This window comes from Lissotriton helveticus, chromosome 2_1 (genome assembly GCF_964261635.1).
Source record: "Lissotriton helveticus chromosome 2_1, aLisHel1.1, whole genome shotgun sequence".
Taxonomy (NCBI): domain Eukaryota; kingdom Metazoa; phylum Chordata; class Amphibia; order Caudata; family Salamandridae; genus Lissotriton; species Lissotriton helveticus.
The window spans coordinates 901,013,350-901,085,438 of record NC_136059.1 but is presented as its reverse complement, the minus strand read 5'-3'; positions in this window follow the sequence as shown (position 1 = coordinate 901,085,438).

The following is a 72,089-nucleotide window of genomic DNA, read 5'->3' as shown; positions in this document are numbered from 1 at the left end:
CCACAACTGACACCTGGGAACAAAATTGACCTGTTTCAGGAAGCCGTAATTGAAGACTTGTATAAACTAAAAGGTCGGAATTATAAGGACTGCCAACATCATAATGAGGTCCTACATTTTGGCAAAAAACACGTCTGTCTACAGACAGCTACAGCTGTCTGTGTACGAGACCTAAAACTGTTTTCTGTGATGAATAAAGTGCATTTTGGTGAAGCTAACGGATCATGTGATACCATTTGGAAGTTCCTTGTATACTGGCCACGCGTGTCTTCATCCTCTCACAGTCCTTCTTCTACTGCTTTTTTAAATGAATGTTCTCAAAATGAAGTAAATAAGATTCCAGAATAAGCAGTTTCGTTGAACTGCAAATGAATTGCATGCAGACTGTTGTTTGATAGGAAAATCAGGCTATTTATGCATTCATATGTTTTCTCCAGGAAAAGAACGTGGCAGGGAAATTTGTTGCAGCTGGGATGGATATTCAAACGTCGCTATTTTAGTATTCATGAGAAAACTGAAGCCGAACCTCATATTGCTAGAGTCCAACATTTCCAAGGGAAGCTGACTGACGTACTGAAAAAATATTTTCAGCATAAACAAGATAATTACATGTGAGTTCACAATCGGGCAAAGAAACATTACATTTCAGAATCCTGAATGCTTGAGGAGAGAAAATCGAAGCTTTTTTGGCAGAGATACTTGCTAAGTTGCTGAGCTGGGGTAATTAGCACTGCACTGGGAAAAAGGATGGCTGCTTTGATCAATCAAGACAACTTTTTTCAAATGACTAGTGCTTGAGTATATTATACGGCATAACGATGCTCGCAATGTCTTTTGCATAGTCCTTGTTGGACCTTTAAAAACATAAAGAGATACCCCCGACGGAAGTAAATGTGCCCTACTAGTACAGTTCTAAAAAGTAAACTGGATGATTTGACCTATGTATAAAAGTGGATCAGAAGAGAAAAACAAAAATAAAGCTCCGTTTCCAAATAGCTAATCAGAAAAAGGGAATTGCAGTAAAACTTGGCGGCAAGAGAATCATAGTCAATTGACACTAAGTGGCATATTTATCAAAGGGTTGCATGGGTTGGGCCCCACGCAATTGGGCACAAAAGAGACGCAACACTTAAGTTCGATTTATCACATGGTCAGCGACTAGCTGCCGCCTCCCCCCCAATCCGGCACCCAACACCCAGGAACGTGGACACGAGACGTGTTTTACTTTTTGGAAGGCGGGCGCTAGTCGCCCGGCCGTATTTATTAAAGTATGAAATTAAAAAAGGTTTTAATTGCATAATCAACAATGAATACAAAAATCAGCAGGACATTCAGTTATACAATCGTTATCAACAAGTTTGAGAGCCTGACCTTAACAAAACTCTAATACAAGTTGTTCCTAGCTTAAACTAAACATCCTACCTTGATTTTTGTACATTTCTGGCCATATGGCAGGGTTACTACCGGTGTCAGGTCCTACAAGCTGCGCCTCCCCCCTAGAAGTGCGCATGCGCAGTGTTACCCCGGGAATTGCCCGGTCTACGCCCCAAACTCCATTTACCCACTAAAGGAGGGCCCTTACTCTGCGCCGGTGGCGTCATGAGTCCACGCGCGCGGGGTGGCTACCAGCCTAAGGAAAGCGTGAACTACTCCTACCCGCGCTCCTTTGCATATTACCTTGCCCCTGGAGTACTGGGAGTGGCCCGCAGGCCCCTCCCCCTGGGCGGGAACCTCCATAGGATGATGCCCGCCCCCTCAGACCTCAAATATGTGCTCACCGATAATGACCTTACCGCATGCCCCATACCTAATAAATACGACGACCTATGGAAAAAATTCTAAAGGACAACTACACTGGCTAATAAATAACAGTATCCACGCATAGCTAAAGGGGAAAAAAGGCCTAACGACACATGGCATAAAATTACAATTCGGTTCACGCATGTTACTCAAAATCACAATATCAACGTATAGCTACAAAGGGAAAAAAGGCCTAAAGACACATATCTTCAAATACAGTTCACTTCACACATCACTTTTCTACAAAGGGAAAAAAGTCCTGACAACAGATCACAAAATACAACAACAGCCTACTCTCTCCCGCGGTCCATACATTTGAAACTTACCATTAAACCGGACATAACGCTGCTTAAACTTTGTACCAAGGGATGGTGGGTGGGAAACAAAGAAGCCCCGAACGCGGGGCACAACGTTCAGCGAGGGAGCGTCCAGGGACAAGGGGGTCTCCTGGGCGCTCCCTACCTCTTATTCCCGAGGGGCCGGGTGGCCCCTCCTAACGCCCGCCCCCCCCGACCCGGAACCAGTCCATTGAATCCGGGTCAGGAGGGGCGCCGGCCAATCGGCGGTGGGCCGCGCCCCCAGGGCACGCCCCCACCGTCGAAGGACCCGAGGGGAGAGGAGGTGAGGCGGTCGCCGCGCCGCCATGCGTGCGGGGGGGCCGAGGGCCCCCCCTTTTCACATGGTCAGCGACTAGCTGCCGCCTCCCCCCCAATCCGGCACCCAACACCCAGGAACGTGGACACGAGACGTGTTTTACTTTTTGGAAGGCGGGCGCTAGTCGCCCGGCCGTATTTATTAAAGTATGAAATTAAAAAAGGTTTTAATTGCATAATCAACAATGAATACAAAAATCAGCAGGACATTCAGTTATACAATCGTTATCAACAAGTTTGAGAGCCTGACCTTAACAAAACTCTAATACAAGTTGTTCCTAGCTTAAACTAAACATCCTACCTTGATTTTTGTACATTTCTGGCCATATGGCAGGGTTACTACCGGTGTCAGGTCCTACAAGCTGCGCCTCCCCCCTAGAAGTGCGCATGCGCAGTGTTACCCCGGGAATTGCCCGGTCTACGCCCCAAACTCCATTTACCCACTAAAGGAGGGCCCTTACTCTGCGCCGGTGGCGTCATGAGTCCACGCGCGCGGGGTGGCTACCAGCCTAAGGAAAGCGTGAACTACTCCTACCCGCGCTCCTTTGCATATTACCTTGCCCCTGGAGTACTGGGAGTGGCCCGCAGGCCCCTCCCCCCAGGCGGGAACCTCCATAGGATGATGCCCGCCCCCTCAGACCTCAAATATGTGCTCACCGATAATGACCTTACCGCCACAGGCCAGTATTGTTAACCGACGATCTGGCCTCCCCCTCTAGCCCCTGCCTAAGGACACATTCCTCCTACCCCAGCCCTCTAGCCAAGCCCAGATATTGTCAGCCCATAGGACATTACCCTCTTCTGTCAGATGAACCCCGTCCTTCAAGTAATACTTTTGACCCCAGATGCACCCATGAGGTATTGACTGTAACACGGGGGTTCGAAACAACCTATCCAACCGTGTGTTGATCCTCTTTACCGAGTGATTCAACGCCCTGACCGAATGACCCCCCCGCCACTGAAGTCGAGGTATTAGTTGTGACCATACTAGTGTGCACCCGGGGCAGGTCCTAGCTATCCAACCCGCTGTTGAGATAATCTCCTCAATCAAGATGCGCCTGCCCAGTGTTGCCAAATCGTTCTCCCCAAGGTGAAGTACCACCACTGACGGTGGAGCCCGCTGGCGTGCTAACAGCCCTTGGAAGAATCCCCTAAACTCGTGAAGACACAACCCTCCTCTTCCAAAGAACGTGATATTCAACCCTAGTTGTGCCGCCCTTTCTTTCTTGTCACCTGACAGGAAGACACATTCCGCTCGCTTCACATATGAATGACCGACAATCCAGACATTGTTCTTTGTTGTTTCCTGTTCGCCGCTCCGTGCCGATGAATATTGGCGGTGCCCGACGACAAATTCCTCCCCTGCGTAACAGGTCTGAGAAACTGTAAGAGAGCGGAAAGAGACCAAGCGTGAGTGACAGGAAATCATAGCATGTCAATCCGAACATAACGCTTATAGCAGTCTGACGACCACCTCCCAATTGTCTTCACTCTTTCCACTGGGAGGCCCCCCGCCACCGCCTCAGTTGCTGCCCCAATCCTGAAGGAATGAGATCCAAAATCTCTAGGATCAAGACCCGCTTTTGTAACCCCTATTTCGAACACTCTCCTGAATTGATACCTGGTCAAGGGGCTCCCGTCGGCGTGACAGAGCAACGCCCTGCCTGCTGAACCGACCAATAGTCCCATGAGTGATTCTACGTGCCTCACCGGGCAGCACGGGTTGGCGGGGGCCCGTTGCAGAACTATGGTGTGACCCCTACCTTCCTGATCGGTCTTTGATTTCTGGATAGTCACCCACATGGTGTCACCCCTTATCGTCACCCCAGCCTTCTGCAAGCCACCTAGTATGTCAGACTTGGATCCTGCCACCAGTTCACTAATTCTAAGTGCCCCATAAAATGCCAGGGAGAATGCCGCCCTAAAAAGAAGCACTTCCCACTCCGATTTACAAACAATCTCCAGCATGCCCAGTAAGGCTGTTAGCCGGGCCAACCCCATGGGCTTCCTCTTATCCTTCTGGTGTCCCTGAATACGGCGCCATCCCCTTAAAGCCTTGCGTATCATAAAGGTATTAGTGGGATCCCGGAAGCCCCTAGCTTGAGCGAAGAATGACACTGCTGCCCTATGTCTGGTTGCCGCTGCCACTGAGCGCCCCTCTTTGTGCATCCATTCTAAATAAGCTGCAAACCCATCCTCTTTCGCCCAAAGCACTTCCCACTGTGGCCCCAAGAAAGAACAATAAGACAGAAACGCCCCTTCGTAAGCCGTCTTGGTCCTGGGGGCTAGGCTAGCGACCACGAGGTCTTGTAATCTGGGGCACCAATCTGCCAAAGTACTGCTGGGAAGTGTGCTGGCGAGGGGTCTGCTGTGGGGAGATGTTCCCTGAAAACCTGCATTTTGAAGCGAGAAAGGGAGTCAGCAGCATTGTTTAAAACACCAGGGACATGTTTGGCTCTAAAATTAGCATTCAGTTTAAGGCACCGCAGAACAATTTCCTTGATCAGACGAAGTATGAAAGGACACCGCGCCCCCTGCTGATGGATACATTCCACCACTGTCATGTTATCTGACCAAAACACCACTGATTGGTTACATAGGTGTTCGGGCCAAACCATCAGTGCCACCCATATTGGAAAAAGTTCCAGGAAGCCAATGTTGCTGAGCAAACCCCATGTGTTCCATTCTTCTGGCCATCGTTGAGCGACCCACCTATTCCCTAGGATGGCACCAAAGCCCACACTACCGGCCGCATCAGTCCATAGTCCCAACTCCGCTGATGTCGTGAGCGGGTCGGGCCAGACCACCCTACCGTTAAAATCCTCCAGGAATGCCATCCAAATAAGCATATCCTGGCGAATTTCAGACGATAGGCGCGTGCGGTGGTGCTTTTCCCTCAGCCCCTTCATCGCGTGCGCGATGGAGCGAGAGAAGGGGCGAGCCATTGGGATGATTCTTAGTGCGAAATTCAGTTGCCCTACCACCTCCTGTAATTGCTGCAAAGTGACCTTCTCCTTTCGGAGGCATAACTGTAGCGATGTCTTGAATTTGCACACCTTGTCCTTAGGTAGTCTAAAACATCTCTCCATTGAGTCAATCTCGATGCCCAGAAATTCCAAGCAGGTGGTCGGGCCCACCGTCTTCCCAGGCGCAAGCGGGACCCCAAAAGCCCGCATGAGCACGCAAAATTCCTGCAATGCCAGTGCGCACTCCTGAGAACCCGCTGTACCGAGGAAGAGGAAATCATCTAAGTAATGCATGACCCTTTGATGGCCCGTCACTTGTCTCATGGCCCATTCAAGAAATGAACTAAACATCTCAAAGTAGGCGCAAGAAATAGAACAACCCATAGGCATGCATTTGTCCATGTAGAACCTATCCCTAAAGGTGAAACCTAAAAGATGCTGGTCCGCCGGGTGGACTGGGAGGAGGCGGAAGGCGGACTCTATGTCTGATTTCGCCATCAGCGCCCCGGGTCCAGTGGCCTGCAATAAGGTAACAGCCTGATCAAAAGAGGCGTACTTAACACTACAGATACCTTCGTCAATGGCATCATTCAGTGAGGCCCCCTTTGGCGCTGACAGGTTATGAATCAATCTGAATTGCCCCTTCTCTTTCTTGGGGACAACTCCCAGCGGGGAACACACAAAATTGGGTACTGGCACTGCAGAAAAAGGGCCAGATATCCTGCCTAAGGAAAGCTCCTTGTCAATTTTGGCGGCCACAACAGCCGGATTGTGTGTGACTGATAATTGATTTCTACAGTGCGCACTGCCTGTGTATCCCCCGGCCGGGATCCTAAAACCTTTAGAAAAACCTTCCTGGAGTAGGGTGGCTGCTTTGTGGTCCGGGTACCTGTTCAACAATGGAATCATTGCCACCACATCCACTGGAGTGGGGGGGCGTGACCTGTCTGACTTATAGTGGCTTTCCCCTACCCCTCTGTCCTGTGTTACCTTGCTTGGACCTACAGGTAGTTTCTGGATGAGAGGGGTGCCCACAGGAGGCACATGCATGCCTAAACTTACACGCGGCCCTTGTGCAGGTACGCCTATTAAAATCCCAGCACACCCCTTTCTTCTCTGGCCCACCTGCCCTAAATTTCCCAGGTACTTCACTCGTTTGGGGGGGCCGAAAGGGCTGCTGCGGTCTAGTGAACACCTTGGCCGCACCGAACTGAGGGGGAGGTGCAGTGTCAGAGAACTGTTTGTGCCAAGCCAAGGAATCTACCGAGTCCCATGGCAATGATCTATTGAATTCCAATGCCTTCCTAAAATTGACATCATAACCCTTCCATGCATCCCCAGAATACTGTTGACTCCACCCCACAATCCTGCTCGAGTAGCAAGCCAATGCAGCCTGCAGATCTGGAGGACGCTCTGCCTTAATTGCAGTGAAAACAGCCCATGCTTGCATCCAATTATTGAGGTTTTCCTCAACCCTGAATCTAGTACACTGCGCCCTCCATTCACTTGGGAGCATCCACTCTTTCAGTGCTTTTGCCTGCTCCATTTCCCTATTATCCAACAATAAAGAATAAATGTACACGTATTTATCAGCCCAAATCATTTCTTTCACAGCTAATGACACATGCTGAGCTAGATTTTCGCTCCTGGAAGGTATCACACCGTCCCCCAAGAGCGGCAATGCCACTTCCTTACCAAGTGCGGGCACCGGGGGCGGCTGCCCTTTTACTCCGTCCAGCTGGGGAACACTTGGACCTGCAAGGGGAGAAGAAATTGGCAATGCAACACTGTCGGCGACCGGTGCCGATCTGATTCTTTCTACAAATCTTGCCGCCTCAGCCGCATGGTCTGCAGAATTCGGGAAGGCTCCCCCTTTTTGGAGCCATGGCATCATGGCCGTTAACTGAGATAACAACTCGGGCGGCATTGAATCTACATTACCCCCCGGGACAACAGGTACGACTGGGGTTATGCCCAGTGGTCCTGGCACAGCTGGCAGGGCGGGTGCCGGGTGTGGCCCGCCTGTACCCGGGATTGTGGGCACCGGTGCGGGAGCAGACCCAGCGTCTACTGGTTGACCTGCCGGCACCGGCACCACAGGGGCAATGGGTGTAGGCACATGCGGGGGTGGGACCACCGCGGGCGGTGCGGCGGGTAACGGATCTACTGGGCCTGGGGTGGGGACCGCCTCCTTGGGTCTTTTGGACCTAGGTTTCCCTTGCGGGGTGACAAATTCCCCTCTTGGCACTGGTGCCACCCTCTTGCGGATCGGTCTCCCGGACGGGCCCGGTGCCTCGCCCTCTCTATCCTCCAACCGAGCTTCCCGCTCCTTAATTTGTCCTAGCTGTTGCTTGATGTCGCTCATCTCCCGCATCATAGCCCGCATCATAGCCTCCATGTTGGACCCCCTTTTTCCACCCCTTGGACCTGGCATGACACTTACCCTCAAAAAACACCCGCTGCCTACTTAGTTCCCAACAGGTCAACTGTGTGTACCTTGCAGATGGAGGGTCACCAGGGGGCTTTCAGCACCATGCAACGGCGACCGCAACACCAGCGGCTTGTCCGCTTATGTAAGGGGTGAGTAAACCTAATGTAGACCCACCCGGCGGCCACCAGGAGCGATGAGTGCTAGCCCCCCGTACCCCTCTTACCGACCAGTCCCGTGAACCCGCCGGCGGTGAAGATCTGCGATCACTGCCCCACCGCGTCGTGTGCCCTGTCTGCGAGGGAAATGTGCCAATAATGCAGTTAAGGTTGCCTGGAATTGAAACAACAATTAATACCGTGCAATAAAGCCAGACAGCGTTTTTGGTCCAGTCGCTTAATAATTCGTACCACACCGCAATTATATCTGCCCAATTCACAATATCCCTCCTAAACCAGACCAGGCAAATACTGCCCCTGTAACTGCATTATACTGTACACTTTGTGTAATGATATAAACCAACAATCACTCAGTTACTAAGATCCCCCACTTTTCCCCACAATAAACACTTGTTTTCAATCATGAACCTCATTTACTTATTAAGAAAAGTCATGCAGGCGCGGAGATCGTATCAACTGTGCAATTTTTACATGGGGTCTCCCATCCAGGTGCTACCCTGGTGGACCCTGCTTTACTTTGCTTATGCGCCAGTGAGAATGCGCGAGACTGCGCGCTCAAACAATTGTCTAATCCCCTGAAACACACAGCTGTCTCTTGTTATACGTAATGCCACCGATGCGCGTGAATGCGCGCCAAATAATGAAGGAAGCAAGCTTCTTTTTTCCTTGTTTAAGCGCGAGCGTGAATGCGCGCCAAATCGGGACAGGAAGCAAGGTCTTTGTTAAAGTAAGCGCGAGCGTGAATGCGCGCCAGGAAAGGAAAGGAAGCAAGGTCTTTGTTCGATTGGCCACAGAGTGCCACAGAGTGCGAGGCAATTGCCCGCTCCCGATCCCCCTTCCCCAACCGGCGCGCTTGTCCAGACAGCGCCTTAATCCCTGTTACCCCCGTCCCCCCGCAATACCTCAAAGGCCTCTACCACGGGCCGCACCACGCTCCCTTGGCCGATCCCTGCGGCTGCGGCGCGCCTCCTCACCCGCTTCGGCAGTCCAATCCGTCCAGCTCAACCTGCGAGATGCACCTCGTCTCGTCCCCTGCTCCACCACGCTGAAAGAAAGCGAAAATCAATGAAACGCCGCGTTCTCCGCCCGAATGACGCAGCTGGCCCAACACAGCGACTCCGGCGATTCGTGCTCGGCAATCCCGCTCTGCTCCACGCTCTTCTCCGCACACCTGAAAAACAAACAAGAGAAATCACTAAAAACAAAGAAGCCCCGAACGCGGGGCACAACGTTCAGCGAGGGAGCGTCCAGGGACAAGGGGGTCTCCTGGGCGCTCCCTACCTCTTATTCCCGAGGGGCCGGGTGGCCCCTCCTAACGCCCGCCCCCCCCGACCCGGAACCAGTCCATTGAATCCGGGTCAGGAGGGGCGCCGGCCAATCGGCGGTGGGCCGCGCCCCCAGGGCACGCCCCCACCGTCGAAGGACCCGAGGGGAGAGGAGGTGAGGCGGTCGCCGCGCCGCCATGCGTGCGGGGGGGCCGAGGGCCCCCCCTTTTCAATTGCTGCAAGGCCCCCTTGCATGACCCTGTCAGCTTGATAAATGCAGAATAATGCAACGCCCTGCAAATCGCTGTGTTACTCTGCACCAGGGAGGTGTTCCATGGATGCAGCAGGGTGTTCCTATGCATCCACCCATGGATTCTGGCACATTCCCAGATTTACCATTAGTGGTACACCTGGGAAATGCGTCAAAAGTCTACACCCTCAGATGAGACATAATGAGGAGAAATATCTGTATGTTTCATTGTTACTTTCACTTTCTATGTATGTTGCAATCTGCAGCACACAATGAAAAAGGAAAATTCCTCACAGGATTGTTTTTGTGCAGGAAGGTGTCCCTCGCTGCACAAAAAAACAATCCCGTTTACAACACAAGCACCCTTGCACAAGGGTGCCTTCGTCAGCGCTAGGCAGCACATTGTGCTCCAGTGCTGGGCAATGACAGGAATGCGTTGTTGGTTGGTTTGATGTGCCCTTTCTCTCTCAACAATGAAATGTTTGAAGTTTGCTCAAAGAAGGCCAAGTAACCTATTGCTTTGTCATAGTTGAAGCAGTGTATTTTGGGTAGCTGTTATGATTTTTGCAAGACTTGTACAAGCAAATATGCAAAACTTGAAAAAATTCTATTTTGCTTGTTTTTTTTATTGATTTGATTCCCTGCATTATTTTGAAACTGTCTGAAAGACATATAATTACTTTTTTTTTTAAATATACAGATTGGGTTTTGGCTACACCCAGAGAAGTTAATCTCTCCCATTTCATGCTATTGGCTGTTTAGTGTATCATTCGGCCTTCAATGAAGTGCTCGTTTTCCAATGCATGAAGGGATATTTAAAATTCTCAAAAGTACACTGCATCATCATACATCACTTTCTTTTTTAATAGAAACAATTTATTCAGTAAATAATCAGCGATTGTTGCTTTTTTTGCTGCAACAAACGTTTTTAATTTCTTTGGGTCCGATTTTGACATTGACAGGTGCAGTCATTTCCGTTGTCCTGACTGAGGAATTTACGTCCACCAGGCCGAGACTACTCTGCTAAGCGGGCGTTCATTTATAATTTACTTGGTTCCTGTCAATGCACTTTCCTATGTAGTGCAAAGCTCTGTCAGCTCTCTCTGTTTTTTCCCCCAAAATAGGATTCACTTTTTGAAAATAAAAAACGAATATGTTGCCCTGGCGAGAGGATATTTAAGAGTTTTCACTGCCCCTTACTGACAGGGTTTTCCTTGCAGTGACGGGCAGCCAAAACTGACCTGAAATTCTGCCCATCTCAAAGGCCGATTATGATCGTGGACGGACTTTAGTCCGTCTGCGACCCCTGAGCAGGAGGGAACGTCTTCAAGGGCTGCGGCGTTCCCTCCGAGCAGATTAGGATGTGACCGCCAGGGTGACGGTCACATCCTCTATCTTTAACATTGAAGCTGCACCCGCCGCAAGGTTAAAAATGCATGCATCGCATTTGCATGCACAAAGCGTCAGGCACCACGCGGTGCCTGCTGCTTTGTGCACGCAAATGCAGGGGGGTAACATAGGTACCCCCCATGTGCACCCCCCACCCCACCTTCACCCAGGGGGCCCGCAACGGGCCCCCGAAGTGAAAGTCCGTATGCTTTTCCACAGCGGACAGGCCGCCACGGAAAAGCATGCCTTTTACACCAGCCATGTTAAAGCTTTTCCGCCGTGGTCGGAAGGCGACCGCGGCGGAAAAGCTGCAGACGGAATGCCAGACCCACCAGCCATCCTATTATGGCGGTGGATCTTTCGAGGTTCCGCGGCGGTTTTCCCGCATCCTCCGGGCCGTGGTGGCTTCCGCCAGCCCAGAGGATGCGGGAACACCGCAATCGTAATAGGCCCCTCAGTTAGGTGGGCAGAATTACAGGTCAGCCTCCAACGTCACTTACTCCACAGGACCATAGGAAAGGATTAATCAGATCACTGATACAGTATCGAGGTTAACAATATAGTTTGACACAAATATTGTGTCAAAAATACCGTCTACCAAAATATCGTGTCCCTATACTTATCATGGTAAGTAGAAAAACAATGCAAAAAATATATTGTTGACATTAATATCGTCAAAAAATATATAATAGTAAAAAAAAGAGAGTTTAAAATAGTGAATGTTAAATATGCTAATACATAATTTTAATATAATGCACATTAAATCAATTCTACTAATATTTAACACTATATAATTATTTAAACGTACAAACTCACATATATACATATATACATGTATATGTATAAATATTTGGGTTGATATGAATATATATCTGTAGTGTAACATAATTAATAAAATGATTTTCTTACATCATAATATTTTTATTATTACAATTTTATATTATTGTGAAATCCAAACACACCCACACACACACATATACATATATGTATATATATATATATATATTTTTAATACAAAGATACGCTGCACTCTGAGAACTCTGATTAATCAGGATTTTATTACTATATCGATTCCACCAACACGTTTCAGCCCTCCTAGGCCTTAATCACTGCAGGTGAATCTTTCTTCCAGCACAATTTATACAATTCACATTAGCCTACAATGCAGCATTGTGGGAGATGTAGTGCTCATTTACATATATTACAATATTTACATGTTGCTTTTAGGATGTTTATGGTGTGTTTTACATGATTTTATAAAGTTTTTGACAACATTACAAATGTAATAGTTTAATACTCTCAATGAGCATACTTTTTTGTCAGTCTTTCTTTTATGTCCATTAGTATGTTTTACCAATGTCTTACTGGCTGCAGCCTTAGAATTTTCATGGTATTTTTAACTCCATAAGTATGCTTTTTTCTTTGTATTTATTCTATTCCTATTTTATTGGAAATAGTGCCCACAATATCTATTATAGGTCAAACAGGAAGTTCTATATCTATTCTCTTTGCCTTTCTTTTGAACAGCTTGTTTCAGTCCTTGTTTTTGCAGCTTTAAGATTTTTCATTTATCAGTATTTTTAGTTAGTCTAAATGTATATACAATTATTTGTCAATATTGATCTCCAACGGGGTCTTTGTTCTTAGTCTGATTATATATCTTGCCTCTATTTGACGGAGTTTGCGAATTCTGTCTCCACCTCGCTCGTTGTTCAATATTGTGTGAATGCCAAAGAAAATCATTGATTCCCAGTCACCATTTTGGCATGCCATCATATGTTTAGCCATGGCATATGTTGTATCTCTATTCATCACCGCTCTTACATGTTCAAGTATCCTCTTTTTCAGCATGCAGATTATGCTTCCAAAATATTGCATGCCACATTTACACTTGATGACGTATATAGCAAATTTGGTGGCACAAGTCATTTTTTGATTCATTTCTGTTGTTTTTCCTTCAAAGTCCAGTACATTTTCCGGTTCTCTCCAATTTTGCATGCTTTGTAAGTGTTGCATTTATAAAGCCTCGTTGTTGTTCACGGAGCCAATTTGTTGGTATCGCTTCCTGGAAGTGGCTTTTTACAACCAAATCTGTTATTGATTTTGTTCTCCTGTATGTTACTAATGGTTTATATCCTAAAAGGGAACCAATGTCATTTGCAATTATATGCAAGTATTTTTGAATCTTTTTGATGATAATCCCACTCTCTTTGCCATAAGTGATGATTCATCTAGGTGCTTCTTGTTCTTTAGAATTTCCTGCTACTTTTTCTTTTTTCGTAATCAAAGTTTCAGTTTGTGATTTTTTTAAAAATCCTTTGTCTATCTCTCTGCAGTGTTATTTCTTTCTATCTCTCTGCAGTGTTATTTCTTTATAGCCTCTAGATTTCAGTCTTGCTGATGTTTCCACAATTTTCTCTTCCACATCATCTTCTTTGGAGCAGTTCCTTTTCATCCTCACAAATTCCCCATATGAGATACTCTCTCAAAGTGATCTAGGATGGAAACTTGTCCCATGGAGGATACTGATTGCTGCTGTTTCTTTTTAGAATAATGTAGAATGAATTTGATCCCCTTTGATGTATATCCAGATGTCCAGAAATGAAATTCCTTTGGAGCTTGTTGTGCTGGTGAATGTTAAGCCTACATCATTTTCATTCAATTTCCGAAAATATTCAGAAAATTCATTCTCAGTTCCCTTCCAGATTATAAATATGCTGTCAATATATCTGACCCATAAAATTACCTTCTCAATTTCCACTTGATTTCGCAGATCCCAGGGTATTTCTTTATCTCATAACACCAACAGTACCTGGAAGTCAGAATCTATCTGCGTCACTCAATTGTTAGTCCAACACCACACCCCACATGTGATAGTATAGTGGACACAAACAAAATGAAAGGCACAGATTTAACAAAATATCTGTGATTAGTAGTAGTTTTGACCACTACTAATCACAGATATTTTGTTAAATCTGTGCCTTTCACTTTGTTTTTAGATTTGGGAAACTGGGAGATAATAATAAATCACTGACATCTACTCGGTTTATTCAATTTTAACTCCTCACGTCTCACATTTCTTCACACTGCTTTTTCAGTAGGCACACGTATTATTATTTCCTTTACTGTACCCTAAGCCTTTCTTCCCTCTGGTCACATTGACATTACAGTGACCATTGATGTAGCCTCCTGAGCAAAGGGGCACCCAAATGATGTCAAATAGGGCGGTACAGTGTGGCCTCTGATGGGAATATTTCTCCCTGCTCTTGAGTCTTTTTTCACCTAGCTATACCATTTTGTTTGTGTCCACTATACTATCACATGTGGGGTGGTGGTGTCGGACTAACAGTTGAGTGACGCAGATAGATTCTGACTTCCAGGTACTGTTGGTGTTATGAGTTACTGATTGGGGCATGTACTTGTGGAAGTCGTTAAACTAGCCCTTGGACCCCCCGACTGTTTTTTGTTTTATATTTCTTTCTCTCACCACCCCATTGTAATATTGGCGTAGTGGGCAAAAAAGAAATGGTCATAGCTGTCCTACAATCTTGTCTGAATAATTCATGATTGAAGAGGAACATGTTATTGGTCATGCATGTTTCTATCATAGAAAGTAGCATTCTAGTATGGTCCATCTTGGTTATGCTCCTTTGTTGTAGAAAGTATTTGCAATCTCTTAAGCCCACTTCATGTTCAATTGACATATTTAAGGAGACCAAGTCTATTGTTGCTAGTATGGAATCTTTATTCCAGCTGATTCCAGTCAGTATCCTTAGGAAATCTTGTGTGTCTCTAAGATATGAGCTCAGGCTCTGTGCAATGGGTGCTAAGAAGTGGTCCACATATTTTGATATGTTCTCGTAAAGTGAATCACAAGAAGAAACAATTGGTCGACCTGGTGGATTGACAAGTGATTAATGTATTTTTGGCAGGAAATAAATTGTTGGGATAGTTGGTAAATCCTTTGTTAAGAAAAGTAATTCATTGTCATCAATTAGGTTTCTTTCATGACAATTCTTTAATTTCATGTTCAAAGTCTCAGTCATTTCATTGATGGGATTTTTTGAAAGTTAGTATACTCGGTGACATCGTTTAGTTGTCTGTATGCTTCTTTATTATAGTCATTTTTGTCCATAAGTACGATGTTCCCACCGTTGCCTGCGGGTTTAATTATCATAGTTTTATTTTCCATCAGTGATTTCAATGCTTTTCTTTCTCTGTACATCAAATTTTCTTCTTTAGTTTGATGTTAGATTTTTGACATTTTGTCCAATTCTCCTATTATTGCTTCTGTAAATAAATCAAATGTATTTCCTGGTGATAGTGCCGGACAATATTAAAACCACTCGAAGGATGTTTGTCAGCTTCCATTGACTACCCTTGAAGGAGTTGTTCCTCTGATACTTCTTCATCCCCCAAGTTGAACGTCAGATCAAACATATTTTGTAGGTTGGGGATATGATCAATAGCCAATTTAATATTCTCCTGTCAGTTGTTTCTTTATCATTTGATTTGTCACCTATTAGATTTTTGGTTGCATTTGTTTTGGACAATTTTGGTTTTCTTATGTATTTGTACAAATCAATTCTTTTTTGAGTATAATCATAATGACTTTTAGGACAGAAGGAGAGTCCTTTATTTAGTAGTGTGGTTTCCTCATCTGTTTATTTGTGTTTCGATATATATACAATCAAATTAGTTTTAATTATTTCAAGCTGCAGAGTGGATATTTCCTTCTTCCGTCTTTAAATTTTTGTTTTTCTTGATTTTTTTGAGGCCTCTGAATTTCCTGTGCCACGCCCCCTATCTCTGCCTTCCTCTCCCCCTTGTCATTGTTTGATCGATGTGCATTAGAAGCTAGTGGCTGGATTTAGATCACTTATTACTTCTCCTTCACTTATGTCTGATTCACTTGTGAGATCTCCAGTAGCACTGTATTTATTCGCTGAATAATTCCTATTTGGTGCGTCAAATCTTTTTGCAAATATCAGTATTCTTTCTGGCATGTAGTCTGCTTCGTCCTTTTTAAATTTCCTTTCTTTCCGCTCTTGAATTTCCATCTCATATTTTTCCAAACGTACTTCCATCTCCTTTGTCAATTTTGTTGCCTCTTCTATGTTATTCTGAGCTTTAATTTGTGTTTCCACATCCTAAATATTTCTTATAGTACATCCAGGTCTATTCTTGCATGTTTCATGAGTATCTTCATCATATCGGTGGAGCATTGCATATTGTTTTGTCCCCATTCTTCCAGTAAAGCAATTTTGGTGTCTGGATGTGTTGGCATCTTAAAAATTCATAGTCCTCTTGGGACTCGATTCACTTCTATATATTCTTCCAGAGCAATGGCCTCCTAGCTTTTATTTATTTATTTCCTGTACATAGCATTCTACTTGAAAGACTAGATGTTTTAGAGAATGTCCCTGACTCTCTTGCCCGCCGCTTTCTCCTGTTTGATTTAACGTAGGTTGCATGTCAGTTTGAAACATTGTTGACACTTTCAATGTGCGTTTTCTTCAAAGCCAATGCTATCACCACAACAGTCTATTTTCCCCGTGCTGCTGCAATCGGGTCTCAGCCACACTGTTTGTATGTCAGCGGTATTGTATACCGATTTGACTTTTGTTTCAAAACAGCGTTATGGTCGTTTTGTGACCCACATTCGATCTTTGTATCATTACACTCACCTCCAGGGAGACTCCTGTATGGCCAGCGTCCTCCGACTCAGACCTTTGGCGCTCTACTGCAGAGGCAATTTACTCCTTCCTCTAGTGCTTTCTGTGTGTTCACGGGCTCCACCGCTTCTCTAAATCATTATACAATTGGATCCTGGTAGGCAGCGCGCTCATCAACGTGTGCTAGCATTACCTTTATATGATCATGTAGTAAAACACACCATAAACAGCTTAAAAGCAACATGTAAATATTGTAATATATATAAATGAGCACTAAATCTCCCACAGTGCCGCCTTGTAGGCTAATGTTAATTGTATAAATTGTGCTGGAAGAAAGACTCGCCTACGGTGATTAAGGTCAAGGAGGGTTGAAACACGGTGGTGGAATCGATATAGAAATAAAATCCTGATTAATCTGATTTCTCAGAGTGCAGTGTATCTTTGTATTAAAATTAAATTCCAGGGCTTGGGTTCAGCCCATCAAAATGCTAGCACCTGTTGGTGAGTGCGCTGCACCCCAGGAACCAATCGTATAACAATATCTATACATATATATATATATATGAAAAAACACAAAGATGCCCTGTAGCATTCGAGAGAGCACACAAACAGTACTCTGCCCTCCAGCAGTGTCACGCAGCCTTCCTCCCAGCTCCGCCTTTCATCATAATTTGCCTACGCGTTTCGGGGCCGGAACCCCTTCTTCCTGGGCGCAACACACCACACGTGAGAACCTGCATTAGCATATCCGATTTTATTTGCACCAAGACCCAACCTCCTATGGGCGTGTGTTAAATTCAGTGTCCCTCGGTGCTTTGTGGGACATAGAGTCCTTGATGCAGGCAGTAATTCACTGTAGGTAAGTTCATACGTGGTTGCGAATTTCAAGTTCATTTAAAGCCTCTAGTGGGTAGCAGAGCGTGATGGATGGCTCATTAAGCGTTTGGAGTACTGTGCCGTTTTCAGCTCCGACTTGTTCAGAGCGCCGACCTCTCCCAACCAGTGATTGTTGTATTCTCCAGCTGGTGACGGTGCCTCTCTCCGCGGCCAGGCTGCCGCGTGTCGATATATATATATAATTTCAAAAACATGATTCTTGACAGAGAAGTTTTCACATTAAAGCTGGCATTGGCATTCCTTTAGACTAGCTGTGTAGGTACGTCCCATTGCATTTCGGGCTACAACAGAGCCCTCCGTCAGGGGTATCTATGAGTGAAACAAAACAACAATTGTCTAAATGTAAACATATGACATCTGTAAACGAGTAAAAAAGCTCACAACTGAAAAGCGATAATTTATGCATGAAACTACAATAAATCACCAGTCGTCACGGAACCTTCATCAACATATGCAGGATGACACAGAGAAGCAGATCCGCCCAAAGCGTGTCTTGTGTCAACAGTATGAAAATAAACCAAAATGCAGAAACCCAAAGCTGTTCAAGGGGCCCCTCACAGAGTGCATACTAAGCTTGACAAATCAGTACACTCACGTTAGAGTTTTTCCTAGATTTAGATTACACTCGGAGTTCAGCACAACGACTTGTATACATTTTTTGGCACTTTCTAAAAGTGGCATTTTCAAACACGCAATGTAAAAATCAACCACACTAAAAGATGTACTTTTAAATTGTGAGTTCAGAGATCCAAAACCACAAATCTCTATCTTTTCCTAATGATATTTCAAGGCAATCCTCATGTATCCTTGTGGGAGAGAGAATCTTTGCAGTACCGAAACACAAAATTATCAGTATTTCATTATTAGGTCATGTAATACATACCTGTATATGCCCTACATTTCCAATACACTGTATCCTGCCCATGGGGCTGCCTTGGGCCTACCTTAAGGGTGACTTACATGCAGTAAATGGAAGGTTTAGGCCTAGCAAGAGGGTGCACTTGCCAGGTTGGCATTGCAGTCTAAAACTGCACTCACAGACACTGCAATGGCAACTCTGGGATATGTTTGCAGTGCTACTCATGTGGGTGGAGCAATCAGCCCTAGAGGCCCACTAGTAGCATTATATTTACAGGCCCTGGGTACACCTGGTGCACTTTACTAGGGACTTACTATTAAATCAAATATGCCATTCATGAATAAACCAATCACCAATACAATTTAATAAGTGGGCTCAGTGCCCAGAGTCCTAAATCCAGAAAAATGAAATGCAGCAGCACCCAGTCAAAAACAGGAGGTCTGAAGCAAATAAGGACAGGGGAAATCACGCCAAATATACCAGGTCTAACAGAAAGAAACTGGGCAGGCCCTTTGATATAATATTTAGAGTTTGGCAGAGAGGAAACTCCGTCAAAATGTGGAGGATATTTTTTCCGCTGTATTACACATGCCATAGGATATAATGCATTTGGATTAAGATGGATGGGACATCTGCCAAGTTTAAGACAGAGTTTCTCATCTACCAAACTTTATATAAAGTCATTAGTGCTCTTCCTTTGTTGGAATCAATTTGGTCTTCTTTTGACATGACTTGGGAGATTAAAATGAAATGTACTATCTATGCAGTTGTTATAATAAAAACGTATATCATGCAGTTTTTGCTTGTCGCACTATCCTCACATCCTGCATGCTGATAACAGATGTTATCATAGAGCTAAGCAGCAATGGAGAACTGTCACAAGATTATGTGACTGATCATTTGATGAATCAAGAGACTGTGAATGACTATTGAGCACTTAATCAGTATTTTGTGCGTTATTAAAAAAATTAATTGTAAAATAAGAAATTCTGGACTGAAATTACCGTGATGTACTTAGAATAAATATCAGTCTAGGTCCAACGACTAGGAATTACCATAAAGCTGACATAGCAGCACCATTTGTAAGCCAATTAACAGGGCACAGATAGACAAAATATAGATTGAAATATTGCCTGTTTCCAATGAGTGAGCTTTGCTAGTATAACTGTAGGTAATGAGAACACAAAAACACGGAATACCTATATATACCTATATAACATTACAAAATACTCTTATTATAACAAGCTTTGTTTCAAAGAATTAGTATAATTATTAATATTAACAGTTGAAATAAACCTTAGAACATATGAAACAACTTAGGGATCGAAATTATGAGTTGTGTGATAAGTATCATAACCTCACTGTTTACCCTCGATAAATTCCAGTGGGTCAAACATTACAAGATTTTTTCATGGAAAGTCCAAGAAAAAAAAAAAAATCCTGCAAAATTCGTTTTTTAAAAAAACGAATCTGCATGCTATGCTTCCTTTTCCTGTAAAAACTCAGACTGTGAGGTAGTTACTACATGTGGTAAATGCCTCACTATAGGGTGATTGTATTTGCCACTTGTGGTAAATCAACATGTGGCAAATCCCTCATCCTCTAAAGAAGGCCTTTAAGTGCCTAACGTCTTAAAAAAGAAGTTGCCAAAGACCCATTCACCTTAGATGTTTCCCAAGCCTTGGATGACATAAGAAATGGAAAAAAATCAATCTCTCATCATTAAATTATATGACACTAAACCTTTTCTAGCCTCTAACAAATAAAAGGCTATGTCAAGAATGCATTGCAGCAACATACCTCTGAGAAAACCAAGGAGCACTTAGAGTGCATCTTTGCTATAAAACTCATTTAACAGCTTTCATCTCACAGAAATGGTTTCAGGTTCCTCCGACTTGAAGTCTGTACAGTTAGATACTGTAGTTACCGTTTTGAGCACAATAAAAAACATAAAGTCGAATGGCGTTCTGTTTTGCAGCATGGTATATTGTGCTATTACATTTGTATTGTGCACGTTATAATGTTTGCTGCTAGCAAAGGAAGTGAAAGGCAGGTCACAGAGCATAACTACATCTGCAGTATAAACAGGATCACTTCTGTTTTTTAATGAACAGTGATCAGCAGAAAATAGGTATTTATGGCAACCTGTTTTTTTTCTTCAGGTTATAGGTCATTACAGGAAGAATAGAATTTCTATGCATGTTTCTAGACATTCTACGCTGCACCATTTTTTAAATTCAGACCGATATTAAATTGCTCCTGATATCTTTTTGAAACAAATTATTAAATCCATTTTGTTATTTTTTATTTTACACTACAGTTCTGATTTTTTTTCATGTCTGAAACCATACTTTCTCTTTTATATGAAAGAGCAAGAAACCAAGGATTTAAGAAGTTTGTTGGAAGGGTGAATGAGTTACTGTGTATTGTAAGGGATAAAGTACTCTCTCTCTTATATTTTACATGGTGGTAGATCTTCTGGTGGCTCCCAGTTAACACCAAAAAGAACAGTCACACATGCCCTCGTCACCAGCAGGCTGGACTACAGGAACACACTCTATGTAGGGATCAGCACTTGCCTCCTGAAGAGACTACAGACAATACAAAACTCAGTGGCAAGACTCATCCTCATCCTCCTCAGACGGACACCCACATCACACCACACCTCAAGAAGCTACACTAGCTTTTGAAACTGAAGAGATTCCAGTTTAAGAAGCTCACCCACCCATACAAAACCCTACACAACAAAGGACCAGCATACATCAACAAACGCATGGCTTTCAACCATCTGACCAGACACGTACAATCTGCCTTTCTCTTCCTGGCAGACTCCCCCCGTATCTGCCGGGGCAGCAGCGGAGGACACTCCTTCTCACACCTGGCAGCCAAAGCTTGTAACAACCTTCCAGTTCACCTCAGGACCCCCCTAAGCACTCAGAAAATTCAGGAAAGTACTCAAGACCTGGCTGTCCGCTTGAACAGATAACCACAAAGCAGTTAGCAATTGGCGCCTTTAGACCCTCATGGGGGATATGCTGCATTTTACAAATCCGTGATTATTTGATCAATTGAAATGGTTTTTGCAAGTCACAATGAATTCCGAAATCTTATAAAGGTTCCCACCTTTACATCTCGTTCCTCTATGTGTCATGGAACCCCTCTGCGACTTGCAATGCACGACAGAGAGTAGTTAAAGCCATTTATATTGCAAGTGCATGAAAAGTCACACCCTTCTTAATGACACTGACTATCAAATTTGGATTTGTCAAACAGTGGTGTTCTGTGGATTAGGGGCAAACTTTTAATGAAGTGATACTTCCATGTTTATTTAGTACCAGATGCATAAAATGCATATAAAAACTCAATGGTCAAAACAACATATGTTCTGGGTGCTTTCTGAAGCACCAATTAAAAGCTAGCAATATTTAAATGTGCAAAATGTGAAATGCAACTTATTATCAGGACTATGTCAACTGAATAGACCTTGCCCAGGATACCTATTGGCTTTGACAACGCTTATTATGTTACTGTTCAGAGATAGCTGTCCACCATGTTGGAATGGTAACTAAAGAATATGGTTAAAAAAAACAAAAAAAGATCTAATATTTCAATTCGTATGTTCGCATGCACAAACCCCATCTTGGAATGATTTTTTTAAGCAAAATAAAATTCATCCCAAGATGTCAAATGTGTGTGCTCATACATACAGGGTAGCCATCTTGACTGGGTTTTGAAATGCTTTAAAATAAAAACATTACATTCAAAGGTGTCTGCCTGGGCATGGCTGTCACATGTTTTTATTCATGTTTCTTTAGCTTCAAGATGACCTATGGCCATCTCGGACGTAAACTAAAGAAAATAAAATATACGTGTGTTGAACATAATGGTGGGTAATCCAGTGTCTGGGTAGCAGAGTGAAATCGCTCGGCCTGCCCAAAAATGTATTCAAATAAAAAGCAATCAGAAAATCAAGGATGCCAAGGGGGTAATGAAGGGGGGAAGATGATGGTGCAAGGAGCAGGGACCTCCTAGTGGGTCACCTGGAGCAATGTGCATCTCCTGGGCCTTCGCAAAAATAATGAAAGTAAACAAATAAAGAAATAAGGGAAGCAAGAAATAAAGAAAGCCGGGAAGTGAGGCAGATGTTGGCATGGGGTCTAGGGACCCACACGCAAGCAGCTTGGTAGCAGTGTCCAGACACCAGGGCTTTGCTAAATGTAAAAAGTAAATAGGTTAATAAATAAAACTTGAAGATAGTGACAAAAACTACCTAGGCACTACCCTGGACTCGTGAAAGCAAAATAAAAAAGTAGCCCCAGCACATCAGCATTGAAAGGATGCAAGTCAACCAATTAGAAACAAGAACAGGGAGCTATGATCCAGGAATGGAACAGAAGAAGAACACGGAGGAAAGCTAACAAATAGGACTGGACAAGTATAGACTTAGGAAAGCCATCCAACAGTGAGCAAGGGGCTGATCGAAAACCCACTCCATGCATATTGTATTGTACAAAAAAGGTCGTTGACAACAGAGAGCTAAAGATGTCTGTACTTCAAAACTTTAAATTGTGAGGAAATACTATTTGTACCTATTTGCAGGTCTAAATGACAACATTAGAGTGAAAATGAAGTAAAATGCATGAAGAGAATCACAAATTTTGAGTCAGGGAACCACACAACCCTGGACTATATTAGCTTGCAGTGATGGCTGATAAATTTTAAACATGATGGTACCCAATACCTGATCCAAACTGCACTACTCCACTGAAGCAGGCCCAATTTTATTCTGGGCAATTCGGTGGTGTAATTTCCCAAAAGCCAATTTAAAAAAAACAGGAACAAGAGTGCATGAGAAAAAGACTGAGCTTCTGAAGTAGCACAAATAAAACATCACAATTGTTTCTTAATGTGCTAGCCAAGTCTCATAATCGCCAGGCGTGTTAAGGATTCCTTCTCCCTAAGCAACTTGTGTGCTGAAAGATGCATTGTTTTGGCAAATTTTCTTTTAATTTTACTACAAAATGGCTACTGAGCCAAGAGTAAAAGTGGTTGCTACAAAATCTGTGTATACTACTGTTCATGGACTATTATTTTTCAAAATGTATGTGGCATCTCTTTTCACTTCTAGACTCTACTTTGTTTCATTTTTCCAGCCTTTCCCATCCAAGTACAAAGTAATCCATTGTTGTACATGGTCCTCTTGTACTCAATTTTTGCCTTCTGATGCTGAACCCATTTTGTTAACACGTTTTCCCTGAGTACCAGTGTTAAAGTGCTTGTAATCCCTCCCTAAAATATGGTACAATTGGCATCTACCTTATTGGTACCCTTAATTTACTTGTATGTCCCTCGTAAACGGTATTACATGTACCCAGGGACTGTAAATTAAATGCTACTGGTAGGCCTGCAGCACTCATTGTGTTACTCACTAAAGTAGGCTTTTCAAAACATGCCTCAGGCTTGCAATTGCAGCCGGTATTGCAGTTTCAAACTGCCATTACAACCTGAGAAAATAAACCCTTTGCTAGGCTTAGACCTTCCTTTTTATAACTTGTAAGTCTCCCTTAAAGTCGGCCCTAAAGACTCATGGGGCAGGGTACATTGTTTTTAAAACATAGATCATCCGGGCTTATGTTTATCTTGTCCTGGCAGTGAAAAACTCCAAAAGTCATTTTCCACTGTTGTAAGGCCTATCTCTAGCATTGAATAACACTGGGTTACCTTATTACAGTTAATAAGTGATAACCTTGAATTGAGAGCAGATAGAGATATGGTGTTTACATTCAAATAATTTGGAATTTGTAATCCTCTTTATTGGTAAAGTTAGATTTTATTTCACAATTCTGAAAATGCCACTTTTAGAAAGAGACATCTGAAAATGTTTAAATAAAGAATCATTGTGGAATCATGCAGTCTCCCCAGTGGTTTTATATACATGGATGAATCATGAAAAAATGACTAGTAGAAGTATTGGTATACTTTGGTTAAAATATTAGATAATTTCGCAAGAAGTGCTCCACCGGAAGGAAATATTCCTGTACATCGCAGTGCGACAGACAGGCGCAAGTTACATGCCTTTTTGGGTCATCTTTTGATAGAGCTGTGATACATGGGATGATTCACAGCACCTGTTCGCACACAAGCTTATGGTTCTCTATTCCCAGCACAATTAAAATATGTATTAAGGGAAGGAGTGCATCCCCATATTCCTTTTCCTTTTCATACTTTTAGAAAGTTGGCATTTTCTTGTTCCAACTATGTGTGCCTTCTGCTAGTGTCCTGGCCCAAATAAAAGTGAGTTGTTCTGCTGTTGGATTTTGTGTATTGTTTTTAGAAAGTAATGCAAAGGGGTCTCAGGTATGGATAGGGTGGGCCATCTTGGCAGAATGACTGGGAAGGGCCATGCTCCATTTACACTTCAAATGGCTTTTGTCTCCTGCACACACAAAGGAAAACTGGCACCAGGCCTGTCCTGCTTTTGTAACCCTCAAACATTTTGGAGCCTTGACAGGGGAAGGGATATAACTTTCCAGAACCAGATGTGATGGTCGGACAGGGAGTCCCCACACACAAAGGTTTGCACCAGGAATAAATATTGGCAGAACACTCCTGGATCTGTGGAAGTTACAGAAGAAAAACTGCCCTGCTGATTAAAGGACTGCCTCGCTGTTTGAGAAGGAAGACTGGAACTGATTATCTTCATCAAAGGCTAACTTGACTTCAAGGGTTGATTGGCTACCCTCCTGTGTGGGCTACAGGGACACAACTAGTTTCAGGGGCCTCTCTTCAACTGCCCACTTAAACCGCTGCAGCTTGACTTGCCTGGACCTGAACTGGACCTGCTTGAGCCTTGCTGGCCTCTGCTGTCACGAGTCTTTGACACCCAAGTGGTGCTTCCCCTGGACCCTCAGCTCGCATCAGAGTGTATTCCTCCTCAAGAAAAGTTGAAAATCATGAAGTTTGTGCACCTCACAACCCCAAATTAGCCCGTTTGCACCAAGACTCTGCTGCCTGCGACAACCACGATGCGATGTTCTAGTGAGACTTGCTTTTAGCTGCAAAAGCAACAACCACGGATGAATGGTAACACAAGAGATACACTTCACACTACAGCAACAAAAGCCCATGATGACCGTAAATGCAAAGCTACAGCAATGATGACCCTCCATGCAGACTGCCCTTCCCACTACAGCGACGACTGTCCGTGACACCTGAACTTCTCTTCGCGCAACAGCTACGACCATCCATAAGACTCAGCCTCCGCCTCGCTGTCAGACTCAGAAGGTAACACTTCAACAGGACTTTGTCCTAAATCCAACATATGCTCAATCACACTCAGCCTCAACTAGTGACTTTCCCTTAGTCTACTACGACCAGATGATCACGAGTGGCGCTTTGTTCTTATATGTGTTATTTTCACACAAAAAAATACACAATTGCATATCTCCAGTTCTACAAAATTGGATTCTTGCTGTTGGGGTATCACTTTATTCATTCATTGGCTGTATTTTCTAAATTCGAAATCCCCGGTTAATTTAGTAATTTTTGTGGTTCACCTTGACAAGGACTGAAGGTGTCGCTTGAGTGGGGCGTCCACCTCCCTCAAACAATAATCCAATTTATTACAGTCATGTTTAGAACTTATTATGTAGTTGGAAAGAAGTGGGTGAAAACATAAAAGTTATACACATCTTAAAATCACAGCAGAGAGAGGAATTTGACAATTCTTAAAAGTTCAGGAACATGTGTGATAGCTAATACAGTCAGCACTAGTGATAATATCATAACAATCTTCATGAATACAAATAATAAAGTGCATATGGACCAGACAAAATATATTACCAATATCAGAAAGTGCTAATCAGGTTCACATGATTCACCACTCAAATATCAGTTTTAGCTATATTTTAGAATTGCATCACCTCAATACAAGCATGACAGTGTTTGAATTTTTCTGAACACATTTTAGTTTACATGAATACTTGCCCCTACCAACACCTCATAAATTTCATATAAAACACTACTATGTTGTACCCAAACGTTTTGTTCATGTTTAGTAAATGCATTATTCCCAAGCATTAGAATGCCTTCATCATCCCGTACGCTTATGTACCGCTTTCCCATGTTATAATATTATGACTTTCATAATGCTTTTCTAATAATCAATCACTAGAGATGTTCATCATGTAGCAGGGAGAGACACCAATATTGACTAGAGATATCCATAAGCATCTAAAAAACTAACATAATATGTTGGATATATGGCTATTATACTAGATCCTCTATAATACCCCAAACAAGAAAATCAACAATAATTTGTGGAGTTTGAACAATACGCCAGGGCCATCGTTATGTCATGGAGAGCCATAAATACGGCACATTTGCCCACAATATGTCCAGGAGGGCACAATGTGCCAGGATATGCCCAGGACGCTGCAAATCTCTCAAGGATGGACCCTCAAGGATGGGCAATATTAGGCTAGTGTTGCCGTTCGGCTAGGGATAACTAGAAGTATGTCAAGTGTGCAGATAATATGGCAAGAAGGATTCCCCTATGACAGGTCCTCAATTATCACAGGGATAGCCACAATTAATCCTATAAAGCCCTCACTATACTTCATGCAGTCACCAAAAAAGCATTCTAATGATATGTCTTTGATAGCTACCATTATATCTAGAACTCCCCAGTTTGTCATAGATGGTCCTCCTTAAACAAAGGGCACCGCTAATTCTGGCTACCATTATGGGACATTAGAAGTTAAAACCTGGGATGGGGCTGTAGGAAAACTCTCCTTTGCTCCTTGGTCATGACTCAATCATATCCTGGCTTTTAATAGGGCAATGGGTGGAGTAAGAAGCCTCACTCCAGCTTCAATTAATGCCATGGTGTACTTCCTGGAGCATGAGCTGCATTCCTCAGGAGCCCCTATTCTCTCTGAACTCATGCTGATCTAGTTTCCTACCAGAGCACTTTGCTCTGCAGAACTTAACCTGGCTTTAATCCCTCGATTCAAGAGAAAGAACCTGGGAGGTCACTCCTTCCAGGTGCTGGCTCTTGCCCTATGGAACGGTATGCCTCCTGATTTAAGAAACACTCTGAGTCATCTTTGTTTCATAATAAAACTTAAAACATGGCTGTTTGCTGCTTACACCTCCCTGTAGCCCCCGTCTTGAGAAACTGGAGTAGCCATGTGCTTTCAAATCATATTAACCTAACATAACTTAACATGTTGTGTATATATTGTGCCTACGTGAGCAAAAAATGCCCAGAACAACTCTCATGCTTGCTCAATTCACAATGGAGGCAGTTTTATTACAGTTACTATATGTGAACAATTTGGTTACTGTGACGCTTTACTCGATCTAAGGAATTCTAAGATGGCCACCATAGCCTACCCACAGCGTGCTAAAGGTAGTGTACCAGCACACCAGCCACATTTGACTGCAACATCATCAAGGAGAGGAGGAAGCAGACGAGGTGCAAGAGAAAGACGCTGAGAAATACGCAGAGGAAAACATAGAGGCCGAGAAAAAAGAAGAGGAGGAAGGGAACCACCCAGACCAAGGAGAGGTGATGGTGAGACAACCCATGACAGTAAAGTCAATACAGGAAGGACGAGACAGGGAAGCAGAGGATGGGAGCAGAGGACCTTCTGGTCTTGGGCAGTCTCTTCGCCAGAAGGTCCTCCACTCCCGTCCCCTGCTTCCCGGTCTCCTCCTTGACAAAAAATGCCAGAGAGAAGACTGCATTCTCCACTCCATTGGGACTATATCACTTCAAAGTCATGTCCTTTGGTCTCCATGGTGGCCCTGCCACTTTTCAGAGACTTGGACATATTGTCAAAGGCACATCACCCATAAGCTGTCTCTTATTTAGACAACATTGTAGTATACAACCTCGGCTGGGAGAGTCATGTACAACACATTGGACAAGTGCTTAAAACCCTGAACCATGCTGGCCTATCTCTGAACACTAAGAAAACCTTTCTTGCCACTGACCATATAGACGATTTGGGATATACCGTAGAGGCAGGTACGATTCATGCACAAACTAACAAACTAGAAGCATACAGAACATTCCTTAACCCACAACGAAATTCAATAAGTTCTGGGACTTGTGGGCTACTACCGGAGATTCATCCCTCAATTCTCAGAGATAGCCAGCCCTCTCACAGACCTACTCACTCAGAAATGCACACAAGCCAAAATTGAATGGAGCATAGCCCAAGAAGAAAGCTTTCAACAATTAAAATATCTCTTGTGTCATGCACCGGTATTAATGTTCCTTGACTTCAAAAAGCTAGTTGTTCTTCAAACTGATGCTTCGGGCAGAGGGCTGGGTTCAATCTTGTCTTAACTTGACCAACAAGGTGATCTAGAACCAGTCTTGTTCCTAAGTAAAAACTCTTTACTCGCAATGTACGCTATTTCACTCTAGAAAAGGAGTGCTTAGCTATTAAATGGGACATGGAAGCCCTTCAACTTTATCTACTAGGATGTACCTTTATCTTCTTGACAGACCATGCCTCCTTAACCTGGCTTTCTATACATAAAGACACTAACCCAAAGATTCTTCATTGGTTCTTAGCTTTGCAGCCATTTTCTTCCCAGGCATTTGATGTACCCAGGAAAAGACAAGGAAATGCTGATTTCCTGTCCTGATGTCCTGTTTCTGTATGGCCTGAACGTCCATACTTAGCAGGGAGGCAATGTGATCCCGTACTCGATCTAAGGAATTCCAAGATGGCCACCAAAGGCTAAACACAGAGAGCTAAAGGTAGTGCACCAGCACACCTGGAACAGTGACTGGAACATCGGCGGGCGGGCCTATGAAGGGAGAGGAGGAAGCAGGAGAGGGGCAAGATGGAGATGAAGACTAAGACTCCGAGGAAGACACTGAGAAAACCACAGAGGCCGAGAAAAAAGAAGAGGAGCATCCCGCCGAACGGAACCGTTCAGATCAAGTAGGGGTGATTGTGAGACAACCCACAATGGTCAAAGACAGGAAGGAGGAGACCTGGAAGCAGAGGACAGGAGCGGTGGACCTTCCCGGCAAAGTGGCTGCCCGAGACTGGACCGGCAACACAAGTGGCCAAGACGACTAGCCCCAAGAAGGAGAGAATGTGGAGTTTCCCCCTGCCACGATCCTGGAGGGCCGTGGCCAAAGGCAAGTGACTATTTCTTCTTTTTGGTTGTTAAGGAGGTGGTAGGTAGGAAAGGAAGTGTCTACACCAAACCACTGAACACCTATCCAAAGACGTGTGTGATCACTAAACGCTGACTATGGTGGGGTACACATGAAAGAATAAAAGGTGAGAAAACTAAACCAAGGTTCCTGACCCAATATTTTTTTTTCTTTTTTTCGCTTTTGAGGGACGATCCTGTATTTTTTTCAATACCCTACAAGGGATAGCCTATCCAGGAAGGAAGAAAGCAACTATTAAAATACATAGGGAAAAAAAGAAAAGAAGAAAAGAAAGGGGAGACGTTATTAGTCTATCTTACTGTTGCCCTGATTATAAAAATGACAAAGAAAGTTTGGAATATAAAAAAAAGGTTTTCCAACACCATATTATTGATTTGGACATTGGCTTTGTCCCATTCTTCCACTCTCACTGGATCACAGTTGAATAATTTTACTTTATGGAACACCTGAAACACATCGAGTGACTTTGCCTATTACAAGGGACAATGTATGTATCAATATGACCCATGCAGATTTCTGCAAATGAACCGGAGAACACAAGCCACACTCCTAAAATGCCCAGTCAACACATAAAAGAACACAACACATGAAAAGGGCACATGCTTTATTGAAATATAACCAGTATAGGGCTACTGCCTCCACTATGAAGTGTATAAGCGTAATTACGTTGGGAAACACTGCAGTAGCAGATGAAAAAATGTAGTAGGCACAGCATGAAGCTAAGCAGCATTTGTTCAGGAATGAAGAAATAATAATGTAAGTGGTCATTGCAGAGATTGAATCCGAGACGACAGACAGGCATTACTTTAATCTGAGGGGTAAGTGACCATAGTGAGTACATTTATACCAGGCCTATCAGCTTGCAACGGAGTTGAATTCCTCTCAGATTAAATAGCAAGAGTGAGGTGCCCATGGGGTGTTGCCCTTGAGGAATCCCTCGAAAGCCTTGGGTCTGGCTAAGGTTAGCAAAGATATGCAATGGTGGCACAGGACAGAGACCACAGAAGAATCCTAAAGAGAAAAGATCCCCTCCAGGAGCAAGGATTTGTTGTTATAGATAAACAGTCTGGCATTAGGCCTGATCAAACCACCAGAGGGCAAATTCCCAGATTATTGTTATTTGGGTAACCCAGTCTCGTGAGGCATAATGAGGTGCAAAGACGGAATAGAAAGAACTGAAATATGCTATGAATAACTGGAGCCAGGATTTATGAGAACGCAATAAATGCATGTCACCACTATTGTGTTACTAAATAAGGTGAGAAAGATCAGTGCGCTTTAATGTGCAGTGCGGTGGAACCTTGTGCTAGATTTTACACCTCAGCTATTGACACAACCTTTGCACTTTCTAGCTAGGTAGGCCGCTAGGGTGGGGGCCGGTTTTGGGCCCAGGGGGGCCATTTTTGTTACCGGGGGTCGGCAATCTCGGCCCCTGTAACAAAATCGGCCAAAACCAGCCCTCGAAAACTGCTCAGCTGTACTCCCTCTCAACTGAGCAGTGCGCCAGGGCTGGTTTCCCGGTTGCTGTTCCCAGTCCGACCCTGATCTTAACTCCACATCTACGTACCTTGAAGATATATAAATTGTCAAGGTACATATATGCGGAGTTGCATTTAGTAAACCTTCGTTTACCTATTTTCCTCAATATTCTTGACAAGATACTTAGTCCACACAATATTTGTTCCAGTATTTTGTCTAAACACTGTATTAATTGCTGTCTCACCATTAATTGTGCTGAAAATCTAATTGTAGGCACTGGATCCGCATCAGTATATATCACCGGAGAGGGATGAGGTTCCCCATCCTGTGATGGAGGAGAAGGAAAGACTATTATCGCCCTACCTTATGTCTAGGGAGCCACAAGTAGTAGATGTCTAAAGATTATGTTTCATTATGAGGTCCCTGTATTTGGGCCCCTTAAATGTACTGCATCATAGTTACAGATAAAGGGAATACCAGTAGCTCATTCTGAATTACAAGGATCATACTGCAGGTGCCCTGGTTAATGAGAATTTACAGGGGTAATTGGTTATTCAGTGCCAATTCTCAGTTAACTGGCTTTTCTCAACTGGCTTTCTAGAGAGCTGTGGGCCTTGCACTGTTATGGTTGTCCATAATGCAGCTTGTGAGGAAATTTGTGGATATGCCTCGTTGCTACTAATTTATGAGCAATTATTCTATAATAGTGAAAATGGTATGATATCCTGAACCACATTGACCGGGATGAAGGCCCTTTCAATGTTTACTAATAACAGACAATCATATTCCAGACATACATATAGGAACAGGTTGGCATGTTTGAATGTTTCCAGAATTTCGGGATGCAACCACTGGAAACATTACTTTTATGGGTTTTTATCAAAAGATTAATTGACAGCAATAGGCTGGCGAGGACATCACACTTATTTTTGGAAAATAGTGGGAAATTTACAGTATAGCTGGCTCCCCTGCCAGTAACTAGAGGAAAGATTGAAATGATGTAGTTGGTAATAACACTCCAGCACAAAGATAACCAAAATCTTCATCCCTTCTACAGTAAAAGTTCATAATGAAGGGACCAGTTGAGAACTGACATATGGAAACAATCATACAGTTACCTGTTCTGAGAAAATCAAACAGGCAAGAAGGAAACATGGGGTAGAAACATGTGACTACATTTACAGATGTTCACCTTTGTTCTCTCAATCACCAAAACACTTGTAATTCTATTTATTTGTTTGATTCCTTAATTTTGGAGCTGGCTCTCTCTGCTGGGTCACCCCCAATCTTTTTGCCTTTACCCTCCACTTTTTGCTGAATTTGTTATTGCTGGCCTTAGGACTCTGGTACTTTACCACTGATAAAGAGTGCTAAAGTGCTTGTGCTCTCGCCCTAAAACATGGTTGAATTGGCTTATGCCTAATTGGCATATTTCATTTACTTGTAAGTCACTAGTAAAGTAGCACTACATGTGCTGAGGGCCTGTAAATTAAATGTTACAAGCAGGAGCAGCCCATGCAGGTAAGAGCAGTGGGGAGGGGTGAGGGGGAGTCGACAGACCATGATGACGGGAAATTATTTATTTAATATTCCTTCATCGTCATCTGTCGAGCACCCCTACCCCGCTCCACTGCTCTTACCTGCTCGGCTGCTCCTGGTTACAAGTGCACCTGCAGCATTCTTTGTATATTTCAAACAAACAGATGCCTCAGACACCATAAATTAGATTTTTCTTTTTACCACAGACCTCCTTTTAAATAATTCTGGGTTAAATTAGTTTTTCTTTTTTGTATACTTTTTACATTCAAGATTCCTATCACCGATTATCGTTGAGCATACCCTCTTTGTTTTCTTTAAAGCAAAAAGCAGTGTCTTCAATATTTACAATACTTACATATATGAAAACATTGACAGCACAATAGACATTATTTCACATGAGCAAACACATATCATTACAGTCAAACACAATAAAGATACAGTCACTTTGCATCGAAAAATATATTTTTAATTTAACTTTTGTAGTCCTACTTATTTGTGTCTGTTATTGGGACATTTATTTTTTCGCCCTCAATAAACCCTATTCCCTGGGTCCTGCCGGGGTCAGAGACTGTTTACACACTTCTAACTTGAGTTTAAGCTTTCCAGATGCCCCCCATTTGGCATGTTTTTGTCCTTGTTTGCTCTTGACCTCCTTATGTATGGTTGCTGAAGGTCTCAATCAGGGCGGGACTGTTTTCTGGTATGACATCTAATACCTTGTTCACATTTCTCGCTGTAGTGCAGTTGTTAACAGCCTGGTCTTGATGCAATTGAGACTTCCGGTGTCTGTAGCCTCCTTTGTCTTGTGTTTTAGGTTTGTTGCCTTTAATTTGTTGGCAATCTCGTTCTTAGCCGCAGCTGTTTTATGGTCTTTACCATGTTCCGACTTCCAATGTAGTGACTTCTATACTTCGGGCAGCATTATTTGTGCCACCAGCTTAAGAAGCCCTTTAAACATGTCTCAGGCCTGCCATTGCGGCCTGTATGCGAAGTTTTAAACCATCATTTCGACCTGGGAAAATAAACCTTTTGCAAGCTCCAAATCTTCCTTTTTAATACATATAAGTGGCCCTGAACAGCCCAGTGTGCAGGGTGCAATGTACTTAAAAAGTTGGATATGTACGTTTAAGTTTTACATGTCCTGGTAGTGAAAAATTAATTACTGCAAGACCTACCTCTCCAATAGGATAACATTGGAGTATTGGAGTTACCTGGGGGCTTAGCCAAGCTGCGGACTAAGATATCCGCCCGGCACTGAAGCCCTGATCGGTGACCGAGAGGAGCTCCGGCTGTCCTTGTGGAAATGGCAAGTTAACAAACTGAGCACACTGGGCATGTCATACTTAACCATAGCAGCAACAGCGATGATGCTTTCGCCATCGAAATCTTCCCGCAACACGCAGAGAACAGCTCCGGTGTCATAAGGGGCGGGGCCTGTTGCACCCTTTATCTCTGTTTGCCGGAGCCTCCGGAATGCAGCCTGTGTGTGCACCCGCCGGCTGAGCTCAACAGACCTCTCCGCGGATGTCGAGTTGTGGTGAGCGCCTAGTCTGCATCCTCCCCTCCTCACCTGAATCCTCCATCAAGCTGCCGTTGCAACGTGCCTCCCCTCACCAGACAGCAAATGCGGGGACCGAGCACTAATAAGCAGAAGCTCCTGTAGGCCTCCCGGGGAGATAGGGTCCTCGGGTGTGCCTGGAAGAAAGCCATCCAGCTGTGCTCTGCGATTGCAAGGGGGGGTTGATATGCAGCGGTTATTGAGAGCAAGCATCAGCGAATCACTCGTGTGGAGGAGAGGTGACATCCCGGGCTTTACATCAGGCGTACTCCTTGGCCCCTCCGGCGTGGCATGTGGGTGAAGCTGCACGGTGGCGCCAGGTAACTGTGTCTTGAGCCTGCGGGTGGTGGCCTGGAAAGGAGAGTACACCGGCCTGCTGCCTTGGTGGAGGCCCCATCAGCTATTGTCGGGACGTGAAAAACCCTTGCATAGAGGTGTGTGATCCTGGCCTACGTTCTGCTCACCCTGAGTACCGTCTGTCTTGCCAATTACCCCCACGGACTCAGGGGCATGCTAGAGAGTAGACATACCCTTGGACTACACAATATTCATAGAGCCAGCGGCGAAGTCGGATGCCTGTCCTGCGGGCCTGCCATGGGCAATAACTTTTGCACCACAGCTCCTGAGCCTAACTCAGTAAAAGAGGCAGAAGGCACAATCATTCCGTCCTTTACTTAGCCATAACAGTACCTCACCCTTACCAGCTTTCGACGTTGCTGTGGTGGGTGGCAGCTAACGAATCTTCGGGCAGCGGGTGCACAGGAATGGGCAGGAAGGACCCCAAGCAGAGAGTCGTATCCTTCCCTGTCGCCACCGACAAAGTGCAAGACAATAGCGTGAAATGGCAGAGAGTGCATAGGGCTCAGTGGTGGCACCTGGGGCAACCTCCTCTCACTCCGACTTACTGGCGGAGCTCCAGTCTGGTTTTCAATCGATTGACTCCAGATTTGACACGCTGGACAAGCGCTTGGACTCTCTGGGGGCCAAAATAGACATTCATGATTGGCGGTTCGACACGGCGGAAGGTCGTATATCTGATCTTGAAGACGGCGCCCCTCAATCAACGAAGCAACTGGACCAAATGGAAAAGATTTTGAAAGATATCGCCATCAAAAAAGATTTGGAGGCACGAAGTCGCCGCAACAACCTCCGTATGCTTGGGTTTCCGAAATCTACCAATACGGACAGAATGGACACCTTTGTGAAATCGTTGCTAGTTGACATCTTCGGGAAGGAGGTCTTCACCCCTCATTTTGTAGTAGAACGGGCGCATCAATCCCTGGGCCCACGCCTCAACCCCAGTTGCCCGCCTAGTTCCATTATTGCCCGCATAATGAACTTCAGGGACTGGGACACGACCTTGCGCTTGGCCAGGCAGCGTGGTGCGATTACATGGCAGGGCTCTGCAGGGTCCTTCTTTCCAGACTTCACGGTGATAGTCCAGGAAGCTTGCCGCAAGTTCACTGACGTCGAAGCTGTGCTTCGAAATCTGGGCCTCAGATATGGCATGCTGTACCCGACGCGACTACGGGTGGATGTCAATGGAAGATTCCCCATATTCGACAACCCCACAGACGTTCCGGCCTTCTGCAAAACATACAAAGGTTCAGATCACTAGCGGAAAGACGGCCAAATTGATTCTTTCCACACAGTGGATCTGTTGCCAGCATTGAACTCTACTCTTGAGAATGGCATTTGATATATTTCGAACTCTGCTCTGACACTAAGCTGAATAGTATTGCCCATAAGTTGTGCCTAAGTTATCATAATAATTGAGACAGCATGATTGGAGATATTTTTCGCTGTTTTGTAATGCTGGGCATCTCCGGAGCGTTGCTTCTCCCCTAGATGCTTAGCACACTGTTGAAATTTCAGAGTTACATGCATCTGTCATTATACCTGTTTCTCCGAATAGGGTGTTCTCAAGATGCCTGGGGTTCTTGGTTAACTGGGTGTTTGTCTTGCGTAAGGGTCGTGGGGTTGGGCTGGGCGGCGGTGGGAGGAAAACTTTACAGATTTGTTAGATGTTAATTTTTTACCAGCTCTACTCAACTCATATCAATTGTTGTGAAATTTATCTTCACGATTTTTCCAACACAGCATCCATGGTATCAGCTCCAACCTTAACTGACCATTGGACTTTATCACTTCTCCCTTGGAATGTTAGGGGCCTCAACAACCCCAAAAAATGTAAACAGGTAATACATTACTTAGAGAGACCCAGTGTGGACATTGCCTACCTGCAGGAGATACACCTACCGAAATCAGAGCCTACACGGTTTGCATCTAGTTGGGGGGCACATTGTTTTTTCTCCAATTATAGAACTACGCATGCGGCACAGCAATCCTAATGCACAAAAGACTTCCATTCTCCCTATCTCTCTGCCACAGCGCCCAAGAAGGACAATACACTATTGTAGTGGGGAGACTGATGGGTCACACTGTCATTCTTGTTTGCGTTTATGCCCTGAATGTTGATAGCCCTGAGTTCTTCCAGGAGTTAGATGCTCACATTTTACGCATGAGTTCTTGGGGTGTGATACTGGGTGGAGATTTTAATTTATTTTTAGACCACACAATAGACTGCTCCACAAGTGTGGCCGTTTCCAAACCTAGGGCTCGCAGGGAACAGTTGGAAATTTGTATGACATACCAACGTTCAGATATATGGAGGGTCCACAACCTGACGAGCCCAGGTTACACCCACTGCAAGCCTCTACACAACACTTGGACCAGACTGGATTTTTGGCTGCTTGCCCCAATCCCGCACACATGGTATAATTCTCTTGTGGTTCTCCCACATACTTATTCAGGTCACGGACCAGCCCTATTGAAACTACGAATCACGAGGCCTAAGGGGAGGGAGAGCCAGTGGCGTTACAGGATGACTTATTTGAACACGAAATTAGAGAGGCCATAGAGGACTACTTTGCTATAAACACGGGGTCTGTGGACACGTGGGCTACTCTCTGGGAGGCTTTCAAGACCTATATAAGGGCATTGTCCTTTCAAAATACGCTGGGGTCCTGAGGGACTTGAGGAAAACTATAGCCGAGATAGAACGGCGGCTCACTTCTTTAGAACTCTCAATGGCGGGTTCCCCAAATGCCGCTGAAGATGAAAGACACCGCTAGGCGTTATTATTAGAACTTCGGGAGGCCGCGGAAAGGGAACACACTTCCTTAGCAAATATGCGGTAGCTTGTAAATATGGCCAGGGCGAATGTCCAGGGCGCACACTAGCGCAACTACTGTGACCACCATATTCCAAAGCGTACATATCAGCTCTCCGGTCTGAATCAGATGTTACTCTAACTGAAAGATCTGACATTAGGGATGCATTCTTGGGTTATTACACTGACCTCTATACTTCCAAGCTAACGCACTCCAACACGGAGCAAGAGGAATACTTTGAGGAAATAGCAATGGTATACATGGACAAATACATGCAGGACTTCCTTGCCGAGCCCTTCTCTAAGGATGAAATTTTATACGCGATTGACGCCTTAAATGGTGCTTCTGCTCCTGGCCTAAAAGGCTTCACAAGTGTTTTTTTATAAACAATACAAAGATTTACTAGCCCCTAAGCTCTTGGAAGTCTATCACAAATCCTTGGAGTGGAACCAATTGCCACCCACATTGAGGAAGGCAGTGATAATCTTATTACCCAAGCCTGGCAAGGACCAATTACTGTGCGGATCATATCATCTGCTATCGCTATTACATTTCGAATATAAAATTCTGGCGAAGACATTCTCAGTACGCTTGGCCCTACTGCTTGACAAGATAATCTCCCCAGTCCAGTCGGGGTTTGTTCCCCACAGATCAACCTCCCTAAACCTACGTACCCTATCTGCAGTATTGCACCGCATAAATCCGGCTACTCCAGCGGCAGCAGTGCTGCTTGATGCGGAAAAAGCATTCGACTCGGAATGGCCATTTATGTGGATGGTTATGCGCAGGTTAGGCATGCCCTTTGGATTCATAAATCTTACTGCACTACTGTATTCAGCACCAACTCCTCCACAGAGGGCTTCAATTTAACATGGGACCGCTATTGGTGTGACTCTTCTCGGACGACATTATATTGTATGTAAGGGACCCTCAAAATAACTTGATCAGAGAGATAATTAGGTTTGGCACCCACTCTGGCCTCGGTATAAATTGGCAGAAATAGGTTTTATTCCCGCTTACCTCTGGCACGGTCAGATGGGAGTCTGAATTTCCACTTGCCTGGTGCTCTGAATTGGTCAAATATCTGGGGATCAACATACATTTACACACTGAGGAACTTCCATTGTAGAACTACGGCACGGCCATAAGTGCTTTGGAGCAGCAGGTGGAGAGATGCCCCGCCTTCCACTTTCTTTAGCAGGGAGAATAGCATTTCTTAAAATGATAGTCCTGCCCAAATTCTTGTAACTATTTAACAATCATCCTATCCCGTTGCCGATCCATTTCTTCAAATCATATAACATGCACCTTATACGGCTGACTAGGGAAGGTAGGGGCCCTAGAGTCTGCTGGGAGGTCATGACCCTGCCATATCATAGGGGAGGTTTTGGAGTCACTAACTTTCAGTTATAATTTCTGATTGCGCAATGCAGTTACTCACATTCTTGGTTCCACCCAGACTCCAGGATCCCCTATCTCAAGTCTGAAGCCGATCTGGTTATGCTGGACACCTTGAACACAGTACTGCCACTGGGATATCCCCACAACCCTCTAGACATCCAAACAGTCTCTACTACCAGCTGGGCGTGGCAAAAACTGCTTCGGTTGCTGGGATCTCTGACTATGCATTCCCTGACTTTACCGCTTCCAAATCAACGCTGGATACTGATAACTGGAGAAAAGGTAGTACTGCGCACACTTGCTAGGTATGACGTGACCAAAATAGGAGACCTTTTAATTGAGGGTTACATTTTCTTGGTTTTGGACAGGGACAGACTTCTAGAGGCATCAATGATGGACAAATTCGTACTTACCCGTATGAGGGCGGCCATAAAGCTAAGATTCCTGGCTTTCCGGTTGAACCAGACACATTCACTCCTCTGTCCCTCACTATTAAGAACAACACGGGGGAACACTTGGTTTCTAAACTGTTCAGGGCCTGTGCGGAGACAATCCCAGTTCATGATACCAAAATACAGGCTGTGTGGGAGGCGGACCTGGGTCTCCCCATAACAAATGAGCAGTGGGCTGCATGTTGTATGCAAACTAAGGAGGTGTCATTGAACCGTCGACACAAGCTTATTAATTTTAAATGTTTACACCGCGTTTACATCACGCCCGAGATGTCCCACAAAATAGACCCAGAGAGGCCCCATTGTCTTAAATGCAAGGCCCCGCACACAGACTTTGCACATCTAGCTTGGACTTGACCTACAATCAGTAGTTTCTGGACCGACGTATTTCATACACTGGGGGAAGTAGTTGGTTTTGATATAGATCCTACACCGACCATCGCATTATTGGGATATGTACACAACATACCAAAAACCAGTCCAGAAGTGTATCGCGTTGGGGATGTTACTGGCGAAAAGGGAGATTGCACTCAAATGGGGGCAAAAAACAGTTCCGAGGTGCAAGACTTGGCTATGTAGTCTAACACACTGCAATATCAAGTATGACTTGTATGTCACTACGCTGCCTAGTTTATTTATTTATTTATTTATTCAATTTATATAGCGCAATTATCACCAGTAGGTCTCTAAGCGCTTGTTCCTCTCACACAAAGGATATTTGGGGTCCATTTAAACGTTACACAACAGCGCTCAAATTACAATCTGACATGCAGCCGAATAGCGGACTAGTGCCTACAGGCATTGGCTGACTTCTGAAGCAATGCACCCTGTATACGCAACTTGGCTAAATCAAATGGGGAGGTCACAGATGTCCTGTGATGAGGTCTGGGGTACATGAAAGTACAGGTACAAAGGCGAATGAATTGTACACCCAGTCAACAGTTCTGGGTTTAATCCATCACCGTTCTTTAGCCCACTCTGCCACCTCAGTTCAGACATGGCCATATGCAAATCAGTCTGACCCTGTGCCTCATTGGAACAGTCTAGCCTGAACTGCCAAGCCATGCCTTTCCTGGACCGGAAACAAGTTTTCATTGACCGGTTTCTGGCATTTCAGCCGTCTTCAGTCAGGCTTGCTTGAATTCAGTGGTAAAGTGAGCAAGGGACTCACGTCTGAGCATACCCTGCCAACTTATGGCGAACAAAGCGGTACAAAAAGGGGTGGTGATGGACGGAGCATCTGAACCAATCAAACACTCACACCCAGTTAACAGATCTAGGTTTAATCCATCACTGTTCTTTAGCCCACTCTGCCACCCCAGTTCAGACATGGCCATTTGCAAATCAGTCTGACCCTGTGCCTCATGGGAACAATCCAGCCCAAACTGCCAAGCCATGCCTTCCCTGCAACGGAAACAAGCTTCCTAGGACCGGTTTCTGGCATTTCAGCCGTCTTCAGCCAGGCTTGCTTGAATCCAGTGGCAAAGTGAGCAAGGGACTCACGTCTGAGCATACCCTGCCAACTTATGGCAAACAAAGCGGTACAAAAAGGGGTGGTGATGGACGGAGCATCTGAACCAATCAAACACTCACACCCAGTCAACAGATCTGGGTTTAATCCATCACCGTTCTTTAGCCCACTCTGCCACCCCAGTTCAGACATGGCCATATGCAAATCAGTCGGACCCTGTGCCTCATGGGAACATCCAGCCTGAACTGCCAAGCCATGCCTTCCCTGGACCCGAAACAAGCTTCCTAGGACCGGTTTCTGCATTCCAGCCGTCTTCAGCCAGGCTTGCTTGAATCCAGTGGCAAAGTGAGCAATGCACTCACGTCTGAGCATACCCTGCCAACATATGGCGAACAAACGGTTACAAAAAGGGGCGGTGATGAACGGAGCATCTGAACCAGTAAAACACTCACACCCAGTCAACAGATCCGGGTTTAATCCATCACCGTTCTTTAGCCCACTCTGCCACCCCAGTTCAGACACGGCCATATGCAAATCAGTCTGAACCTGTGCCTCATGGGAACAGTCCAGCCTGAACTGCCAAGTCATGCCTTCCTGGACCGGAAACATGCTTCCTTGGACAGGTTTCTGGCATCTCAGCCATCTTCAGCTAGGCTTGCTTGGATCCAGTGGCAAAGTAAGCAAGGGACTCACGTCTGAACATACGCTGCCAACTTATGGTGAACAAAGCAGTACAAAAAGGGGTGGTGATGGACGGAGCATCTGATTCAATCAAACTCTCACACCCAGTTAACAGATCTGGGTTTAATCCATCACTGTTCTTCAGCTCACTCTGCCACCCCAGTTCAGAAATGGCCATATGCAAATCCGTCTATCCCTGTGCCTCATGGGAACAGTACAGCCTGAACTGCCAAGCCATGACTTCCCTGGAACGGAAACAAGCTTCCTAGGACCAGTTTCTGGCATTTCAGCCGTCTTCAGCCAGGCTTGCTTGAATCCAGTGGCAAAGTGAGCAAGGGACTCACGTCTGAGCATACCCTGCCAACTTATGGCGAACAAAGCGGTACAAAAAGGGGTGGTGATGGACGGAGCATCTGAACCAATGAAACACTCACACCCAGTCAACAGATCTGGGTTTAATTCATCACCGTTCTGTAGCCCACTCTGCCACCCCAGTTCAGACATGGCCAAATGCAAATCAGTCGGACCCTGTGCCTCATGGGAACATCCAGCCTGAACTGCCAAGCCATGCCTTCCCTGGACCCGAAACAATCTTCCTAGAACCCGTTTCTGCATTCCAGCCGTCTTCAGCCAGGCTTGCTTGAATCCAGTGGCAAAGTGAGCAATGCACTCACGTCTGAGCATACCCTGCCAACTTATGGCGAACAAAGCGGTACAAAAAGGGGCGGTGATGAACGGAGCATTTGAACCAATCAAACACTCACACCCAGTCAACAGATCCGGGTTTAATCTATCACCGTTCTTTAGCCCACTCTGCCACCCCAGTTCAGACACGGCCATTTGCAAATCAGTCTGAACCTGTGCCTCATGGGAACAGTCCAGCCTGAACTGCCAAGTCATGCCTTCCTGGACCGTAAACATGCTTCCTAGGACAGGTTTCTGGCATCTCAGCCATCTTCAGCTAGGCTTGCTTGAATCCAGTGGCAAAGTAAGCAAGGGACTCACGTCTGAACATACGCTGCCAACTTATGGCGAACAAAGCGGTACAAAAAGGGGTGGTGATGGACGGAGCATCTGATTCAATCAAACACTCACACCCAGTTAACAGATCTGGGTTTAATCCATCACTGTTCTTCAGCTCACTCTGCCACCCCAGTTCAGAAATGGCCATATTCAAATCAGTCTATCCCTGTGCCTCATGGGAACAGTCCAGCCCGAACTGCCAAGCCAGGACTTCCCTGGAACGGAAACAAGCTTCCTAGGACCAGTTTCTGGCATTTCAGCCGTCTTCAGCCAGGCTTGCTTGAATCCAGTGGCAAAGTGAGCAAGGGACTCACGTCTGAGCATACCCTGCCAACTTATGGCGAACAAAGCGGTACAAAAAGGGGTGGTGATGGACGGAGCATCTGAACCAATCAAACACTCACACCCAGTCAACAGATCTGGGTTTCATCCATCACCGTTCTTTAGCCCAATCTGCCATCCCAGTTCAGACATGGCCATATGCAAATCAGTCGGACCCTGTGCCTCATGGGAACATCCAGCCTGAACTGCCAAGCTATGCCTTCCCTGGACCTGAAACAAGCTTCCTAGGACCAGTTTCTGCATTCCAGCCGTCTTCAGCCAGGCTTGCTTGAATCCAGTGGCAAAGTGAGCAATGCACTCACGTCTGAGCATACCCTGCCAACTTATGGCGAACAAAGCGGTACAAAAAGGGGCGGTGATGAACGGAGCATTTGAACCAATCAAACACTCACACCCAGTCAACAGACCTGGGTTTAATCCATCACCGTTCTTTAGCCCACTCTGCCACCCCAGTTCAGACACGGCCATATGCAAATCAGTCTGAACATGTGCCTCATGGGAACAGTCCAGCCTGAACTGCCAAGTCATGCCTTCCTGGACCGGAAACATGCTTCCTAGGACAGGTTTCTGGCATCTCAGCCATCTTCAGCTAGGCTTGCTTAAATCCAGTGGCAAAGTAAGCAAGGGACTCATGTCTGAACATACGCTGCCAACTTATGGCGAACAAAGCGGTACAAAAAGGGGTGGTGATGGACGGAGCATCTGATTCAATCAAACACTCACACCCAGTTAACAGATCTGGGTTTAATCCATCACTGTTCTTCAGCTCACTCTGCCACCCCAGTTCAGAAATGGCCATATTCAAATCAGTCTATCCCTGTGCCTCATGGGAACAGTCCAGCCCGAACTGCCAAGCCATGACTTCCCTGGAACGGAAACAAGCTTCCTAGGACCAGTTTCTGGCATTTCAGCCATCTTCAGCCAGGCTTGCTTGAATCCAGTGGCAAAGTGAGCAAGGGACTCACGTCTGAGCATACCCTGCCAACTTATGGCGAACAAAGCGGTACAAAAAGGGGTGGTGATGGACGGAGCATCTGAACCAATCAAACACTCACACCCAGTCAACAGATCTGGGTTTAATCCATCACCGTTCTTTAGCCCAATCTGCCATCCCAGTACAGACATGGCCATATGCAAATCAGTCGGACCCTCTGCCTCATGGGAACATCCAGCCTGAACTGCCAAGCTATGCCTTCCCTGGACCCGAAACAAGCTTCCTAGGACCAGTTTCTGCATTCCAGCTGTCTTCAGCCAGGCTTGCTTGAATCCAGTGGCAAAGTGAGCAATGCACTCACGTCTGAGCATACCCTGCCAACTTATGGCGAACAAAGCGGTACAAAAAGGGGCGGTGATGAACGGAGCATTTGAACCAATCAAACACTCACACCCAGTGAACAGATCTGGGTTTAATCCATCACCGTTCTTTAGCCCACTCTGCCACCCCAGTTCAGACACGGCCATATGCAAATCAGTCTGAACCTGTGCCTCATGGGAACAGTCCAGCCTGAACTGCCAAGTCATGCCTTCCTGGACCGTAAACATGCTTCCTAGGACAGGTTTCTGGCATCTCAGCCATCTTCAGCTAGGCTTGCTTAAATCCAGTGGCAAAGTAAGCAAGGGACTCATGTCTGAACATACGCTGCCAACTTATGGCGAACAAAGCGGTACAAAAAGGGGTGGTGATGGACGGAGCATCTGATTCAATCAAACACTCACACCCAGTTAACAGATCTGGGTTTAATCCATCACTGTTCTTCAGCTCACTCTGATACCCCAGTTCAGAAATGGCCATATGCAAATCAGTCGGACCCGCTGCCTCATGGGAACATCCAGCCTGAACTGCCAAGCTATGCCTTCCCTGGACCCGAAACAAGCTTCCTAGGACCGGTTTCTGCATTCCAGCCGTCTTCAGCCAGGCTTGCTTGAATCCAGTGGCAAAGTGAGCAATGCACTCACGTCTGAGCATACCCTGCCAACTTATGGCGAACAAAGCGGTACAAAAAGGGGTGGTGATGGACGGAGCATCTGAACCAATCAAACACTCACACCCAGTCAACAGATCTGGGTTTAATCCATCACCGTTCTTTAGCCCAATCTGCCATCCCAGTTCAGACACGGCCATATGCAAATCAGTCTGAACCTGTGCCTCATGGGAACAGTCCAGCCTGAACTGCCAAGTCATGCCTTCCTGGACCGGAAACATGCTTCCTAGGACAGGTTTCTGGCATCTCAGCCATCTTCAGCTAGGCTTGCTTGAATCCAGTGGCAAAGTAAGCAAGGGACTCACGTCTGAACATACGCTGCCAACTTATGGCGAACAAAGCAGTACAAAAAGGGGTGGTGATGGACGGAGCCTCTGATTCAATCAAACACTCACACCCAGTTAACAGATCTGGGTTTATTCCATCACTGTTCTTCAGCTCACTCTGCCACCCCAGTTCAGAAATGGCCATATGCAAATCAGTCTATCCCCGTGCCTCATGGGAACAGTCCAGCCCGAACTGCCAAGCCATGACTTCCCTGGAACGGAAACAAGCTTCCTAGGACCAGTTTCTGGCATTTCAGCCGTCTTCAGCCAGACTTGCTTGAATCCAGTGGCAAAGTGAGCAAGGGACTCACGTCTGAGCATACCCTGCCAACTTATGGCGAACAAAGCGGTACAAAAAGGGGTGGTGATGGACGGAGCATCTGAACCAATCAAACACTCACACCCAGTCAACAGATCTGGGTTTAATCCATCACCGTTCTTTAGCCCAATCTGCCATCCCAGTTCAGACATGGCCATATGCAAATCAGTCTGACCCTGTGCCTCATGGGAACAGTCCAGCCCGAACTGCCAAGCCATGCCTTCCCTGGACCAGACACAAGTTTCCTAGGACCGGTTTCTGGCATTTCAGCCATCTTCAGCCAGGCTTGCTTGAATCCAGTGGCAAAGTGTGCAAGGGACTCACATCTGAGCATACCCTGCCAACTTATTGCGAACAAAGCGGTACAAAAAGGAGTGGTGATGGACGGAGCATCTGAACCAATCACACACTCACACCCAGTCAACAGATCTAGGTTTAATCCTTCACCGTTCTTTAGCCCAATCTGCCACCCCAGTGCAGACATGGCCATATGCAAATCAGTCTGACCCTGTGCCTCATGGGAACAGTCCAGCCCAAACTGCCAAGCCATGCCTTCCCTGGACCGGAAACATGCTTCCTAGGACCAGTTTCTCACATTTCAGCCGTCTTCAGCCAGGCTTGCTTGAATCCAGTGACAAAGTGAGCATGGGACTCACATGTGAGCATACCCTGCCAACTTATGGCGAACAAAGCGGTACAAAAAGGGGTGGTGATGGCTGGAGGATCTGAACCAATCAAACACTCACACCCAGTCAACAGATCTGGGTTTAATCCATCACCGTTCTTTAGCCCACTCTGCCACCCCGTACAGACATGGCCATATGCAAATCAGTCTGACCCTGTGCCTCATGGGAACAGTCCAGCCCGAACTGCCAAGCCATGCCTTCCCTGGACCGGAAACAAGCTTCCTAGGACCGGTTTCTGACATTTCAGCCGTCTTTAGCCAGGCTTGCTTGAATCCAGTGGCAAAGTGAGCAAGGGACTCACGTCTGAGCATACCCTGCCAACTTATGGTGAACAAAGCGGTACAAAAAGGAGTGGTGATGGACGGAGCATCTGAACCAATCACACACTCACACCCAGTCAACAGATCTAGGTTTAATCCATCACCGTTCTTTAGCCCACTCTGCCACCCCAGTTAAGACATGGCCATATGTAAATCAGTCTGACCCTGTGCCTCATGGGAACAGTCCAGCCCGAACTGCCAAGCCATGCCTTCCCTGGACCGGAAACAAGCTTCCTAGGACCGGTTTCTGACATTTCAGCCGGCTTCAGCCAGGCTTGCTTGAATCCAGTGGCAAAGTGAGCAAGGGACTCACGTCTGAGCATACCCTGCCAACTTATGGCAAACAAAGTGGTACAAAAAGGGGTGGTGATGGACGGAGCATCTGAACCAATCAAACACTCACACCCAGTAAACAGATCTAGGTTTAATCCATCACCGTTCTTTAGCCCACTCTGCCTATGAAGATAAGCAGCAAAGTGGAAGTACTACTCATGTACGATGTCGTGAACAGTGTAAAGTTGTTTTCATATTATTTTTGAGCTGGTAATACGATGTGACAAAGGTGAAATCAGTAAATAAGGTTTAAAAAAATAAACTTTGGAGTTACCTCATGACATTTAGTAAGCTCTAATTTCAAAATGAGAGCAGGAAGCCAGTTTGTGTTTGGCGTCTTTGGAATTGTAATGGAAATCCCCTCACATGATGAATTCAGGTTTTAAATTGCAATTTTGAAAATACCACTTTTACTCAATTCGCATTTTCCTGCCTCAGCCATTAAGTGCCTGTAGCCTGTCGCTGGGTTATATGACTTTGTGACGCTGTCACCTGTGCTTTAAGTATTCCTCCTAGACATCCTTGCACAGTAGAGAGGTTAGGTGTGCCTGGATGAGCCATCACTGGAAGGATGGGACGGCAGAGCTGGGCCCAGCCCCACTCACACTTGAATAGGCTGTGTCCTGCCTCCACACAAAGGGCTGCATACCCCCTGTAGTTAGTTTCAAGCCAGGAAAGGGAATGCAGGATGTCGGGAGAGTGCAGCCAATGAGCATCTGGCTGAAAGTCAAAAATAAAGATGAACTTGAAATAAATATACAAATCCTGAATATGAACAAGATGTGTAAATATCTTTATAAGACTACATCCAAGTCCACAGAGGAAAGGTTGAAGATAACGATTCTAGCTTCAAATGGCCAGACTTCATCAAACAACTTTCTGCCTTTGTAAAAAAGAAGAAATTGATGAATAGGATGAAAACAATGCAACTGAGGAGAATCATCCTTCTGTTCTGCGTCCTGCGGAGAACCCATAATTGAAGCTGAGTTTGAAACACATCAAAAGCATAAGCCAACCAGGGAGTGGGTCACAAAAGGAATCACAGGCTTACAGGGAATCTCTGGGTGGGGCAGCTTACTGTGTAGATCTCTAACTGAGGCCTTAGATCAGACAGCAAGTTCACACTCCCAGGTTCTAATCCAATAAATTAAGGGTTTGACAAAGTATCTTACACAGTTCCCCATTGGAGGTTAAAGTTCTGAACTGGGACACTTATTGATCCATGTTTCTTGTATTGTTTACTATATTGTTAGACAGTATGTTCTATGTTTTAATTAATTGTCATGGTAATGTAATGTTGTTGTTTTTATGTGTGTTAAACAATGAATATAAATTGACTCCATTCATGAGGGAATGGTTCTCTGTTTATGGCAGTTTTAGAAAATCACAAAATATTTTGCAAATAATTATGAAAATAAATGTTGATCCTATTAATTGAATTGTGGGAACACAAACATAAATCATTGTTCAGTTAAAGTCAACTCAGTACCGGTAACTGTTTGTTACCGGTACTGTAAAGTGTCAATTACTTCTAGAAAGTTACATTTTCCTGCCTTTGCCATTTAGTGCCTGTAGTCTGGTGCTGGAGAACATGACTAGGTGTTGCTGTTTGTTGGGCTTTGTGTATTCCTACTAGACAGCCACACACAATAGAGAGGTTAGGTTGTTGTTAGTTTGGAGCCAGGACATGGAAGGCAGGATGCCTGGGGACTTCAAAGGGAAACTTCTAGAAGTATAAGCTAATTATTGCTCCCGAGCAAAAGGACAAATTAACAGTCAGATTCAGTCATATCGGATAGTTAGTCCAATTAGACATCCAATTTTGAAAGTTCTGAATAATATCTCCTTTATTTTCTTATCTTCTTTTTTTCTTATCACGAATGCAGAAGAATGATTCTTAATGATGAGTTGGTATAGTTGACATCACCAAATGTAGCCAAACAACACATGTTTCGTCTCGGGGAAAAATCACCTGACGACTTCATCAGGTCTACAGAAACAAAAAAGATACATAATTGCCCTTAATAACAATATCTATACCAAAAAGTATAACAAAGAATGTTCATCACTAAAAAGTATGTGCACTAAAAAGTGAAAAAGAAGAGCCAAAAACCAATAGTCACCAGAGATTCTCCGAGTGAAAAGAACACACAAAAAAGCATTAATGCGAAAAAAGGAAGAGAAGAAAGAGTGTAAGTCCCAAATTCAGAACTACGCCGTGTGGTCCACATAGATGATTCATTCAGCCCAATGAAGAGCTAAATATTATCAAACTCACACAAATGATACTTATATTGAGTGACAGATATCCCACTGCCAGCATAATCCAAAAGGTAGCGGATCATACAAAAAAGGATATATATCACTCACCAAAAACAAATCTTTCTTGATATAATCACCACAATTCAGATATAACCTGTATGAGGTCCCATACTGCATGGGTCTAAAGGGAACGATACGAGGATAAAAGAAAAGAAATATTTAGATTATCTAAATATTTCTTTTCTTTTTTCCTCATATTGTTCCCGTTAGACCCATGCTGTATGGGACCTCATACAGGTTATACCTGATATATCACTCACCAAAAATAAATCTTTGTTGATATGATCACCACATTTCAGGTATAACCTGTATGAGGTCCCATACAGCATGGGTCTAAAGGGAATGATACGAGGAAAAAAGAAAAGAAATATTTAGTCTTGTAATACATGGCACATGGCTGATGTCAACTACCTCTGTTGGGTGTATAGGTTTATTGATTATCATTTCATCACATGGGCCTGCCTCTAGCCGCAACTCCTCCATTGGGGCGGAGGATTGTTGCTCCACTAATTTAAATGCTGCAAAATTAAACAATTAATGGAAATACTGTTCATTTATAACTATTTTATTTTTCCCTACTCCTGAACTGAGAACAGGGTGGGGCGAGCCATTGATGCTGTGTGGCAGCGGCAGGGCGGATTGCAGGGCACTTCAGTTTAAGGAGTGCATGCCACTTTGGCCGATTGTCTTGCGACGGCCAGCCTGGCATGCACACTTTAAATGGGTGGAGCAGGCACAAGCCCCCCATGTCTTAGGGAGCATCGAGCCAGCACCCTCCAACCAATCATGGTCCTTCTCTAATGTGCTTAATATTATCAGCAGCATGAGAGCAGCATGTGAAGGGTTAAGGGTGTTGGCTCTAAAACTCCATGCTCCCCGCCGGACTGAAGAACACAGAGGAGAAGAGGACAGGAGGAGGTGAGCCAGTGGGTACATACATATTTCATTTTTAATGTTATGACCCACTGAAACGCACTGTGAGAAACTCACACTGCCTTCAGCCTCAACTTCAGAGATCTACGTCATAATGCATTGTAAGCACTGTTTATAATGAGCCAAGATTGAGAGCTTTGACATTAACACTAAAGGCATACACAATGTCTCAGTGACAGTCAGTAGGTCAAAATGACTGATTTGTTTGCCCCACCACTTAAGCTTGCCCCAGCTGTCACTGCCTGCCTCAGTCACACTTGAATGTGCTATACAATAGACAAACAATGTACCCAAATAAAGTTCCACAGGAAATAGTTATTAAACTATGCGAGTTCCCATCAGTCTACCATCGAGACCGCCCTTCATCATCTGGGATCTCTTATGCATGAATTCTGTCACATTGAAGGGTAAAAAAACCTGTGCTGGCAGGTGACTACACCAGGCACAGTAAAAACCACAATGTTGTTTGCAGATATGAAACAGAATGGCGTGTCTCGATGGGAACTGAGTAGCAGTGCGTGAAAAAAGATGTGTATTGTGAAAAGAAAGAGAAAGGGCTCTAAAATTAGGTAGTGGTCGGGAAAACAATTTAATAAACACCCTCACACTCCTAAATCAATAAAAACAGTGCAATAGTGGTTTAACAAATAGCCACTAGAGATGTAAGGTCGACATGTTTCTGCAGACGCATGGAGTCTAGCGATCTCCTGCTGCTTCTTCGGGACCATTAATGCTACTGCTAGAAAAAAATAACATAAACCATATCACCTGAAAGTGTATGTATGAGCATCTTCTCATCCTAAAGATAGGGGAGAAAATTATAATATAAGGGTACAGAGTCATGTATACATATAAGTTTTAACGTGCACCTTTAGTGCCATCATTATTATATGCTAGACATAAGCTATTAGTGCCCAGCAATTGGACTATCAAACTCAGTCACAAATCACCAATTCAGCAAATTTGTAGATTAGGGTTCACTCACCCACTTGATGAGAAGGAACCACTCCACCTCACCTGGCACGAGCTCAGGTTAATGGATGCACCGCACTAGAAAAAGACAACAGATCAAAAGATGTATCCACATCTAAATGTATTCCTAAACTGACCGGTCTAAGCATGCCCCGCACCAAGCATCACATTCCTGCCAGTGCCACTGGCAGGAATGTGATGCTTGGTGTGGGGCATGCTTAGACCGGTCAGTTTAGGAATACATTTAGATGTGGATACATCTTTTGATCTGTCAGTTTAGGAATACATTTAGATGTGGATACATCTTTTGATCTGTTGTCTTTTTCTAGTGCGGTGCATATGAGCCAAGATTGAGAGCTTTGACATTAACACTAAAGGCATACACAATGTCTCAGTGACAGTCAGTAGGTCAAAATGACTGATTTGTTTGCCCCACCACTTAAGCTTGCCCCAGCTGTCACTGCCTGCCTCAGTCACACTTGAATGTGCTATACAATAGACAAACAATGTACCCAAATAAAGTTGCACAGGAAATAGTTATTAAACTATGCGAGTTCCCATCAGTCTACCATCGAGACCGCCCTTCATCATCTGGGATCTCTTATGCATGAATTCTGTCACATTGAAGGGTAAAAAAACCTGTGCTGGCAGGTGACTACACCAGGCACAGGAAAAACCACAATGTTGTTTGCAGATATGAAACAGAATGGCGTGTCTCGATGGGAACTGAGTAGCAGTGCGTGAAAAAAGATGTGTATTGTGAAAAGAAAGAGAAAGGGCTCTAAAATTAGGTAGTGGTCGGGAAAACAATTTAATAAACACCCTCACACTCCTAAATCAATAAAAACAGTGCAATAGTGGTTTAACAAATAGCCACTAGAGATGTAAGGTCGACATGTTTCTGCAGACGCATGGAGTCTAGCGATCTCCTGCTGCTTCTTCGGGACCATTAATGCTACTGCTAGAAAAAAATAACATAAACCATATCACCTGAAAGTGTATGTATGAGCATCTTCTCATCCTAAAGATAGGGGAGAAAATTATAATATAAGGGTACAGAGTCATGTATACATATAAGTTTTAACGTGCACCTTTAGTGCCATCATTATTATATGCTAGACATAAGCTATTAGTGCCCAGCAATTGGACTATCAAACTCAGTCACAAATCACCAATTCAGCAAATTTGTAGATTAGGGTTCACTCACCCACTTGATGAGAAGGAACCACTCCACCTCACCTGGCACGAGCTCAGGTTAATGGATGCACCGCACTAGAAAAAGACAACAGATCAAAAGATGTATCCACATCTAAATGTATTCCTAAACTGACCGGTCTAAGCATGCCCCGCACCAAGCATCACATTCCTGCCAGTGCCACTGGCAGGAATGTGATGCTTGGTGCGGGGCATGCTTAGACCGGTCAGTTTAGGAATACATTTAGATGTGGATACATCTTTTGATCTGTCAGTTTAGGAATACATTTAGATGTGGATACATCTTTTGATCTGTTGTCTTTTTCTAGTGCGGTGCATCCATTAACCTGAGCTCGTGCCAGGTGAGGTGGAGTGGTTCCTTCTCATCAAGTGGGTGAGTGAACCCTAATCTACAAATTTGCTGAATTGGTGATTTGTGACTGAGTTTGATAGTCCAATTGCTGGGCACTAATAGCTTATGTCTAGCATATAATAATGATGGCACTAAAGGTGCACGTTAAAACTTATATGTATACATGACTCTGTACCCTTATATTATAATTTTCTCCCCTATCTTTAGGATGAGAAGATGCTCATACATACACTTTCAGGTGATATGGTTTATGTTATTTTTTTCTAGCAGTAGCATTAATGGTCCCGAAGAAGCAGCAGGAGATCGCTAGACTCCATGCGTCTGCAGAAACATGTCGACCTTACATCTCTAGTGGCTATTTGTTAAACCACTATTGCACTGTTTTTATTGATTTAGGAGTGTGAGGGTGTTTATTAAATTGTTTTCCCGACCACTACCTAATTTTAGAGCCCTTTCTCTTTCTTTTCACAATACACATCTTTTTTCACGCACTGCTACTCAGTTCCCATCGAGACACGCCATTCTGTTTCATATCTGCAAACCACATTGTGGTTTTTCCTGTGCCTGGTGTAGTCACCTGCCAGCACAGGTTTTTTTACCCTTCAATGTGACAGAATTCATGCATAAGAGATCCCAGATGATGAAGGGCGGTCTCGATGGTAGACTGATGGGAACTCGCATAGTTTAATAACTATTTCCTGTGCAACTTTATTTGGGTACATTGTTTGTCTGTTTCTTGACTCTCTGTTAATTTTAGGTTGGTGTCACTTATATACAGGGGGCTTAACAGTAGGGTCTATAAATTTACCCCTGGGACCTTCTCTGTGTGTGGGTGTGCTATACAATATCCAGAAAGTACATCTATGAAGAATATATTTCACAGTTTCCATTTCTCATGACCTGATTCTTTGTGTGTTTCAGATGTTTGGTAAACAAAGTTGTTTCTTCGCTCCCTTGTGAGAAGCCAGCACTTAAAGGTTTGAGAGGGTGAACCTTTTCTAAATTTTTAGATCATGCATGTGATTTCTGTCCTAACTTCTACAATCCTCAGGACCATCTTCCAGGAGAATCAGAGGCAGGTTGAGCATTCCACAAATCCTTTGCTACTTTCTTAAGAGATACCTTTCAATGTATTACTTAAATGTTCGGCTAATCTGTCCAGAAGAAATACATATAAGTCTAGATTTTCTCCTGTGACCCCATTGTGTATATATGGTATTTCTATACCTTGGAGCTAGCCAAAAGGCAGCGGATCATTGTGCATGGCAAAAGGCAAGCTTAAAATCAATAAGAAATTGTAGAGTAAGCTGGGTTGTGGATAGTTAATACATTGTTTATGCAGTTCTCTTTAAAGAGGGGAACCCTCTACTAAATTGGAGTAATATTGAGACGGTCCTCACGGATGCAGTGATGTTCTTCCAAGGGTTGAGTGCATGTACGGAAAAAGCTCTGGTGTATTGTTTTATCTTTTTCACACATCTTAGTCTGCACTCAGATGGTGTCCTGGCTGCAGGTGTTTAGAGATACATCACAGATGTGAGCTTGACTGCAAGATAAACAGAAATGTTGGCCATGATGTCTTTGTAAAATCATTCATTTTCAATTTAGAGGTTTATATAGCGCGAACTAGATCCAAATCGGGTATCAGAGCGCTTTACATAGCACCAGTTGTAATACACGAGGAGACATTCATTTTTGTTAGGCACGGTGAGATTAAGTGATTTGCCCAGAATCACAGGATGTTCAGTGTCATTGCCGAGACTCAAACCCAGTTCCCCAGATTCAAGGTCGGATGCCCTGCCATTAGGCCAACTAATGCCTCTGGCTTTGAAGATGGTGTGGGCTGGCAAGGGGAGCTAATGGAGTTCCATCAGAAAGGGAGTGATGTGATCATATTTCTTGGAGCACCAGATGAGACGTGCAGCAGCATGTAGGAGGCCCACTATACATCTTTGCTAACATAATAATTTCTTGATATTGAGGTATTATTTATCAAATAAGCCAATCGTATAGCTGTACATTTTCATTAAAAAGTCATTGAAAGATAGTCTGGTGTATCATTAACAACTGTAATTCATTACATAGCCATTATGAAACTGATTAGCAGTTGAAGTGCAAAACGTATATGCCATGCATCAGATTCCTGAAGAGTGTCACTATTTGCTCTGCTCATCATTCTAATTCATACATTGCCTACGCATTTTGTTTTTCTATCAAGTGTGTTTGAGGTGAGACAGCACCTGACTTATATTGTAAAATAATTCAGATTATAAAAGGGTGACCTGAACTTGCTCCTTTTGTGTGCTTCCTTACTATCAGAATTGGAGATATCAGATAACAAAAAAGGACGGTAAGGTAATACTGAACAAGTTGCAAATTATTTTTCTTTTTACAGACGATGAAGTGAAGCATAGAAAATAGAATGAGTCACAGTTCTTCCTACCCACACTGTTATCGCCATGGCAACCCCCGTTGCCAGGTGGGGAATAGTGTCACACATCGCAATCACTGTGACCAGTTTAAACAGGACATAGAAAAAATAACTATAACTGAATTCAGGATGAGACTCGAACAGCCATTGAAGGTCCATTTCGACTATAGAAACGTTTAAAAGAAAAGCAAATTTACTTTAGAAGACATTATCCAAAATCTGTTACCTCATATTTTAAATCATTATAATGACTGAGCAGGCCTTCTGGCGGAGCATATCATTTCATTTCAAGAAGGCGTTTGCCAAGCCCTGAGTGCTTCACTGCATGCTGCTACTTTTAAATTGCCAAGTCGTTTTCATTATCTTTGTCTGCCTAATATTCAACTGAAAAAGAAAAATATAAAATGAGAGTAGGTGGACCAGTCATTGCATTCCCCTCAAATAAACCTAGGAAAAAAGAAAAGATGACTTTTGATACTGGGGTAACTTGTGCATTCCGATTCCCTGTACGCCTGAGCTGGTGCCTGGAATGCTGAGTGAATGACGTAATAGAATGTTGGTGTGTGGTCCGCAGCGAAAGCTAGAAGAAAGGAAAAAAAATGGAGGGGTGATGGAGCCTCATTAGGACCTAACTACTGTTTCTGTAACTAAAGGGCCTAGCAGAAAATAATGAACTTTCCTCCTACCTTTGTGGCTCCAGACTCTTGTATGAGGCCCCTGCCCTCTAACTCAACAGACATTTGTATTTCAAATCATTTGTTGTCATGTTGGATCTAACATTGCAAAGCTGCATTTATCATTCAAGACTGAGTAATGAAATGAGGCGTAGGATGGAGGTAGGAAGCTAACCTGTTGCAGGACTGCTGATCATTGTGTTTATGGACGTTTGATAAGGATGGGTGCCGCAGGGAAGGTTGACTTTGCCGTATGGCTGGAAGTTCTGGCAAAATCTAATGCAATTATCAGACACTCAATACATAGAAGGTATAGCCAAGCACACAGCATGAACTTTTACTGACATCACAACACCTGTGTTTTTAGGGCTGGGTCCTCGTTCCAATCCTCCCTAGTTCTCTCCCACCGGTGATCAGTACCGTTTTTATGGCATACAATATGGGAAATATTAGGCTAAGCATGGTGTGAGAACCACCTGAGTCAGGGTAACTGAAAATTAGTGGGAAGGTACAAAACACCTTAATTGGAAAGAGTGATGTGGTCTAAAACGTTTCCCATATATACCTATGAGCTCATCCTCATTTGGCGGATGGTCACCCTCTTTTCACTCATATTAACCCTCCTGACCAGTGGCAGCTGGTGATCTTTGAAAGTGATGGAGTATAACAGCTGCTAATGGGGGCTAACATGCCAGATCTAGCATTTTGTCCTGCGAGGGTACCATTGTAAATAAATGATTTAAACTACCACCATATGTCAAGAGCCAGCCACTAAACATGCCTACCGCCAGGATTTACAAAACTCGAACTGCAGGATCTAATCACAATTCACCCTACTTCCAGGATGCAATACTGCCTGTACATGAGGCAGCTCAGATAGCAGGACCAAAGTATGGAGAGAGAGAAGATAAAGATGGAAGAGCCACAGTTGTGTCTGGTGTACGTTGTTATGTTATTATGTTATGTTACGTCTCTCAAAGATCAGGGGACACCACCAAGAGTTTACTATAAGTTTGAGAAACAGATTAACATTTACCATAGGTCATAGCACGGGGCTGCCTATTTAGCCCACAAGTGCTACACCGCGCGCAGCAGACGCATGTGTGCGGGGTCTTCTCTCGCATGTAAGCCTTGGCTTGTTTTATTGCTTAGATTTGTTTTTAAATATTGCTTTTTTTTAGCTTTTTTGGCAAGGTGGCTTAAGTCTGGGCATTATACTATCCTCTCCCGCCCAGCAGCACCTCGATACCTTTGGCGCTAGCTCCCCTACCTGCCAGAAGTTCTGTGATTTCTCCGCCCTCCCATTCGGTCCACTCGTCTCCACCACCCTGGCTTGCCTGATTGAGCGGAGGGCGTGTGGGGAGGTCGAGCACCACCTGACCCTGGGGGGCGGAGTCACTGGCACCACCTCTTCCTGGGCTGCCTATTTAGCCCACATGTGCTACACCGCACGCAGCGGACGTGCCGCCGGCGGGCCGAAGGCGAGCCAAAGGCAAGCACGTTCATGGGTGCCTGGTCCTAGGGGCCAGGCACAATGTCCATTTTTATGCGTATTCCTCCCAAGAACTAGTTGCACTTCGGGGCAACTGAGCTATTCTGGGCCATATCCTTTTATGTATTAAAGGAACTGGTATCTTAAACCCCAGCCCTATCGTGTCCCCCTATTTCCGATAGGTCAGCCGGCACATCCCCTGCCCCATGCCGCGGCATCCGTTCCTCCCCAGCCATCCCTGGCTCAACCTGCCCCGACGACCGTGTCAGCCTATCTCCTCAATACTCGTTCTTTAGTTAAGCACCAGCTCGAGCTTTTTACATTTCTGGATACAGCTAGGCCTGACATGTTGTTTCTTACTGAAACATGGCTTTCCTCCGATTCTTCACCTGACATACTAGCAGCAATCCCCGACCCTTATTATAACTTACATTCAGACCGTCCGGTTGGGAAAGCTGGTGGTGGAGTCGCGATAGTTATTCACTCGAACTTCCAGTTTCTGCCTATGCCCTTTCCCATCATTGCAGCGGTTAATTTCCTCGTTATCAGATCAACCTCCACCACTGCCCCTTTAACCAGTGTCCCTTTCTACCGCCCACCGCAGTCCATGCCCCTCTTTTCACAGGTAGTCGGGGAACTGCTGGCTACGCTTGTTGTAAACAACTCTCGCTTACTGGTGCTGGGCAATTTTAGCTTCTGACCCTCTGACCCACGGGAGGATCCCCACTCCAAAGAGTTCACTGATCTACTCTGCAACTTGAATTTTTCCCAGCACATACATTCCCCGACCCATATCCATGGCCATATCCTTGACCAGGTTTGGTCAATCAATTTGAATATCCCTACCCCGATCATCAGCCCATGTCTTTGGTCCGACCGCTCCCTTATTTCTTTTTCCTTTGACCTCGTGGAGGTTAGTAAACCCCAGCTCCTCTCCAATACCTGGGCCTGAAATTGGGGACAAGTGGACACATCCCTTCTCTGCTCTTCCCTCTCATCCTCATGTCCTAACCTATATGACCTTTCCCCTCACACCCAGGCTATCGCAATTAATAACTGGCTCTCTTCAGCCTGCGATCAGCTGGCCCCTCTAAAACGCCTCAAGACTCAACGCCTCCATGACTCTAATAGATGGTTTACTCCCGAGTTAAAATTAAAAAAACTGGCCCTCAGGCAAGCTGAACGTCATTGGAGGTTCAGGTACTGCCCAACTTTAAGATCACTGTACCTCACTCTGTTACACGATTACAAAAAATCTATTCTTCAGGCGAAATCGGATTATTTCACATCAAAAATTCTCCTCTCTTCTAACAAACCTAAAGACATTTTTCCCATTGTCCATGACCTTTCCACATCTGCAAGAGCCACCCTTAAACCTTCCCCTTCACAAGCCCTCTGTAATTCTCTCAATGAGTATTTCATTGATAAAATCAGCATAATTAAAGCAAATATCTCCTCTCCTTCACCCAATTTCTTCTGCCCTGATCCCTCATCTAATTCCCACCTTTTGAACAGTTCCCTCACATATCTAGGGAAAATTTAATCTCTTTACTCACCAAAGTTAAATCTGGCTCTCCCACTGACAGCTGTCCTGTTCACCTATTAAAAGAGGCCGTCTCTGTCTGTCCCGATCCCCCTCTTTTACTTCTTAACAATTCCCTTTCATTGGGGATGGTACCCAACCTTTTTAAATTGGCTAAAATTATTCCCATCTTGAAGAAGGTAGGGGCCGACCCCTCTTCCCCTTGTAACTTCCATCCCATCTCCTTGCTTCCCTTTTTGGGGAAAATCTTAGAGAGCCATGTTACAACTTGCCTCAGCTCTTTTATTGAGAATACGCACTTCCTAGATCCCCATCAAGCGGGCTTTCGTCCCGCGCACTCTACAGAGTCATCCTCTCTGTGCTAGACGAACTCAGATGCAGAGCCGACGCTAACTCTTCTCAGGCCCTGGTCCTCCTGGATCTTTCAGCCGCCTTTGACACGGTCGATCATACCATTCTGATTGACCGTGTCATGAGTGCTGGCCTCCGGGGATCCTCCATAGCCTGGATCTCCTCATTCTTGGAGAACCGTCAACAGGCCGTCCAGTTAGCCGGCTTTTCTGCCGCTGCTTGTCCTATCACCTGTGGTGTTCCCAAAGGTTCTTCTCTTTCTCCTCTCCTTTTCAATCTGTACATCTTCCCTCTTATCTCTGCCCTTCAAAAACTGGACGTTACAGCTGATGACCTCCAACTCATTTTCAATAACTCTTCTTCTCCTTCTTCTGTTTCAAATTTCCAATCAGTTATGATTTTCATCAGTGACTGGAGGAATTCTAACCACCTTAAGCTCATTCCCGACAAGACTGAGCTTGTACTTACTGGTGGTGTCTTAAGTCCCTAGTCCCCCATATTCTGGCCCCTTTCTCTTGGTCCCCCTCCCTCTCCTTCAGACTCTGTTAAAAGCCTTGACATTAGAGTCAGCAACGACCTCTCCATGCACAACCAAGTCAGTGCGGTGGTCTCAACATGCTTTCTTAACTTACGTATTATATGTAAAATTTCCCGTTTTTTTTCTGACGAGGCACTTAAACTAATTTTGCTAGCCATGGTTATCTCACGTCTGGATTACGGAAATGCTCTGTACGTTGGAATTCCAGTTTTTTCAGCACAGCAATCTTTACTCCAGTGGAGTTCTTCCCTGGTTCAGTAGTGTACTCATTTGATAGGGCCAGAGCCCTGGTACTTATACCCAAAAATGCCTTTGATGTAGTGGGTGACTTCAAAGGAGTTCTCTGAAGTGCCCTTTCAACCCAGCCCAGGCTCCGGACTACCAGTGGGCGTTAAATCAGCCCTTTGTGGGAGGGCAGGATACAACCTATTCAGATGTAAATGTGAACCACTTTTATGATTTTAATTTAATCGAATAAAGTGTTTTTGACTCTGACTCTGACTCTGAACCACCTCTCCCCCTTCCTGCCCAGGGAGGCAGATGTATGCAGATGCAGTCCCTGTTACACCCAGCACTTCCTGTGTTGTGGCTGTCTGGAGGGAATGCACAAACTGTAGCTGTCACCCAGCCCAGATGTGCGTTGGAGACAGGCTGCAGGCACACAGAGCAACGTTAAGAGCAGAGAAATGCCCCCTTTCTAAAAGTCTATTAGACAAAAAAGTGGGGAGGGGACCTCACACCTTCTCAACTTTTATGGTGTCTCTTTGTAGGACGGTCAAACAACAATTATTGTAGTTTGATCAGAATATTTATTTAACCTTGTTATTTATTGCTATTGTATACATTTTTTCACAAAAAATTCAAATGTATGAAAATAATGACACTAATTAATTCCAAAGATATACATATTAACAAATAACGAATTCAATGAATATCAATATTCATAGACAACAGACATTAAAACATATAACATCACTATATGAAACAAATGGCTAACATATCCTTGCACCATTTCTTATGTGTCAACAACACCTCAAGGCTGCCAATTATTCTGCCTCTATGGAGTACAAAATACATTGGGTCCATGTAAATATGTCTTCCCAGAAGCCTTAATCTGTATAGTCAAATTGGAGATTAGGAGTGATGTAAAAACACTGAAAACTTGTTTTTTGCACTGCTTATTTTTTAGATCATACCAGTCTTCAACAAATACGAAGCCCTGATGAGAGCCACAGTACTTCTTGCCTGGGACTTGAAACGCATTGGCATTTAGAGACACCGAGGAACTGTGAATCATAACCAATTCAATTTGAGGGAAATGAAATGAAAACTATCCCCCTCTGTTTGTATTAATAATTCCCTGTGTTTTGATATTCATTGAATTTGTTATGTATATATGCAATAATCATTGTACATAGTTTCTCTAAGAAAGTCTTCAGGTGCCTAACCAAAAGGTAATTGATAGGATTAATAATAGAAGACTTGTCTTCCTGTGAAGTTAGGGGTAAAAGTAGGACTCCTGGGTTTGATATTGAAACAGTGACAGGTTCTGTCGCGAACACCTGTAAAGTCTCAAGGGGAGATGGAAGAGGACTAACCATCTCCATCATCATGGACCCAAAAGACCTACACAAGGCCCCCATTCTCCACTCACTTTCTCAACACAACCTTTACCCCTCTCAAACTTGGTTGCGCGCCTGGCTGATATATCTCTCCATCTGCACCTTCTCACTACTGAACTACATGACCTGAAAGCCTTCTCAAAAGATTTTTTTCCCACGATTAGCTCCCTCCTCACTTCAAAGAACCTGCCCAGAGCCTCCCCTAGTGTGAATGAAAGCCTGGGCCAGTTTTTAGCCCCCTCCATCTCACAAAGCATTCCCTTAGCTAATGCGCCCTCCCGCCCCAGAAGATATGAGACCTACCTGGGATCCAATGAAATCAATGATCTTCACAACTCTTACTCTACCAGCTCCAACTCCAACTTGATCCCACCGAGACAAATTCAAACCATCCATTCCAACCCGTACAGAGAACCTCTTCACAATCTTAGAGTCAGCAATAAAGACAACCTCACTAGAGTGAAGGTCATCCAGACTCCCTCCCACTCTAATACACCAAGACTTAAATGTGTACTACTCAATTGCAGGTCAGCCAGTAAACACGCCTCCGACATCTTTGACTTCATCCAACACTTGGATTAAGACATTATTATCCTCGCTGAAACTTCCTTAAATCCTGCCTCCTCTCCTATCTTAGACCCCCTAATACCTCCTACTCACAACATACTTAGGCTAGACAGAGTTCTGAAGCTGGGGGGTGGCCTAGCCTGTATTCATAGGAACACACTCTCGATCTCTCACTTGGAGTCCCCTTCGCCCTCCTCCTGTGAATACCTTTGTCTGAGTATATTAAGTAATAACCTGCTGATTTGCAAACTCCACACTTTCTATCACCCCCGGGAGACAATCTCCCCTATATCGAGCAACTAATGGAAGTAATCTCTGGCACTGTCGACTCAGCCGTGCCCAAATTCTTCCTTGGGGACCTCAACCTTCACTGGTCTGATCCCAATGACCAGGCGGTATCCTGCCTCAAAGCATTTCTGAATGATCATGAGCCGATCCAGCATTGTGACCAACCAACTCACAATAAAGGTGAAACGCTACACCTCATTATCTCTAAAGGGCAAACCATCTCATTGGATTCCATTACCCCTTGTGATTGGTCCGACCATCATTGCATCCTCTTCCATATTAACAGGGAGGTGTTGATGAAGAAGGTTCCGCCAACGAAATCAAAGATCTGGAAAAGGGACCTTAGTTCAATAAACACAACTGAACTACCAGCCCACTGTAAAGCTGCCCTCTCCTCCCAAGCTGACTTGATTGATGTTCAGTTACTCACGGACTCCTACAATTCGACCATCCCCAACATCATGGATGACATTGCACCATTCCAACAAAATACAATTACAACTCCTTAGAGATGTTAGGAGCTTCTAAAATAAACAAATCAAGAGCACCAAGTCATGATATTTCAGACACCAACTTGATCAAGCCGCAAACTGCCCCAAGAAACTTTTTGAATCGGTCAAACAGCAATCAGTGGCAGGCCCAAATCACTCGGATTCTGGAGACATCCCACCTTCTTGCGTTGATCTTGCTGCTTTCTTCAATGAGAAATCAAGACTCATCACCATTGAACTCACCTCTAAGAAGGCTATACTGCCATCCCTTGACCTCATAGATAAGCGCAACACAATCAGTCTGAGCACTAAGAACAATGCATTATGGGACACCTTCACCCCATTCAGTGAAAAAGACATCTACAAGATTCTTCAGAACATCAATCCATCTGACCACTTCAGTGACCCGTTGCCTCTGGCAATCTTCAAAGAAATTAAGAATGTACTCATCCCTACTTGGACAAGGATTGTAAATGCCTCTCTACCACAAGGCACGATCCCAGACTGCCTAAAAGCAGCTCAGATGTCACCCATGCTAAATAAACACTAACGCAGATAAAACTGACCTCAATAATTTACGCTCTATCTCCAAAATCCCTACACTAGCCAAACTACTGAAAAAATGCATACAATCCCAACTTTGTGCTCCCTTAGAGAATTTCCAACTCCTAGACTAGCATCAATCTGGCTTTCGGAAGGGCCACAGTACCGAATCGGCGCTCACGCACGTTATGGATGACATTTTAAAAATACTTGACCAAAATTACTCCTGCCTTCTAATCCTCCTAGACCTTTCCTCCGCATTCAACATGGTTAATCACCACAACCTCTTGTCTATTTTGAAGAACAAGATGGGTTTCTCAGGTCTGGTATTACAATGGTTCTACTCCTTTCTCCATCATAGATCTCAAAGAGTCAAGGCGAACCACTCCCTCTCCCAGCCCTTTCCAGTTCTCATGGGTGTCCCCCAAGGGTCCGCCCTATCTCCTATCCTCTTCACACTTTTCTTGGAACCTCTAGCAAAATCACTAAATTCCACTAATATTCACTACCACATGTACGTAGACGTCACACAACTTTATTTGAAAATCTCATACCCAGATAATATCATCTCTCTCAACACTACCCTTGAGGCCACTCAAAATTGGTTAACTAAGAACCATACTGCTCAATACTTCCACAACTGAATTCCTCTTCATCTCTCCCCCAAACCACATCACCAAGCTAGACCTTTGGCTGAATCACCTCACGGCCTTCAACTGCACCCCCTCATCATTGACTCAGCCAAATCTCTCAGACTCACACTGGACAAGCACCTGAATATGAAAAATCATATCAGCAATGTGTGTAAGGGAGCTAACCACTTGATGAGGACCCTGAGAAACGTCAAACCATTCCTGCCACAAAAGGATTCCTGCATACAGCCAGGTTCTGAAACTGGGATGGTGCAATGAGCTAAAAAACGGTGTTGGATCTAGCCCTGATCTCTTGACTGGGTGAGAGTATTCTGCTTAATTCAGAGACTCTGTCCATCATCCCACCCCTTGTTGTAAATATTTTTGTCCACCATAAGCGTGGAAGGGTATACTCAGATGTGAGTCCCTTGCTCATTGCACCATCAGGATTCAAGCAAGCCGGGCCGAAGACGGCTGAAATGCCAGAAACCGGTCCCCGGAAGCTTGTTTCCTTCCCAGTGTAAGAATTGGCATTTGTAGTCTGGTCTGCCCTGTTCCCATGATGCACTGGGCCAGGGACAGACTAATTTGCATACAGCCAGGTTCTGAAACTGGGATGGTGCAATGAGCTAAAAAACGGTGTTGGATCTAGCCCTGATCTCTTGACTGGGTGAGAGTATTCTGCTTAATTCAGAGACTCTGTCCATCACCACCCCTTGTTGTAAATATTTTTGTCCACCATAAGCGTGGAAGGGTATACTCAGATGTGAGTCCCTTGCTCATTGCACCATCAGGATTCAAGCAAGCCGGGCCGAAGACGGCTGAAATGCCAGAAACCGGTCCCCGGAAGCTTGTTTCCTTCCCAGTGTAAGAATTGGCTTTTGTAGTCTGGTCTGCCCTGTTCCCATGATGCACTGGGCCAGGGACAGACTAATTTGCATACAGCCAGGTTCTGAAACTGGGATGGTGCAATGAGCTAAAAAACGGTGTTGGATCTAGCCCTGATCTCTTGACTGGGTGAGAGTATTCTGCTTAATTCAGAGACTCTGTCCATCACCACCCCTTGTTGTAAATATTTTTGTCCACCATAAGCGTGGAAGGGTATACTCAGGTGTGAGTCCCTTGCTCATTGCACCATCAGGATTCAAGCAAGCCGGGCCGAAGACGGCTGAAATGCCAGAAACCGGTCCCCGGAAGCTTGTTTCCTTCCCAGTGTAAGAATTGGCTTTTGTAGTCTGGTCTGCCCTGTTCCCATGATGCACTGGGCCAGGGACAGACTAATTTGCATACAGCCAGGTTCTGAAACTGGGATGGTGCAATGAGCTAAAAAACGGTGTTGGATCTAGCCCTGATCTCTTGACTGGGTGAGAGAATTCTGCTTAATTCAGAGACTCTGTCCATCACCACCCCTTGTTGTAAATATTTTTGTCCACCATAAGCGTGGAAGGGTATACTCAGATGTGAGTCCCTTGCTCATTGCACCATCAGGATTCAAGCAAGCCGGGCCAAAGACGGCTGAAATGCCAGAAACCGGTCCCCGGAAGCTTGTTTCCTTCCCAGTGTAAGAATTGGCTTTTGTAGTCTGGTCTGCCCTGTTCCCATGATGCACTGGGCCAGGGACAGACTAATTTGCATACAGCCAGGTTCTGAAACTGGGATGGTGCAATGAGCTAAAAAACGGTGTTGGATCTAGCCCTGATCTCTTGACTGGGTGAGAGTATTCTGCTTAATTCAGAGACTCTGTCCATCACCACCCCTTGTTGTAAATATTTTTGTCCACCATAAGCGTGGAAGGGTATACTCAGATGTGAGTCCCTTGCTCATTGCACCATCAGGATTCAAGCAAGCCGGGCCGAAGACGGCTGAAATGCCAGAAACCGGTCCCCGGAAGCTTGTTTCCTTCCCAGTGTAAGAATTGGCTTTTGTAGTCTGGTCTGCCCTGTTCCCATGATGCACTGGGCCAGGGACAGACTAATTTGCATACAGCCAGGTTCTGAAACTGGGATGGTGCAATGAGCTAAAAAACGGTGTTGGATCTAGCCCTGATCTCTTGACTGGATGAGAGTATTCTGCTTTATTCAGAGACTCTGTCCATCACCACCCCTTGTTGTAAATATTTTTGTCCACCATAAGCGTGGAAGGGTATACTCAGATGTGAGTCCCTTGCTCATTGCACCATCAGGATTCAAGCAAGCCGGGCCGAAGACGGCTGAAATGCCAGAAACCGGTCCCCGGAAGCTTGTTTCCTTCCCAGTGTAAGAATTGGCTTTTGTAGTCTGGTCTGCCCTGTTCCCATGATGCACTGGGCCAGGGACAGACTAATTTGCATACAGCCAGGTTCTGAAACTGGGATGGTGTAATGAGCTAAAAAACGGTGTTGGATCTAGCCCTGATCTCTTGACTGGGTGAGAGTATTCTGCTTAATTCAGAGACTCTGTCCATCACCACCCCTTGTTGTAAATATTTTTGTCCACCATAAGCGTGGAAGGGTATACTCAGATGTGAGTCCCTTGCTCATTGCACCATCAGGATTCAAGCAAGCCGGGCCGAAGACGGCTGAAATGCCAGAAACCGGTCCCCGGAAGCTTGTTTCCTTCCCAGTGTAAGAATTGGCTTTTGTAGTCTGATTTGCCCTGTTCCCATGATGCACTGGGCCAGGGACAGACTAATTTGCATACAGCCAGGTTCTGAAACTGGGATGGTGCAATGAGCTAAAAAACGGTGTTGGATCTAGCCCTGATCTCTTGACTGGGTGAGAGAATTCTGCTTAATTCAGAGACTCTGTCCATCACCACCCCTTGTTGTAAATATTTTTGTCCACCATAAGCGTGGAAGGGTATACTCAGATGTGAGTCCCTTGCTCATTGCACCATCAGGATTCAAGCAAGCCGGGCCGAAGACGGCTGAAATGCCAGAAACCGGTCCCCGGAAGCTTGTTTCCTTCCCAGTGTAAGAATTGGCTTTTGTAGTCTGGTCTGCCCTGTTCCCATGATGCACTGGGCCAGGGACAGACTAATTTGCATACAGCCAGGTTCTGAAACTGGGATGGTGCAATGAGCTAAAAAACGGTGTTGGATCTAGCCCTGATCTCTTGACTGGGTGAGAGTATTCTGCTTAATTCAGAGACTCTGTCCATCACCACCCCTTGTTGTAAATATTTTTGTCCACCATAAGCGTGGAAGGGTATACTCAGATGTGAGTCCCTTGCTCATTGCACCATCAGGATTCAAGCAAGCCGGGCCGAAGACGGCTGAAATGCCAGAAACCGGTCCCTGGAAGCTTGTTTCCTTCCCAGTGTAAGAATTGGCTTTTGTAGTCTGGTCTGCCCTGTTCCCATGATGCACTGGGCCAGGGACAGACTAATTTGCATACAGCCAGGTTCTGAAACTGGGATGGTGCAATGAGCTAAAAAACGGTGTTGGATCTAGCCCTGATCTCTTGAATGGGTGAGAGTATTCTGCTTAATTCAGAGACTCTGTCCATCACCACCCCTTGTTGTAAATATTTTTGTCCACCATAAGCGTGGTAGGGTATACTCAGATGTGAGTCCCTTGCTCATTGCACCATCAGGATTCAAGCAAGCCGGGCCGAAGACGGCTGAAATGCCAGAAACCGGTCCCCGGAAGCTTGTTTCCTTCCCAGTGTAAGAATTGGCTTTTGTAGTCTGGTCTGCCCTGTTCCCATGATGCACTGGGCCAGGGACAGACTAATTTGCATACAGCCAGGTTCTGAAACTGGGATGGTGCAATGAGCTAAAAAACGGTGTTGGATCTAGCCCTGATCTCTTGACTGGGTGAGAGTATTCTGCTTAATTCAGAGACTCTGTCCATCACCACCCCTTGTTGTAAATATTTTTGTCCACCATAAGCGTGGAAGGGTATACTCAGATGTGAGTCCCTTGCTCATTGCACCATCAGGATTCAAGCAAGCCGGGCCGAAGACGGCTGAAATGCCAGAAACCGGTCCCCGGAAGCTTGTTTCCTTCCCAGTGTAAGAATTGGCTTTTGTAGTCTGGTCTGCCCTGTTCCCATGATGCACTGGGCCAGGGACAGACTAATTTGCATACAGCCAGGTTCTGAAACTGGGATGGTGCAATGAGCTAAAAAACGGTGTTGGATCTAGCCCTGATCTCTTGACTGGGTGAGAGTATTCTGCTTAATTCAGAGACTCTGTCCATCACCACCCCTTGTTGTAAATATTTTTGTCCACCATAAGCGTGGAAGGGTATACTCAGATGTGAGTCCCTTGCTCATTGCACCATCAGGATTCAAGCAAGCCGGGCTGAAGACAGCTGAAATGCCAGAAACCGGTCCCCGGAAGCTTGTTTCCTTCCCAGTGTAAGAATTAGCTTTTGTAGTCTGGTCTGCCCTGTTCCCATGATGCACTGGGCCAGGGACAGACTAATTTGCATACAGCCAGGTTCTGAAACTGGGATGGTGCAATGAGCTAAAAAACGGTGTTGGATCTAGCCCTGATCTCTTGACTGGGTGAGAGTATTCTGCTTAATTCAGAGACTCTGTCCATCACCACCCCTTGTTGTAAATATTTTTGTCCAACATAAGCGTGGAAGGGTATACTCAGATGTGAGTTCCTTGCTCATTGCACCATCAGGATTCAAGCAAGCCAGGCCGAAGACGGCTGAAATGCCAGAAACCGGTCCCCGGAAGCTTGTCTCCTTCCCAGTGTAAGAATTGGCTTTTGTAGTCTGGTCTGCCCTGTTCCCATGATGCACTGGGCCAGGGACAGACTAATTTGCATACAGCCAGGTTCTGAAACTGGGATGGTGCAATGAGCTAAAAAACGGTGTTGGATCTAGCCCTGATCTCTTGACTGGGTGAGAGTATTCTGCTTAATTCAGAGACTCTGTCCATCACCACCCCTTGTTGTAAATATTTTTGTACACCATAAGCGTAAAAGGGTATACTCAGATGTGAGTCCCTTGCTCATTGCACCATCAGGATTCAAGCAAGCCGGGCCGAAGACGGCTGAAATGCCAGAAACCGGTCCCTGGAAGCTTGTTTCCTTCCCAGTGTAAGAATTGGCTTTTGTAGTCTGGTCTGCCCTGTTCCCATGATGCACTGGGCCAGGGACAGACTAATTTGCATACAGCCAGGTTCTGAAACTGGGATGGTGCAATGAGCTAAAAAACGGTGTTGGATCTAGCCCTGATCTCTTGACTGGGTGAGAGTATTCTGCTTAATTCAGAGACTCTGTCCATCACCACCCCTTGTTGTAAATATTTTTGTCCACCATAAGCGTGGAAGGGTATACTCAGATGTGAGTCCCTTGCTCATTGCACCATCAGGATTCAAGCAAGCCGGGCCGAAGACGGCTGAAATGCCAGAAACCGGTCCCCGGAAGCTTGTTTCCTTCCCAGTGTAAGAATTGGCTTTTGTAGTCTGGTCTGCCCTGTTCCCATGATGCACTGGGCCAGGGACAGACTAATTTGCATACAGCCAGGTTCTGAAACTGGGATGGTGCAATGAGCTAAAAAACGGTGTTGGATCTAGCCCTGATCTCTTGACTGGGTGAGAGTATTCTGCTTAATTCAGAGACTCTGTCCATCACCACCCCTTGTTGTAAATACAAAAGGATTTCAAGCAGGTGGTCCAAGCACTGTTCTTGCCGAGGCTAGACTATGGCAGTGCTACACTCTGTGGCCTTCCCAAATACACCCTGGCTCCACTAAGGGCATCACTGAACGCTGCGGCCAGACTGGTCACAGGTACCAAAAGAAATGAGCACATATCCCAAACCTAAAATCTCTCAAATGGTTACCCTATGAAGCTCGAATTCAGTTAAAGATTGCCATTTTGACACACAAAGCCTTGAATTTCAAAACTCCCAGGTATCTAGCTCAACATTTCGAATTATCCTGTGGTGAGAGAGACTCAAGAAGCGCTAACAATTTCCTTCTGATGGCCCTTATCCTTAACAAAAAGAGAATTAGTCACCGAGCCTTCTCTGGCAAGGCCCCAAAGATATGGAACTCGCTTCCACTGGAAGTACACAGAATCTCCTCGACAACTGCTTTAAAACTTGAAGCCCAAAGATTTCTAATGGACAAATTCCTACCTTAATCTGGGTGAGGTACATTCGCTCGAAATCATTGATCCTAAAATCTCTCGTCCATCATGTGACTCTGCTCTTCTTTACAGCATTGTGTGCCCCCCTCGTAGCCCGCTATATACCTGATTATTGTATTACTCTTCTTTGTGCCATTTGTATGTGAATCATGCGATTATTCATGTTTTGTATTATTACTTGATGTTGATATTGGGTTTTGACCTTCCTTCTACCCTTTTGTAAAGCGCTCTGATATCCTTCGAGATCTTGTTCGCGCTATATGAAACTTTATAAATAAATAAAAATAAATAAATCTGCTTGCTTGCCTTGTTGCATTTGAATCTCTTTGGTAATGAAGAGGGAATGGCTGTGGGAGGAATAGCCTCACGGTTTTTGTAGATCTTTGGATAGTGAGAAAAACTGCACCATTTGAGGGTGGAACTGTGGGCTTGTCTGGTGGAGAAAGAGAGAAGATACCAAGTAAACCCTGCTGTTGCCATCCAAATTTATGGAAAGCCTCAGTTCTGTATGGGCAATCTCGGTATTGATGGAACTAACGGCCCGTTCTAACATCCAATCATTTGAGGTGGATTTCCCAGTGGAGATTAAAACACAGGGCAATCAGCCTTTTTTTTCCTACCCATAATGAAGGCAGATGACTTGTATTCTGCAAGCCCGAGACAGCAGCAATCCTACACACAATGAAAAACTCCTGAGATGGGGGTATTATTTAAAGTTATAAGTTATAAACAGTACCTCTTAGTTGAAGATTCAATTCTAGGAGTAGCTTAAATGACTTTGGAGGCTTCAATTCAAGTTGAAGGCATGACATCAAAGGCCTCAAATAGTGGTTCCTGCCCAGCTGCAGACAGGCCTGCGCTGGGACAGAACAGGGCTGTCTTTTTGGTGCAGGGAGGACTGGTGCTGCCTCACGCACCACACACAAGAATGCTGGGGTACCGAGTCCCACCCCAGCCAGCTGCTCAGCAGAGTCTGGTGCACCCAGGCCTCAAACGGCCCTTCACAGGGATCCCCTCTTTGCCCTCCGGCGGTGACGATTATCTCTGACCAAGGTTCCAAGGCCACAAAAACAAGAGAGGGGCCGGCCTGGCCTACTCCAGTCTCTGACAGGCACAGACGGGCCCGCCCTTGTTGCCGCGGGAGGAATGCAGCACTTTGCAGTGCATGCAGTGTGGCAAAAGCAGCAGGCTCCTCCTACAGGCGAGGCAATCAAGGACACGGCGTCCCCTGCTCCCAAACCTCCACTGGGTCCAGTTAGGAACCTCTTCGTGCGTCTGTGATACTGACAGCCTCTGCTGATTCCTTGTGTACTCATAGCCCCCTCTGACCTGCTGCATCCTCTCTCCTCCAGGTACTCAGAGCACACCTGATTCACTCCTCCTCCTGGAGCCAATATTTGCTGGTTCACTCTCAGCCATGCAGTCACCCGGAACCTTCCTCCACGTCTCCATACTACAGCCTTGAGGTCCATGATGCTTTTCTCCTTTCAGGGCTACTCACAGTCGGGTAGCACCCCTCCTTCACTCCTCCTCTGTGGTCCTCTTCGCCTCTTTTCTGTATAAGTACCAAGGTATATAGTGTAGCACATAGAAGTAGTAAATGAGGCTTGTTGGAAATGGCCCTCTTTGCAGGGTCACTCCCAAACGTTTTGCCTTCCTCCTCCTATTTTTTGCAGAATTCTTTTTTCTGGTCTTAGGACTCTGAACACCTTACCACTGCTAAACAGTGCTAAAGTAGGTAATTTAGCCTACTTTGGAGGCCCATTCGAGTTCATATAGTTTCCTCCTTCAGTCATTTCTCAAACAAGCAACTTGCTTGCCAAAGAACTATGCACCTGCCTTATTCTTTTTGGCACTAATCTATTTACACGCTCTCTCTCCCTCTTGGAAGAATTGCAGATTGCCTCCAAATTGGACAATTGGATATTACTGATCGATATCAAGGCTTTCATTCTTTGCAAACATTTTTGAGAGTCTTTTCAATTCTTGTCTTAATCAGTTAGAACGGGCCACCGCCTCCTAGATGACTTCCAGTTGGGTTTGACAAAAAGATGCAATACTGAACTTCTGAAAATTATTGGTGACCCCATGTGTAGACAGACTAGATAATGGGATAGTCCATGGTAAAAAAAGATGTCCCCCCTCTGTGTTATATGTTAATACCATATGTCATGCAAGTGTTTCTAGAACCGGTGGAATTTACTTTTAGTAATTACAGTATATGATGCCATCACTGTGCTGATAAAACTCAACTTCATGAGAAAGTCAACATTCCAGTCACTATTTGTCCCCCTGCTAGAGATAAGATGATTTGCAAGCACAGATATTATTTCATGACTGTTAAATATTCACTCATGCCCCCTTCTTTCTCACACATCTACATTG